Here is a 72089-nt window from a genome sequence, read left to right as displayed (position 1 = left end):
TATTGGTTGAAATGTCTTAGATGCTACTTCTAACAATATTTCCTATTGGATATGATTATTGCGATGGGCGGGGTTATCATGACTTACAACACCGTTAAAACAGTTTTCAGAATACCGATTTACAACTGTTTTAGCGGTGTTGTAACTCACAGACTTACAACACAAGTTACAACACAAGTTACAACAGAGATAAAACGGTGTTCAGAATACCACCCCTAGACTATACTGAACGTTTTAACTTGTTAAGTTAGAGTGGTTCTCTAGGTGTAGGGCCTAATTTAAAGGGGCAGTTAAATTCAAATGCATGTTGATTTGTGTTGATTTAAAATAGGTGCCTACCCTCAAGTTCTCAACACCACTTTTGTGGTGAAACGGATATCTAACGTTAGAAACATTCCATTTATTTTTAACGACTTTTTCTTTTTATTCTTCAGATTAAACGTTAGACTCTACTTGGGAACGTCCAAAAAAAAAAGAAAGAAAAAGAAAACACCTTCCAAACTAACACGTTACAAGTTCTAACGTTAGATCTACTTTAAGACATTTCTATCAATGCAGATATTCCTCATCTGTCATAAAGACAGTAGGAGTAATGCAGTAGTAAAGTACGTCTACTGACATATTTAACAAAACAAAAACAAAAAACACCTTCCAAACTAGTTCTAGATTGACTTTAAGACATTTCTAATCAATATAATCAAAATAGAGCCTATAATATGGAATGTTTCTTAGAACTACCCTTTATAACGTTAAGTGATGTTTTCAAATAAAATTGGATTTCAGGGCCCCTTTAAGAGTCTTTAAGAACGTTAGTAAAAGTAGGCCTATAACGTTAGAATCTAACGTTTAAATAGGCCTAATGACAAGTAGAACGTTAATGTTGTAAAATGTGGAAATCACTAACATGAATAGACTCTAGTCTAACATTAACGTTCACGAGCTAACTAGATTATCCAGTCGCAGTAGGCCCAACGACTCTTTACGCCTAAAACGTGTACCGGTAGGCCCTAATCTAATCATTTTTTATCTTAACTTGTTAACGTAAAATGTTAGACTAGAAATATGCCTAACGTTGGGCCTAGCCCAACAGTTGAGTAGGAGGTTCTACTTCTACTCTATACTAGTTAACTACACGTTAGAATTAATGATAGAACTTACAGAAGTCAGTCAGACGCGACAGAAGCTGTGTCTCTGTGAACTGCTGTTGTCTCGTCACATGTGATAATCCAGTTATAAAAATCCAACCTTAAGATCCGTGAAAAAATGACGAACCAAAAAATTGGTAGAAAACGAAACTAGTTTCTAATCCATATAAACGTTTGAGCTAACGTTAAATTTGACCAGCAGCCGGTCGTAACTTGTACCCACACTAGGCCGGGCCGGCCGGCCCAGGGCTAGGCTAGCTAGGCAGGCCCTGTGCTCAGTTTCGTTCAATCGGTGATCGCATCCGCATCATCAGGCTTGACCACAGAACTCTTACACATAGAAGAATCACTCGCCACCCGTTTTGTCGCCGTCGCTCGACTCATTGTCACGTGACGTCCGCCATTTTGGTTAGCGGAACTTTTTTTGCGTGCAAATCCCAGCAGACGCTATCCACACACAGTGACTGCATGTTGTACCGTGTTTTTCTGACGTTCCGAGACCCTGAGCGAGGCATTAAAATGCCATATTGTGCGGCTGTAAACTGCACAAATCACTTGACAAAAGAATTTGGAAACAGGTAAGTTTGACACCAAGCCATGATGAGAATAACAAGTAAATTAATTCTCCAAGTAACGTTACAATTAGGCGGATCAGTCGTATGTTGGCTTTCTTGTTAGCGCAGTAGCAAAGGTAGTCCCAGACACTGGATTTTGTGTTTGCCGTCGACATATCTGTTTACCACCAACTACTAGTACTAGGTAGTAGTACTATGCAAAATAAAAAAGATCAAGTAGGCCTAATTTAGGCCCTGGGGCTATATTACACTCTGTACGTTGTGTGATGGGGCAAACAGCTTTGTACATGAAAAAAGTGTAAATTTATGTAAATTTGAGCTTAGGTGTAGACTTTACACGTAGATTTATTGTTGTCTAGCTAGTTAGAGTCACAGTACCAGTGGTGGGCCAGTGTCAGTGTCAGTGACAACACTACAGTCGTTTAGATACTAGATTGTCTAGACTGACTGTGTACTCTAGTATTAAAGTAACCCCAGGACATTGCTTTCGCAATATGCAATATTTGTCATACATGTATTTGCGAGACTTGTCTTGCCTACATATTGTTGCCACGTTAACATTTCATACTATAGTATACCATAGTATGTTTTGACACTCGTAAGGAATTCATTTTGAATTGTGCTTGAAGCGAACAAGTGCAAGTGAAATCTTGGATTATACAGTATTGCCTTTGATATATTTTTTTTTGATATTCTTGCCAGTGTCCATTATTCATGGTTTTATTTTGCTGCCATATTGTATGCTAAGTGATTGTACATGCATTTGCTTTCATGATATACAATACATGTAGTTGTCTTATTTGTGACACTTGTTTTGCCTACATGTACATACTTTGAGATACAGTGTAGTATGTTTTCACACTCTTTAGATTTCACTTTGAATTTCGTTTGAAGCAAACGGGTGCGTGTGAAATCTTGCATTATACAGATGTTCACGTATTGCCTTTAGTTGATATTGTTATGCCAAGAATGCATTTGATATTCTTGCCCGACAGTGTTCATTGTTTATGGATTTTATGTTGTTGCTATATTGCATGATAGTTGATTATACAGGCATTTGCTTTCGTGATATACAACATTTGTTGTATATCTGTGATACTTGTTTTGCTTACATGTTGTTACCAAATTATGTTTTCATACTACACAGTGTATGGGATAGTGTTTGTTAAACTCATTACTAAGGATTTAATTTTGAATCATGCTGAGCTAAGTACAAGTGAAATCTTACATTTACAAATGTATTGCCTTTAATACTGTTGCCAGGAATGCCTTTGGTGTTCTTTTCAGTGTTCATAATTCGTAGATTTATATTGCCATAGTGCATGCGGATCAACACAATATGTTTTCATACTATACCATAGTGCGTTTTTACACTCATTAGGATTTCTTTTTGAATCTCGCTTGAAGCTATCAAGGGCAAGTGAAATTGTGCACTATATTGATGTATTGCCTTAGATAATCTTGCCAGACAGTGTTCATTATTCATGAATTTTATGTTGTTGCCCTATTGCATGTCCATTATAGATGTATATGCATTTGATTTTGTGATTACAATAGTTGTCACAAATTTGCGACACTGGTGGTCTTGCCTATCATTTGCATAATATGTTCCTGACGCATGTATACTGCCTGTGATTATAGCCGCCGTATTAGGTATGATAATGGTACGTGTACTTCAAGCAAATGGTATATCACTGTACTGTGGTTGATTCTCAGCAATCAACTTTGACCTTGATAAATGTCAAATAAATTTTAAAAAATCAGGAAAATTAACTCTGTCCAACTTAGCTTTCTGTTTTTTTTTGTGGGAAGACAATCTTGAAAGGAGTTCATGCTTGTAATGTGTGTGTGTGTGTGTGAGTGTGTGTGAATATATATATATATATATACATATATAAATTTTGATTATATATATATATATACATAGATAATTATATATATATATATATATATATATAACGAAGAATAAACCGGTAATGCAATATTTCGCCAATATAGAGTTTATTGAGCAACTCAAATTTTCGGTGGCTTCCATCCACCTTCTTCAGGAGACTCCTGAAGAAGGTGGATGGAAGCCACCGAAAATTTGAGTTGCTCAATAAACTCTATATTGGCGAAATATTGCATTACCGGTTTATTCTTCGTTAAATTGGAGCCAATACGTGAATTCGCAACATATATATATATATATATATATATATATACATATACAGGGCTCGACACTAACGGTGGCCCAGTGGCCCGGGGCCACCAAAAACGCATGTCGGGCCACCCAAATTTCAGAAATGAAGAATTTGGTGGCCTGGTCGGGCCACCCAAAAAGGTTGGATGTTTGCCTTTGGGCCCCCCAAAATAAAAGTTAGTGTGGAGCCCTGATATATATATATATATATATATATATATATATATATATATTGAGTACTGGGTAGTCTACATGTTGGTGCAGCAATATCATGATATCAAAAGTAAAACAGAAACCAAGTTCATGTTGATCACCAACAATTTATTTACAGCACACAAATATTTGAGCGATTCGCTCTTTCTGAAGTGTTGTTGCAAATCGCTCAAAAATTGGTGTGGTGAAGTAAATTGTCGGTGATTAGCATGAACTCGATTTCTGTTTTATTTCATGTATACAGATATACAGTGTATATATGCCTATAGGCATATTGCTTCCTATACCAATATGTGCAATAGTGGTAACTACATTGTACTACACACTACTAATGATAATGATAACAGCAGGAATATAGATAATTAAGGTGATGTTGTCTTCCAAATTTCTAATATGTTAAACGAGTGTCAGATGAGGAAGATGTATTACATGATCATATCCACAAATCATTGCTTTTAACAACTGGACTGACTGGAAATTTAATTTGACCTGTTTAATGGGAGAAAAATCAAAAGCACGAACACACATCTTCTTACAATATCATTGGAGGGGAAAAAATGCAAGACATAGGGTTGAGAGGGGTATCAGAAAATACAGACAAGGACATGGCGCGCGTCTTAAATTATTTTATACCAAAGCAGATCACGTCTCCGAAGTCAAATAGATCATCCGAAAGGGGAAAAAACACCTACGTTTCAATACAGGCAACTTTCAGGGAAGAGTGTGAAATAAATAACATAAATGAGTACATGAATATGTGGTCAACGCTGGATTGAGAAGTACCAGTTTGACAGTTTACAAGTTCAAGTAAATATCAAGGGCTAGAGCGGCTGTCATACTGTCCGATCAGTGAGTTGACCGTACCGTACTCGCGAGGAGCTGCGGAGGTACCGCTAAGCAACATGGCGGCGTGTGCACTGAGGCGTCACATCCGGGGTGCGCGGTGGCGACACCGAGCTCAGCGGGTTGTGAATGGGTGTGATTCTTCTATGTGTAAGAGTTCTGTGAGCTTGACCCAGGCGCTAGGCCCACAATGCACCAGCCAACTTTCCAGACATCCGGTCACACCTGCATTCAGGTGGAGAATCGGATTCAATCCGATTATGCGCTTTCTGTAGAAACAACCCGGTTCTGCGTTAGCGCACTGTTTGATTACGCGCTTGCAAATTCTAGGTCTATCGAATTCTCTGTAGAAACACGCTGATTGTCTCACATGTAGTCACAGCCATAGGCGCCGGAAGTGGGGGGGGGGGGGGGGGGGGGGGGGGCAGGGGGGGGGGGGCGGCCGCCCACCCCCCCCCAATCCAAAAAGTGGGGGGGGGGGGGGCAAAACGCATTTTTGCCCCCCCAAAAAAGCCCCCCCCCCCAAAAAAAAAAAAATAATAATAATAAAAATAAATGAATAAACAAAGAAAATAAAGTAAATATGTATACATATGAATAAAAGGGAAAAAATATGGCTACAAACGGCAGATTTTGGACTGTAAAATGTCAAAATTTTCGAGCTCGCTCGCTTCGCTCGCTCGCATCCAGCAGTTGAGCCCGGTGCGCCTCCCCCTTAATTTCTAAAGCGAAAAACATAGCTACGACGGCAGTTGTTGGACTCTAGAATGCCAAAATTTTCAAGCTCGCTCGCTTCGCTCGCTCGCGTTGAATCGTTATGCCATTCTCCTAATGTTGCTGACAGTAATTGCCAGTAGTTGCGCCCGATGCCCCCACCCCTTAATTTCCAAAGCGAAAGATAAATATAGCTACAAACGGGAGTTTGGGGAGTGTAAAATGTCGAAATTTTCAAGCTCGCTGGCTTCGCTCGCTCGCATTGAATCGTTATGCCACTCTCCTAATGTTGCTGCCAGTAATTGCCAGCAGTTGCGCCCGATGCCCCCCTTAATTTCCAAAGCGAAAGGTATAGTTACAAACGGGAGTTTTTGGACTGTAACATGTCAAAATTTTCAAGCACGCTCGCTTCGCTCGCTCGCATTGAATCGTTATGCCACTCTCCTAACGTTGCTGCCAGTAATTGCCAGCAGTTGCGCCCGATGCCCCCCCTTAATTTCCAAAGCGAAAGATATAGCTACAAACGGGAGTTTTTAGACTGTAAAATGTCAAAATTCTCAAGCTCGCTCACTTTGCTCGCTCGCATTGAATCGTTATGCCATTCTCCTAATGTTGCTGCCAGCAATTGCCAGCAGTTGCGCCCGATGCGCCGCCCCATTAATTTCCAAAGTGAAAGATATAGCTACAAACCCCAGTTTTGGGACTGTAGAATGTCAACATTTTCAAGCTTGCTCGCTTCGCTCGCTCGCATTGAAGGCCCAAAACCACTATTTCGGCACAATTGGACAATCGCAAAACGCGAAAATTAGAGTTTTTAGAATAGGTTTCATTTTTATACCAATCCATGACACAAATATTCAAGTTTGTAGTTGAAAAATATGAACACACAATCTTGCTTTATTTTTGTGGTGTGATAATTTCTTTCGTAGGGCGTAAATTTCATCATGTAACATACGTTACCAATGTCATTCTATTTCAAATGCTTTAAGATTGGTGACTACAGTCTATGATTGAGATAATTATGCGTCAGATGTGAAGTATACCATCGGCTGCCATGTTTGTAAATGCTGCCTGCAGATGGGAAGGATGGCAAATGACCTCTATACTGAACACAGCATGTCCTATTGTGTTAAATCTTATTTCATGTAATGTTCATTTGTTTTCTCGATAATTTGATGTCAGACTTTCTTCAGAAAATATTTTCAACATTTATCAGTCCCAAATTGCCAGCCAATTCTTGAGTATCATCGATGAAACATGTGAATCTATGTGCGCAAAAATATATTCGTCAGATTCCACGTAACGTATGTTTCACGTTAATGTAACGTAAGTTACAAAGATAATACTACTACATGTGCAACTGATTTTGGTACTTTTTCTTTTTGGTTTTGGTATATATTCTTACATTAATTTCTCGTCAACTCTAAGTGAACGTATATTATAACAAGATGTCGCAATATCATGGTGATACAATTCTCAAAAATTACAATTGAAATAGTTGTAAAACTGCAAGAATTTATAACATGTCCGTGTATAAACTCTGGAGTAGAACATTAATCCGTTACTGTTGATATTTTGAAGACAATTGGCTTCATACTTATGAATTTACGGCATTGAGATGATAAGAGTTGGGAACATGCTTTCACGTGCCTTCACGGACGAAAATATTGTTATGATGTACGTGTAATATAAAACGAGTGGTGGGTAACGTAGGTTTCACTTCAATCTTATCATAATGGAAGTTTTCGTATGCTTGACGTCTTGTAACGTGTTATCTTCATATTGATGTCTTGTAACTTGTTATCTTCAGCTGTCACTTCATGCTGTTGAAAGATATGTTTCGAATCCATAACTTTACAGACTCCATAACTTTGCTGTCGCAACAGTTATTCTATGCAGGAACAGTTTGAAAATAGCAGCTGCAATACAATAGTCTTCACAAAATTTTTAACACCTGTATGAAACAAGAAACGGTAGAAACGAGATGGTTACTCTATTAAAGTGCTTCATAATGAACAATAACGCCGTATTGCTTGTATTTGAAATTTCTGAACTCGGTAAACAAGAGATAGGGACAGAAGGAACCAAGAAATGTTCTTTGTTAATTAAATAAATGACCACTTTACTAAGTTGGCTATAGCAAATGAGGTCGATGAAATAACGTCAAATTACATAGTTGCATATTAGCACAATACTGGGTAGGATGAATGAAATTGTCATTAGTGAAATGATGTACTCGATTGTCCTTGTTATGTATGCATAAGACAGTATAATCCACAAGGATAACAAGAATAACAAGTCTTGCATTAATAATTCTTGCCGTATCTGGAAATTGTCTCCAGCATGGAAAAATGTTTTTGAATCTTTCAAAAGAAAAGTGAAAGGACAAGTTGCTATACATGCACAACAAAGGTACTGATAATGATTACAGGCAGGCCCGTAAGTAGGATTTTCATGGGGTGGGGGATGGGGTCAGAGTTAAAAAAAGTCGAATACTTCCAGTTTTAATCACCTGACAGGGAGAAAAATAAAAGCTCCTGTGCCATTTTTTCTTTTGTTTCATTTCTTTTACCGGGTTTCATCGACTGACAAGCAAGAAAAAAAAAACAAAATTGAAGAAATATAAAGAAAGGCTTTTTTTAATTCTATGCTGCCAGTACAAGCCCAATTTCATGTTTTTTTATTTGTTTATTTCAAACTGGGGAGGAGGATTCTGCGATTAATTTTTTCTTTTTATTTCCTTTTGTTTATATTTTGACTGCTGGCAAAGGGGCGGGGGACCTCGAACCCCCTCCCCTATAGTTACCCTGGTATAGGGTAAATAAAAAAAAAAAGATGCGTGACTTTGCTTCTTTTTTTTTTTTTGTCAACTACGCGACGGGTACATGTTTTTTTTTCTTGAATCTTTGCTTAGAGATATGATTTTTCGCCAATCTGATTGCAGCTTATACGTTCCCTATATAATTATGGGGTTTTAATCTCAGCACTGCTCTTCCCCATTGCAACTGCATTAACTTCAACGAGAAGGAAGAACAAAAAATGTTGATGTCTTAAACATATATCTTACTGAAACATACATCACTATAATCATTATTAGCATTATTATTATCATGTAGGCCTGATCTATGATGGTATACTAAGTAATAGCTAAAATTACATTTCTTTAATGCACATGTATTTTTGTTACCTTTTTTTTCATTCAAAGTGTGTTTTTCTTCACTTTGAGATCATCAACGATATAACGACACAAATTTGAGTTAATTTTCTCAGTTAAAAATAGTCAGGTAGTAGTAAGTCACCATATTGATTTATGATAACCGAAGATAAATATAATTGAAAAGACTTATTTCCCTATGGAATTCCTTCAACTATAGTTCTAGAACAATTAAATGTTATTTTTATCCACGCACATTCTCTAAAATAATCCTTTTTCAATGACATGAATTGATGGAACTTACGTTACCAAAACTAGAAACTTACGTTACTATATTAATGCAGGGACCTGATCCAATAGTTTTGAAGTAGAGATCTGCGTTATCCCTAAGTTTATTAGCTATTCATTGAATTTTCTTAAAACAATGTTAAATTCATTGTTTATACCTGGAATATGACATCATTAAAGCCAAGTTGAACATCAACGCCCACCAAACGATTTTTTTCAAAGATACTATGATTATGTCCCCTTTTACTGCATCCTCCTAACAAACAAGAACATACAGCTGTAAATGAATTTGATATGTTTTGACGGAGAAACTCATCAACATCATAACTGCAACAATTAAATTGTCTCAAATTAAATGGGCTTTTCTGTGGATTGTCTGTTATCAACATGACAACATCTTGAAACTTACGTTACCAAAATTTGAAACATACGTTACGTAATAAATTGAGTGATTTATTTCAAAAGAATAAACCTGTACAGCAAAGCAATAACTGGATATTTACGGTGGAATCTACTGACTTTATAAAGACGCAATAAACAGATGTAAAGCATGATTCTATGAAAAACAACAACACATTTCCAACAATCAAATACTTACTCATTTTTTCAACACATCATGTAAAGGTATTTTGCGCGCTGCCAATGCTCAAGATGCCATTGAAAGAAGTTGCTGAGCTATCCCATGACCTCAAATCGACGGCACAGATTCGAGAAATGTACATTTAGGTTGTAATTAATGGTGTAATTAAGCTTTCTGTCATTTGGTGGTAACGTAAGTTACATCACGTATGTTACACTTGTGGATTAAATCGTATAAGTTAGCAACATAATAATGAATCTTTTGCCACCCATGGGTATGACGACAATCTACTCCATTAGTCTCAACTCTAGAACAATCATTCAGAGCCATGCACCTTCATACTTTTTTACAAAGGTGGTAACGTATGTTACTTCTCTTAAATCTACCTTTTTAGAATCTATATTTGCGAGATTAGCAGTCGCATGTCTTTTGAAGCTGAGTGATGAAATATCTTTTAACATAAACTTACACCCCTTTTGGTCAGAAAAACAATACAATTGTGTAGTACTCACTGTAATAGCATAACCAGGTTGGCAGTACAAAGATGGTAACGTATATGTTTCAGCGGATCTGGCGACACATTTCCATCAGTTATTTTGTTGATAAAGAATGGTTAGTTTTAAAAGTTGTGTTAGGTTTTCATAGAACCTTAAGCCACTTTTCTGAAACCGTGAATAAGTTTCCTCTTTATGCTCATATTTTCCCACAAAGTTGAGAAAACATAAAAAATCATCGTTGGCGACATGCACTTTTAAGCCTGTTGGCCGAACTTAACCCTCCACCAATGGCTTATTGGTATAATTTCGCCTTCGAAATGATTTCATTTTTTGTTTATATGTCCCTTGGCATCACATAAAATCACAGGGGCATTTTGAAAGAGCTTTTTATCTCTCCTAGGTGAGTAGGAACATAAGCGACACGATTTTTGACCAATTGCGCCGAAATAGTGGTTTTGGGCCTGAATCGTTATGCCATTCTCCTAATGTTGCTGCCAATAATTGCCAGCAGTTGCGCCCGATGCGCCCCCATTTATTTCCAAAGCGAAATATATAGCTACAATTAAAACTCCAGTTTTGGAACTGTAGAATATCAAAATTTTCAAGCTCGCTCGCTTCGCTCGCTCGCATTTTATTGTTATGCCATTCACCTTATGTTGCTGACAGTATACAATTTGTCGATCGTTTCACACCGTCATTCCATAATCCATGTAAGGAAAACTTACAATGTTCCTCAATGACTGCGTTGTTGAATGTATCACATTCCGTAATGTATTGTAGTCCCATTATTGCTCACGCACACACGCACAAGCATACAGAACGTCAAAATTACTTTATGGTTCCCCCCATGTTTCGACCCACCGTACGCCACTTTACATATATATATATATATATATATATATATATATATATGTATATATATATATATGTATATATATATATATATATATATATATATAATAGATGTGTGTGCGTGTGTGTGTGTGTGTGTGTGTGTATTGTTTAACATATGCATGGTCTAATCTTGAGCCCCCTCCAATGTTTGCCCCCCCCCCCCCCCCCCCCCCCCAATCCAAAACTGCTTCCGGCGCGCCTGGTCACAGCAGTTTGCTAACCAACGGAGTTTTCGTAGCAGTTTTTCGCTTGATATGACTTTCAGATTTCCATAGATTCCTGAGGATTTCACCCGACACTATTAAGGTAATACAACTGCATTATGAAGTCTTATGGAATGTTTTTATTGCACTGATAAGATGATAATTGTTCGCTGGTTATTGTATCATAGTTCGCACATTGACTTACAGAACGTAGTGCAGTCAGTAGTGCAGTGCGTGTAGAGTTATAGTAGGCCAGCCAAGACGATTTTTTTTACTTTGGACGGCAAAATTTGTTAATGCTAAGTTTTCCAGCTGAAAGTCTTGCAAATCTACTCAAGTTTAGCGTACGGCCGGATGTCAAGCGCGTTTTTGCCGAAAATGCCTTTTTTTAGCACAAAATTTGAAAGAATGTAAAAAATCACGATTTTTATTTTTTTACCGAAATAAGTAATGGTTGATAAGTACCTTTCAAACTAGAAATGTGTTATCTTCCATTTCAAGTTTAGAACCTGACTAATATGCATTTGAATGTAGAATTTTTACACGCACATATATGGCGCAATGAAACATAAAAACTTGATTTACTCAAAATTGTACTTTGTAAAATCTACCAATATTTCAAAGTTTTTTTAAACTACCTAAATCAATCTATTCAAAAGTTTTTATTTTTCCGAAATATAATATATATTCTGATATCTTATGCAGCAAAGAAATTACAAGATAAGGCGAAAGATAACTCGTTTTATGTTATCCTAAATGGGACGATGTATTTTTACCGGACGCGCATTTTGAATGAAAAATCGAATGTATAGTGTAAGCCCATATATATTGCACATGGTATAGTGCGTGTAGGTATTTATCTTACATAATTGGCGAAGTCAATGGACAGGTTGGATAGCTGAATGCAAAACCCTTTGTGTCACCTTGATATGACTGAAATGTGCTTCTTCGCCCCCCCCCCAAATAATAATAATAATAATAAAATCAGTAGTGTTGTTACCATGGCAACTGATCATCATAAGGTCACTCCCTGAAAATTTCAAATATTCCGATAATTGTAAAACGTACGAAAGTGTTGAAACATTTTGTGTGTGTGTGAAAAATGTATCAATTTAACTAATCTATGTTTAAAAATGAAACCTAAGAGTTATATATAAATTGTTTACTATGTTCGGAAATGGTTGTCATGGAAACCGTGATAACAAATCACGTGTTACTGGGAAAAATTACGATACCAAATCTCCCATCCTGCATGCTCACCCCTTCCACCGAGAATGCTTTGGAATTCATAATGCTATATAGTTTGCATTCTCAGGCCCTCAAAAACGGAGCCCTGCAAGGGATAGACACGATATCACTTTTACTTTTGTAATGTTCTAAGGCGAGGTGTTTGCATTTTATTTTGATTTATTCTCCCGCAGACTTATACTAAATGTTTCTTTTATGATGGTTGATTGTTTACATGAACGTTGTTTGGAACGCACACTTAGTCGGCGACATAAAAATGTTATTATGTATCCCGGATTTGTGTGAAAAAGTAAGGCAAATATCACCCTCAAAAGAGAAAACAAGAAGCGAAAAGGTTGTAGAAGTGAAATGCGTACAATGCAATAACAGCCTCATTTCCCCTTCCCATCATTAAGTCGCTTATAACATCGAGTCTATATTGCAGATTATATTAATCCTTGGCCAAGTTCTATGTCCTTGGAGCAGACATGTAACAACTTGTTTGTTTGCAATTCGATTTTTTTCTATATTACAAATTTGTGAAAAAAAAATCATTTCAGTTATCACCAACACTCTAAATTCCCAGTCAACCAACAAAACGTACTACACAATGTGCACACGCCCGCAACCACCGTCTCAAACAGCGTTCACGAATGAAATACAGTAAACAGTAAACGAGGCAATTTCTCTTTTTTAAAGCAATGATTTGCCATTAGCGTACATTTACTAGAATAGCAGCACTTGACATCTATGTTGCTGGTTACCAAAATGCTGATTAGAATACCATACACAGTAAGAACATGCTTGAATCCTGCAATATATATAATTATTTCTCTTCAACAGTATTTCGTTTTGAAAGGTAAAGAACCTCAGTCTCCATTTGTGGACATCTAAAAACAAACAAAAAAATCCATCTGAAAGCAATCTTCTTAAATGATTAAAAGCATTAGAAAAGAATGAGTCCTCAGTGAAAATGTCTTTCATGAACAAATCTCTGTGACATACATCCAAAGAGTTTGAAAAACAATACAAATTGCGCTGACTACATTAAGTGCATTGATAGCCTCAATTTTTTTTTTAATTTGACATATACTATAATGTGTCCAGCATCACAAACGTTACACCAGTTAGAAAAACAAAATGTTCTCTTTAAGCAATATTTCAATATCTCTATCTTTTTAACAATTTGTGGTTACATATCCTGGCTAATTATGACTGTACGCTGTTGCATTGAACTTTCGTCAATGTACAACTAAATTAGAATGGTGACTGCCAAATTTTTAAAAATCTACTTTTAGTCTGATATTATTTTTGTGTTCTGCAGACCAGTGTGATAAGATATCTGTACTGAATACTCGTCTCTCAATGAAGGAAAAAAAATCGCCTCTCCAAAATGCATGGTACCGGTATTTCCCTCTAATACTTTCCCTTATTCCAAGTACCAGAATACATTGCTGGGGCCCTGAATAGCTAACATATATTACAGTATTACCAACATCATGACAATTATGGCACATGTGAAAGAAACCTGGCAAAACATACATCTTGACCAGTACATTTTCTTTTCACTACTTCTTGTACTTGGCGTTTGGATTGAAACATTTTACTTATGTTCGTTCCTTTAAGCTACATACTATTCTTTTATATCTTAAACTAGAAAAGAAAAAACATGCTCTATGCTATTTCCCTTCAGATTCACCAACTGTTACTTTGTGAAATTTTCTCTTTTTATGCACTTCAACGTGCAGTTTTCTTTTTTTTCCTAACATGTCACATATTTTCCTCCATCTGATGAAGGCAAAGTTCACTTCCCTTTTGTTGCCCCCCCCCCCATGAAAACAAAAACAAAAGACATTCCAATCTGACAGGATTAAAATGTTGGCGTTTGGGCTTCAAAGGAAATAACAGGATCAATTTCCATGAACTACTAGTATGCGGCTTGTAACTGTGAGTCTCAAAGGCATGGTATAGTTTTGGTTGAGATGGAGATTCAGACTTTAACTTTTTGCAAGCAAATAAAAACAACTTATGAAATATGAAAGAGCATCAAATTCTTAGAGTAATTTGAAGTTTGTTTGATTAAAGTTCTTGGTTTTGAAACGGCCGAGAATTTTTTGAAAAAAGTGACACAGAATGATAATAATTAGAAGTGGGTGCCACCTTTATTAGGACCTCTTTGTTTTTGTACATCTCAGCCTTTTCAAATCCAATTTTTAACAAATAAATTTGGAATTCCTCTTGGTATTGTTTACTCTTTAATATTTATAACAGGGTTCTCATTATTTTACAAAATCTCCATCTCAGCCCCCATCTCAACCAAAAGTAGACCATCCCTCATCCCTTTAATGCTGCCATCAAAATTGGAAGTAGATCTACATTAAATCATATTGAAATGCTCTTTGCCATGCAGTGTTGTGCACATTTTGATATCAGGCCTTGTTTTACTTCATCACTAAGGTAAAAAAAAAGAAAAAAAAATAGAAAAGAAGCATTTAATCTGGATTAGTAGAAATTTCTAATATATACACATGTCTTTTATATATTCAACTTCTATAATAGTTCTGAAAGCACATTGTGATTATATTTGAGAAGTTTAGATGGATACATTCCACATGTAAGTTCAGGTTCTGATGACATCCTTCATACGGAATCTGGACGCGGACCGGATAGCCTGGCAGGGTTGTTTCTGGAGAGAGACAGAGAGAGAGAGAGAGAGAGAGAAAGAATGGTGTATCTGTCTTTACTTGATGAGGAAAGTGACATGGGCATTTTAATCTTTGGTGAAGACAGTGACATATAGGCTAATAAAGACATACGGTTACTTGATTTCTTCTATATGTAGTGTTTCCTTGAATCTGTAAAGTATATTATTTTATACAGTACATCCTAATTGTAGCAATTTAACCGTGAGTACACGATGAAATATAAAATATAGGAAACTTTCATGATCCAAATATCCAATTCTTTCCATTAAGGTTTTTATTCCATTTAGAAGAATTTCAAGGTAGTGCTTGCCTGATACTGCAACTGGATACATTCAACACTTTCGTGCATATAATGTCCCCGTGACCTTTCACATCAATACCCTCATAACTAATCAAAGTCAAATTGCTTAGAGGTTATGGTAACTTTGCCATCCGAAGGTAAATATAATGTCATGGTAGCAATGCTCTACAGTAAATAAAAATCAGGGTTTCCCTGTAATTTACAATCAGCAGCAAAATCACAACAATAACTAAAATGCTACTTGTACAAGGCTCAGCAGGTAATCATCTCTTCTGTATAAAACCAAAGTTGAAGATGATCTGCTGAGTAAATGTTAAGTTATTGCAAGATGAGAATAGGACAGATGTGCGTGTGAATGGATGACTGCAACAACATAAAAACTCCTGCAACCATCTTTGACAGAGGCTAAAAAAAAAATAATCAGCGTTAATTCATGTAAATCTTCGTTGTTGGAGTGATTGACTGCATGCATATGCAGTACTGCATTCATTTAGCAAAACATGCGTTAATTTTCTGCCCAATGAACGATCGACAGTCAAAAATTTGGTCAAGATGTCAAAGGCTTGACAAAATATTCCAACATATTTGGGGTTTACATTTTACATGTATTATTGCTTACCTCCCATATTTCCTTTCGAAATAGAGTACAGGATGCACAGATTAGAAGTTGGTAGTCAGGACATCTGTCTCTTTCTTTTTTTCTCTCTCTCTCTCTTGTCCGTAGTTGGCTGTGGTTTGCAGGGTCCATTTTGTCCACTTTGAGCTAATTCTGGTCGAAAATACAATTAACAAAAACTTAAATAAGTTATCATTTTTATGAGTGAAACAGGATAATCATACTGCAACATAAACAAACACATTCATCATGAATTAGACTTAATCATCACGATCTCATGAATCCCTTAGTATGAGATTTTGGATCTTCAGGTCACTGTCAACATTAATTTGTCTTACATGTAATACATTAATCATGTCATTGTTATTATCATCTTTGATGCTCTAAAGCCATATCTTACTGAAAATGAATTATGTAGGATGGAAGTCATCTTGACACCTGTAATTCCTGTACACAAATATTTGATTGTATCATGCTCTCATTTGTATGTAGATTAGGATATGATTTCCCTGCATAAATCGGTTTGTATTCATGAGATGATATTCCTAATTTCAAATCGTTGACACTTACTTCTGAGCTGGAAAGGGCATTCACATCGCAGTCAAGACATCTTTCTATCTCCCCCTCACTCTAGTGGATGTGATCTCAAACTCAGCATGTCCATTAGTTGCTGACACCTTGATAAAAATAAAGAACAATACATCACAGCATATCACCCTTACGTCATACTTAACGCAACATAATAACAATGGAAAGTTAATTGATCTGTGACTACAGACGTATTTTCATCTGTGCACACATTAAACACTTGTGCCAATTGACATGGTTGAGAAATATTTCATTACATATAATATCTTACTTGATTACATTTATGTTTGATTTTTATATGATCTCATCTTCAGTAGATAGAATACCGTTCTTTCATATGATCCTCTACAATAGAACATGCAATGGATTTACAAGAAAACAAGAATACACATTTGATCATAGATTTGCTCCCCTTCTTATATAAATGGAGATACACGCGTATAAGATTATTCTCCTCTCTTTGTTTGCAAAGTACTTGTACACTGTATTGTAATGCAACTGTCAAAGTGAAAACATGCTCGTTACAATTTATTCAAATGGAATAGGAATATTTGATACTCAATGTATTTAGATTTGGCATTATTTTCAACTGGGCACTGAAGTGATACATTTGATAATCAAACACTTAGTAAGTTAGTATTTAAAAGATATTTCAAATTAGACCGCTATTTAAGACATTTACCGTTTCTTACCTTCTGGTTGTTCTGCACTTTGTTGCAGGTAGAAAGAGCTCAGTCTTTACAATTAGATTTTGGCAAGTCAGGATAGGCCTATGTCTCTCTCTTTGGTGAAGTTTGAAGACAAGACTCAGTCTGTCCACTTGTTGGTACATTTAGCTGAAAACAGAAATCAACATGACTCAAATAATTTTTTTCATCTTTAAAGCAGAGCATTATAAGCTAATAGTGAACAAAAAATAAAATCAATTTGAAATTTGATTGTTTTGAAAAGGCATCTTGACAGTGACATAATTTTCTTTGTTCCCCATGCAAATTAATTATAACTAGAAATATATCTCTTTTATTAAGATGATTTTTTTTAGCTTTTTAAAAAGTTAAAAAAGAAGAAGATATTTAGGTTTCAGTGAGTCAGTATAAATGATCCATTAAAAATGTAATATTTACATTTTTTTCAAATGAACCTTTATTCTTTGAGACATTAACATAAGAACTTGGTACTTATGAGTAAAGACATTTCTAAAGAGTTCCTCTTTGACTAGATCTATTTGTAAACTAGAAGAGTACATGTAAATGATTCACAGATTAGGAGAGGTTGGCAGTCAGGACTGAACACTTTCTCTCTCTCTCTCTTTGGGGCATATTCGAATGGCAAGATCACTTGGTTGTAGACTGGCTTTTATATAAAACACCGAGGCCTAAATCCTAGACTCTTTTTCTGAACCCACAGGTCTACAAATACCAGAAAGAGTGGAATCAACCTTAGAACTCTGCTCTAGAGACTAATATTAGTCTAGCTAATTTACGTTAGAGCTAATGTTAGGATCTTCTAATGTTAGATCTAACATGAAATTTTTGATCAAAGTTAGCCTACATACATAGTATAATTATTATGCATAGATTTTAGAACCTCTAGATGCCTAAACTTAGGTCTAGCTAGGCCTAGTAAGCTGGGTCTTTACAACAAAACTGCCTAGATATGAGTAGTAGGTTACTAGAAACCTCTAACGTTAGGTAGAATCAGTGGCCCAGATCTTGACTAAGGTTAGACCTAGATCCTAATTCCAGACGCCAGCTATTTATGCTTCAGACCCCGGCCCTAGATTTTATATTGTAGGTCTAGTATATTAGACTCTAAACGTTGGTAGATCTACATCTACATCTTCTGTATAGTCTACAGCCCATTGCCCTGGACCTGGCTCTAGCCCTACAAATACATCCAACCAGCGCAGTAACGTTAGTAGTAGTGGGCCTGTACTGTCCACGTTATACAACTGCTAATGTGCTAAAGGGTGTGTACAGTTCTGGTCGAGGTGAAGATTTAGCTTTTAACATTTTGCGAGATATTCAGAAACCACTCTATGAGATGTCAAAGAGCATGCAATTCTAAGGGGTATCAAAAGTTTATTTGATGAAAATCGGTTTTGAAATGGCTGAGATATCCAAAAACAAAGTGAAACAAAGAGATCCTAATAAAAGGTGTGGCCTGTCGCCTTTTATTATTATCACTTTTTTGGATATCTCTGCCATTTGAAAACCAATTTTCATCAAATAAATGTTGAATCCTTCTTAAAATTACATGCTCTTTCATATTTCATGAGAGGTTTCTCATTATCTCACTTAGGAATGTTCAAAACATGAATCCCCACCTCAACCAGTACTGTACAGTCCCTTTAAGTTCATTGTGATTATACTATCATAGGGCCTAGCCCGATTGAATTGTTTTGGCATGATAACAGGCGTAGCCGTACATTCTAGCACTAACACTAACGTTCGTCGTTAGAGTAAACACTACCCCTACTAGCTAGAATGTCTAACACTAACGTTAGTATTAACAGTTAGAGAGAGTGTAACCATTAGATAGATTAGACCTAACAGTAGACGAGGATTCAGTCCAACTGCATGCGATGAGGCCATAGATTACAAACCTAGATCGAACTAACAAGACACCTAAATCTAGATGTAGACCTAATGTTTGTTAGGCCTCTTTTCGCACCGTGTCAAGACGTGCTTTACGGAATAATCGGTGTTCCACTAACAAGCACCGCCGGCACGGTCGGGTGGCGGCCCGGGGGTTGGTAGGCATGCCCGCGCCCACGGGATCGGTGCGAAATACAGTAATTAAAGACATCGGCCTAACGTAGTACTAGCGCTTGAACCTTGATATTAACCAAGTCTCAGATCAAAGTTGTATCTAACTGTTAGATCAAAACAAAATTTTAAGTTCCGTTATGCAGTGCAATAAAGAACTATGTATTTATTTACTAAGTTACTTACATTCGAAGGAAATAGTCCCTTTTCCAGTCACCACGTTTTCAACTCAACGACCGAAACATGCAGCTCTCGCGCGAAAGATTTTACCTGTATGTAGCTAGCTCGTATAGGGGTAGACGTACGCACACGTATTAAGTATTCGCGCGCACACAAGCTGCGCGGGGCTACTGGAAAATGCTCGAAAATGCATTTTCTGAGTTCCTGCAAGTTCAGAGTTTTGATTAAAAGTAACGATTTCTTCAAGAAAACTAGAAATAATATTGACATATTCAATTAAAGAAGCACTTGTAGTTTAATAAAACATTAATTTAATTTTGGAAGATCATCTAATTAGCTTGGAAAAGCAAAATTTGCAGAACGTTAATCAATCTGTGAATATTATTTCGAGAAAACAACACCCAAACATTTGAGAGCCCCATATATGGCTGTACAAAATGACTTTTTAAATTGCTAAGGAAACACATTTAAATTGCAATTTCATTAAAAGGGACAATTGAAACTCATGATCTTTCAAATATCAATTGAATGCAAGCAAAAAATAAAAATCGTGATTTTTGACATGCTTCTGAATTTTGTGCTAAAAATGACATTTTTCGGCAAAAACGCGCGTGACATCCGGCCGTACGCTATTCCTTAGTATTTTTGCAAGACTTTCAGTATGAGAACGGAGCATTAACAAAAAATGCCGTCGAATCCTTATCTAGAGCCTTTTTTGAGGTTTGGCTGGTCTACTATTATACATGTTGTTCAGTGAGAGGATGTTTGGGTGCGTTCGAGCGCTCTCCTAAAGCGAACTGTACCGTACCGTACCTGCGCCAGAGGAGCGTTCGAACGCTCCTAAAGTGTACCGTACCGTACTGTACCGAGCCAAAAGTGGACCACTTCCCGATGTGCTCCAAAAGCGTACCAAAGCGTACCAAAAGTTCGTTGTAAAGCATGCGCGTATCATGCGCATACGTCACAATGCAAAGACATCATTCTCTTTGTTCGGGACAGCTGCAAGTATAACGTGTAGTTCAAGCGCCAGGTGAATGACATTCTTGCTGTAAACAAGCGTGACCTTTTCTAAAAATAGCTCGTGAGGTACGCTTTCTCAACAGAGCGCTCGAACGCTCCAAAACTGGCACAGTTCGGTACGGTACGCTTTAGTTCAGTTCGCTTTGGTTCGCTTTAGAGCGTTCGAACGCACCCATTTGACGTGGAGGTGAACATGAGAACTCAAGTGCTGTCGTTCTCAAATTGAAAACAAGTTTGATTTAGTGTGAAAGGTTATCTGGACGATGAAGGTTGTAGCACAATAATATGTATGATTTAATTGGAGGTACATTGTACATTGCTGTTTAACGTACATATAGGTCACCAAAATTAAGGCACTTTCTAGTAGGAACTACATTATTGTTAGCTTGACTCCATGGAAACGTTTCTGCGCACAATGCCGGTCGCGGAGTGATATATTTTAACCAACATTCCAGGTGAAGAGGCACACGCCTAGACTTAGAGTTAGGAGTTTTACAGTATTGTCACGACAGTGCTATTAGTATCACGTAGAGTATTTCATAATGACTTACGCATGTTTGAAGTATTGTTCAAAACTAATAAAAAGGAGAGTTGGATTATATTTGAACTGTTATTAATTCAGCTCATTGTTTGAGTTTATTTCACTGTTTAATCTCAGAATCTCAGACATAGAGTAAAAAGGCTTATAGTGCTTGAAGCAAAACATCAAACTGGTATAATCTGTATTCTTTCTTACATGGATATGCAAAATGGAAAATGTATATTTTTCATATCATTTTCGCAATCTCAAAGCATACCACGCACTTTAGTTTTACTCTCTTTGTTGTAGTGACAATTTAATTATAAATACACTGTAGGCCCTATTATAAATACATTATGGAAAACATCAGTATAAAAAAATGAGAGAAGAAACTCATTTTTGTCATTATCTAGTGAGATGAAGAAGTTGAGCATGTTTATTAGTGTAGCATTCTATACGTGTTATATTCATGAGCATGTTTATTAGTGTAGCATTGTATATGTGTTTTTTCATAAATGCCTTTCTTGTCTGTTTCGTCTACAGGGTAATCGACACTGTTGTTGAATTTGTCCGTTTGTATACCACAAGAGATTAAAGAAGGCAACAAATCAAGTTATACGCCTGATCTATTCTCTTTATTGCAACAACGTGAGAGATGTACATGAAAGTCTATTGAGTCCACCACAGAACCTTCGGAATAACTAACCTGCGGAATAACGCCACAAATGTTCGGATCAACATACCCTTTTTGATTTTCGGATTAACGAACCTTCGGAATAATGAATATCCGAAACACACAAATTTCCTATACTTAGAGGTTTGTTAACCCTACATTCAAGAAAGCTTCGTTAATCCGAACATCTGTGACATATTGCGAAGGTTCGTTATTCCGAAAATAAAATAGGGTTTCTATTCCAAAGGTGTAATGGCGGTGTGGTGCGGATGTGTGCTGTTTCATTTGTAGGAAAATTCATTCAAATTTTATCTTCTTTGATTAGTGCATTATGCTCAATTGTCATATCCTGGGTTTTGGTGCTCTTCTGTGACTTTTGGTGATATTTTTTGGAGGAACTTGGCACAAGAAAGTGATATTTTAGCTGATCTCCAAGTCAACCTCATCACAGTGTTCAGCCCACATTTGATGTCATGGTCCCACATATTATATGGATTTTTGTGACCTGTTCAGTCATACCAAATTCTGGTAATGGCAGTATAAAGCTTTGCCACTGTATCTCTGACATCAGGACATGGCTTCCTTGTGATGACCTCAGACTGCAAGCAACGGCGTAAATCCGTACTGAGGAGTGGGGGGATGATTGGCGATAGTCACCATCACCACGATTACAAGCCCATAACCGGACCGGCGCAGCCCTTGGGGGGGGGGGGGGGGGGTTGTTTGTTTGTTTGTCAGCCGACTTTCGGCGGAAAATCAGACCTTAAAAGTATGAAGACTTTTTTGTTGTTGTTTCTCTTGTCTTTTGATGTTCTTTCTTCTTGACTGACAGGCGATTTTGCCCCTCGCCCCTTTCAAAAAACTTGGCGCAGCCCTGAATAATGCCCAAATATATTCAATAAAATGCTAATAAGGATATCCATTTCTTGAATAACGCAGTACATATTTTCCTGTAGCTATTGTATTCTTCAATTTTCTTGAATTAAGTCAGTAAAGCAATCATCACAGGGGCATCGTTCCGTTTTAATGATGGTGGGTAGGGGAGGGACTTTAAGTTTGAATATCTGTGCGAGGGAGTGGAGCGGCCTAGCGGGGGGAGGGAAATTTGGCATTTTCAGACCTCAAATTCAGCGATCTGGTGCACACTTTTGGTGAAATTTGGGATTTTTTTTTCCTATAAAAAAACAAGTAAGAAAAAGAAATATTCATAGATAACTGAATGACTACATCGTGGTATTTCAGCTCTTGCTCCGCCTGTGCGACATCACTGTAAAGGCGTACTAAATAGTGGGGCCTATCACCGGCGTAGCCAGGATTTGATCTTAGGGGGAGCGGTTAGATGCGAGGGTGCTGGTAATTACCCGGCAGCAACATCAGGAGAATGGCATAACGATTAAATGCGAGCGAGCTTGAACATTTTGACATTTTACAGTCCAAAAACTGCCGTTTGTAGCTGTATTTTTTCGCTTAGGAAATTAAGGGGGGGGGGTGGGGGCGCACCGGGCGCACGGGGCGCAACTGCTGTACTGGCAGCAACATCAGGAGAGTGAATGACATAACGATTGAATGCGAGCAGGGAGGTGTTTCTCTTCCAACCTCCCTGATGCGAGCGAGCTTGACAATTTTGACATCTTACAGTCCCAAAACTGCCGTTTGTAGCTATATTTTTTTCACTTTGAAAAATAAGGGGGGGGGGGGGCACCGGGCGCAACGGCTGGCAATTACCCGGCAGCAACATCAGGAGAATGGCATGACGATTCAATGCGAGCGAGCGAAGCGAGCGAGCTTGAAAATTTTGACATTTTACAGTCCAAAAACTGCCGTTTGTAGCTGTACTTTTTTCGCTTTGGAAATTAAGGGATGGGGGCGCACCGGGCGCAACTGCTGGCAATTACTGGGGTGATATTGTCGATCCATAGTCGCGCCAGTCTTCTGCATTTACACTCCCTTAATTCAGTCAGATCGTTTGATTTTCTTTATTCCGAGTGGTTCCCAATCGAGGCGTTCTCTTACTCGTTTCTTTAATCTGTACACGTATATCTCAATTTCGTATTCGGATGTACACACTGCATGTTTCATTCTCTTGTAAACAAAAAGAAATGACTGTATTTCATTTTTGTAACATCATGATCGATGCAGAAAATTCTTAATAAATTCATTTGTATTTGGATCGTGTAATATCATAACAACCACTAATATCATCATAACACTTCGACGGTCGACGACAAAATAAATGTCATAATGACCATAACACTAATGTCGTAACACGTCGACGACAACTGTCAAAATCGGATTAACCACAATGTCATAACACGTCCACGACAGATGTCAAAATTTCCATTATAGGGCAAGTCCAAGATAATGTCCCCTCAGATGCTCAAAATTCATCTTGATTTGATTAAAAAAATCATTGATATCATGTTGTAGCCAAAGAGTTAAATTGTATATTTCCAGCAAAGAAAATATTGAATTATGTAAATTTATGCAAGATATATTGCCTTAATATGCATAAATCAAAAACAAACCTTACATATGGGACAAATGAAAAATATTCATCTAAAATCAGCCGAATTTGTTCTTGGCCTAGTTCCTTTATGGACATGACCCCTGTATGAGCTAGTATAAGTTCCAATTGGTAAGACAAGGTCAGCAGATTAATTATGCAAATTATGCACTTTCCCAGAACGATGTGTCCCATACGTAAGGATTTGAGTATGTTTTTTAAAGTTTTTTCTGAAGATTTCTAACATTAATCAATCATACTTTAGGAAGTGATAATTTATCCATTTTAACTCCAGATTAGCAATACTAGATTTTAGAATTTAATTAGTCCTTCATCTTATAACTAATTAAAGTTTGCTTACGTATGGGACAAATGCCTTACGTATGGGACATTACATGCAAAGTGAATGGGAAAACCTCCTTTCGACATGGATGCTATATGTCCTTACATTTGTTTGGTTAATGGCTATCTTTGCACCTACTCTGAAGGATATGTCTATATATCTGCCTCTCCTACTCAGTTGACCTCAAGGAAGGTGTAAGAACAGCATTATTGAGTCATTCTATGATTAAGAAAGGAAAATATAGAATATACTTGTATTTTCTTATTTTCATTGCAGGCTGTGCAGCTGGTCTTCAATTAACATTCCTCCTTTTAACATTTTGATATTGAACATTTTCTTAATTCAGTTATCATTTTCAACTTTACCTCTCTACAAATTGACTAAAGTTGTCCAAGAGAATGGGATTCTCTGAGTGTCATTTTAGGTGCAGTACACTGTTCAGCATGTACTACAGGCTGTACAGCCTCAAAAGGGAAATACAAACAATTGTGGTTGTGGCGCTCATCGATGACAACATTACAGGTCTTACTGAAAAGAAAATCACTTGAGGTGACAGCAGGTAACTTTGTCATTTAGAGATGATAGCAAAGGAAAAACCCTATGAGAATACTTTCTATTTTGATATGATGTTTCATGGGCGTCACCAGGGGGGGGGGGTGCGTTGGGTGCGAACGCACCCCCCTTCAGATCCTTAAAAAAAAAAAAAAAAAAAAAAAAACCAAAAAAAAAAAAAAAAAAAACCCAGACTGCGAGCGACCTCAACGCCGGACGCTAAATAATTATTCTTTTCTATTTTTTTTTTCATATTTTGCACCAGGGACACACACACACACACACACACACGCACACACAAAGAAAATCGTCGGCAAAAACAATTCGCACCCCTGGTTCTGGCAGCACTGATTTTATACATATCTATTAGTATTCTACAGTGTTTACTATTTATCGACCGTACTGTACATCCGTATATACGATACGGACCACTTATACACGTTTGCATGTACGTGTGCTACTTACAAGTATGTAGGGTCTGTGTACGTTACTTCTGACCAATCCATATTGCCAGCCCAAGAGCGAGCCTTAGCCTCATTAAAAAAAAGAAAAAAAATGGAGGGGCAAGCATATTTTAGTTTTGCCCCCCCCCCCATAATTAATAATTCCCGAAATGAGAAGATTTTCTTGCTTTTGAAAGAAAACAAAAATGTTGCCCCCATTAAGATATTGGAAGGCAAGCGCACCATTTGCCCCACCCCACATAATCATAATTCCCGCGATGAAAAGATTTTCTTGCTTTTTTGTTAGAATTCAAGAAATCTGTCCAATTATTTCACCCCCAAAAAGTGGCGTAACTACGGAAGGGGGGGGGGGGGGTGCGCCCCCCTCCCAATCCGCTGGTAAAAAAAAAAAAAAAAGATTTACCGAAATAGTAGTTCAAGTGTTAGTAAACTGCTTTTGAATGAAAGGGTGATCCAGAAAAAAGATATTTTTCTATAATTTCTTTTAACCATAATTAAATAGGTAATATAGTGTGAAACATTGTTCAAAAAGCCCAGACCCGACAAAAGATTGTGATTCCTGGTTGGCATTCTGCATATAAGCAGGATGTGCGCAGTGTATTACTCAGTACATCGAACGAAGAGTCGCTACAATGTTGCGCAATGTGATGTAGAATGTACACCTTTGTACCTTACGCTTCGTTTTATCAAAGCTTGATCATTGCATTTTGCAATGTTGCTTTACATACTAGTCTATCTAAAAATGTCTTGCATTGCCAATAAAAAGACTTGACCTGGGCTAATTCCTAACTTTTCCATGTATATAATACACACACACAAACAAACACGCACAATATTAGTTTAGGGGATGCTCTAAAGTGCAGATTTTGGACATCCTTTCCCCACTTGGTCACTTCGACGCCACCTCGCTGGTCATACCTCCCCCAGTCATGAACATAAACCCACACCCTGGACTACCAGTGGCGGATCCAGGGGGAGGGGCGCACCGGGCGTCCCCCCCCCCCCTTTAATTTCCAATGAGAAAAAAAAATAGCTGGAAATGGCAGTTTTTGGACAGTAAAATGTCAAAATTTTCAAGCTCGCTCCCTCCTCTAGCTCGCATTTAGTCGTAATGCCATTCTCCTGAAGTTGCTGCCAGTAATTGCCGGCAGTTGCGCCTGGTGCGCCCCCCCCTTAATTTCCAAAGCGAAAAAATATAGCTATACAAACGGCAGTTTGGGGACTGTAAAAGATGATGTCAAAATGTTCAAGCTCGCTCGCTCCGTTCGCTCGCATTTAATCATATGCCATTCTTCTGATGTTGCTGCCAGTAATTGCCGGCAGTTGCGCCCGGTGCGCCCCCCTTAATTTCCAAAGCGAAAAAATATGGCTAAGAACGGCAGTTTTTGGACTGTAATATGTAAAATTTTCAAGCTTGCTCTCTTCACTCGCTCGCATTAGTTGTTATGCAATACACCTGATGTTGCTGCCAGTAATTGCCAGCAGTTCCGCCCGGTGCCCCTCCCCCTTAATATTCAAAGCGAAAAAATATGGCTAAGAACGGCAGTTCTTGGACTGTAAAATGTAAAATTTTCAAGCTCGCTCGTTCCGCTCGCTCGAATGTAATCATTATGCTCTCCTGATATTGCTGCCAGTATTTGCCAGCAGTTGCGCCCGATGCGCCCCCTTAGATTCTAAAGCGTAGAAATATAGCTATACAAACGGCAGTTTGCTTGTTTTTTACTGTAAAATGTCAAAATTGTCAAGCTCGCTCGCTCGCTCGATCGTTTTTAATTGTTGCGCAATTCTCCTGATGTTGCTGCCAGTAATTGCCGGCAGTTGCGCCCGGTGCGCCCCCCCCCCCCTCCTTTATTTCCAAAGCGAAAAATATGGCTCGAAATGGCAGTTTTTGGACTGTAAAATGTCAAAATTTTCAAGCTCGCTCTCTTCGCTCGCTCGCATTTAATTGTTATGCCATTCACCTGATGTTGCTGCCAGTAATTGCCGGCAGTTGCGCCCGGTGCCCCCCCCCCCTCCTTTATTTCCAAAGCAAATAAATATGGCTACAAATGGCAGTTTTTGGACTGTAAAATGTCAAAATTTTCAAGCTCGCTCTCTTCGCTCGCTCGCATTTAATTGTTACGCAATTCTGCTGATGTTTCTGCTAGTAATCACCGGCAGTTGCGCCCCCACCCCTCCTTTATTTCCAAAGCGAAAAAATATGGCTCCAAATGGCAGTTTTGGGACTGTAAAATGTCAAAATTTTCAAGCTCGCTCTCTTCGCTCGCTCGCATTTAATTGCTATGCCATTCACCTGATGTTGCTGCCAGTAATTGCCAGCAGTTGCGCCCGGTGTGCCCCCCTTAATTTCCAAAGCAAATAAATATGGCTACAAATGGCAGTTTTTGGACTGTAAAATGTCAAAATTTTCAAGCTCGCTCGCTCGTTCGCTCGCATTTAATTGTTATGCAATTCTGCTGATGTTACTACCAGTAATTACCGGCAGTTGCGCCCGTTGCGCCCCCACCCCTCCTTTATTTCCAAAGCGAAAAAGTACGGCTCCAAATGGCATTTTTGGGACTGTAAAATGTCAATTTTTTCAAGCTCGCTCTCTTCGCTCGCTCTCATTTAATTATTATGCCATTCACCTGATGTTGCTGCCAGTAATTGCCAGCAGTTGCTTCCGGTGCGCCCCCCCCTTAATTTACAAAGCAATAAAATATGGCTATAAAACGGCAGTTTTTGGACTGTAAAATGTCAAAATTTTCAAGCTCGCTCGCTCCCCTCGCTCGCATGTAGTCGTTATGCCATTCTCCTGATATCGCTGCCAGTAATTTGTCGTTTCACACCGTCATTCCATAATCCATTTATAGGGGGTACAACCCCCTCCGGCACTTCCACACCCTCCCCCCACCCTTGCTCGCTCCCTCGCATACTAACCCCCTCCCCCCCCCCCCCCAAGATGAAATCCTAGCTACGCCGGTGCCCCTTCCCCGCTTGGTTTCCCTCAAAAAACAGTAAAAGTCTAGGGATTGAGAGCTTCCTATATTCCAAATGTCTGTCCAAAAAATCTCGTAAACATTTAGTGTCAAAACGCACCCCCCTTGAAAAAAAGCTGGTGACGCCCCTGTGTTTAATATTTCAACTGCACACCATCAGAATATGTCATGACCTATCAAGGCCATGAACATGATTTCTCCAAATCCTGTAAAATGAAGACTATAGTTTGCATTTGCCATGAACCACACTATAAATACTGGATCTGTGGTTGGAGTGCTAACTGCACAAATTACACAAACAAATGGGGAATTCAATTTTATTTCCTATTTTGTGTTTGAAGAGACAGATGTGCTCTGAGACACCTTCATCAACTCATACTTACTTTGTACCCTACATCTACACAATTATCAACATGCATTGCAATCTGGTACTGTATGATCAAATGAGGTTATACGAATTTATCAAAATCGTAAGTTTCAGATCAGTGAGTTATTTAAGTGTTTCGATTCTAGAATTACATTTTCTCTTAAGATTAGAATGCACAAATGATAATCTTTCCTGTATCAGTACACAAGCATACTGTACATACTTATGTACATGTATGTACAAAATAAAGCAAATTTTGTCGTCTTTAGTTTCATAGACCTGAAGCCAAACAATTTGAAAAAAAAAAACAAAGCCAGCATTGGTACATACATTCTTCTATCTCTTTGGTTACCATGGCTTTTAAAATCTAAAAGTTTCAGTAAAATTTGATTGATTTCGCAGAAGCTAAAATTCACATGGCAAAACATGATGATTACGGAGCAAAATGAAGTACTCTTGTTGTTGTTGTGTTTTGTGGTGCATTTTAAATAATTATAGAGCTCTATAAAAACTTAGACAACTTGCAAGGTAAGCCTAGAGCTACTGAAAGTACCCACTTCAAACTGTATTTGCAAATTACATTGTACAATGTACATGACATTAGATTTTAAAGTTGAAATTAACAAGACTACAAATTAGTCATGGTACATGTATGCTATATCAAGGTCGCAAGCTAGAATTCACACATTTTTTTTCCACTTGATAAAAAATATTGACCAGAGTATTACAAATGGGCTAGAAATAGAGTGTCAGTATACTGTATCTGTATGTGTAGACACCATGAGGACAGTGTTAATGCATGACGGAATTCAAACTAAGACATTTAATTGTAAATTGGTAATTACTTTTATTTGTCTTATTTTAGCTTTTGTTAGGTACCTGAACCAGGAAAGTACCCACTTACAAGTCTATTTCATTTGTTACATGTTGTAGTATTATTTGTGGACCTGAATATGACACTATGGGGAAATTTAAAGTAATTTCCATGAATGCACTTGTGCACTAAAGACAAATGTCCCATACGTAAGTTGAGCCATGTCCCATACGTAAGGTGTACTTTTGTTAAAGGACAAGTTCACCTTCATTAACATAAGGATTGAGAGAATGTAGCAATATTAGTAGAACACATCATTGAAAGTTTGACGAAAATCGGACAATCCGTTCAAAAGTTATGAATTTTTGAAGTTTTTGTGCAGTAACCGCTGGATGAGAAGACTACTGCAGTGTGTGAATAACTTAGATGTCACATGCGTACAACAATGTAAGGAAAATATAAAGAGAATTTCACAAAATTTCATCTTTTGAAAAAAGTACACATTCCCCCGACTCGTTACCGACAAATGTTATGGGTAATATTATTCCCCCTGCCTTTAGAAATAGGCAAGTCAAGTGCTCTTTTATTATGCGAAAAAAAGTGAAAATATGTTGAATTTTCTTTACATTTTCTTTATACTGTTGTACGCATATGACTCACAAGCTGTAGTAGTCTCCTCATCCAGCGGTTCCAACACAAACATTTTAAAAATTCATAACTTTTGCATCGATTGTCCAATTTTCCTCAAACTTTCACTGATGTGTTCTACTAATATTGCTGCATTCTCTCAATCCTTATGTTTATGAAGGTGAACTTGTCCTTTAATTAAACCAACCTCATGAAAACATGCTTTATTGTTTTGCAGTGAAACTTTGCTGAAAGATATCTCAGTATTGTACCTTTCTTCACTTCTAAACAGAACTTGATCAGTAAGGTACTTTCAGAGAATTTTCAATGCAAACTTTATTTTGAAAAATCCAGTTTTTCTCTGGTCCCATACGTAAGTTGCCATATTTTCCTTAATAAAATACTTAACCCAAGGTCAAATGACATCAAACTTAAACACAATATTCTTCTCAGGGATACCAGTCCTCCTGATGATAAACAGTAAAATCCAAGTGCTCCTTCATTACTTTTCAGAGGTTTGAAATCTCTGAATGTCCCATACGTAAGGTGCGCAATATCTTGGACTTGCCCTATACTGAAAATGTCATAACACGTCGACGACAAATGTTAAAATCGAATTAATCACAAAATGTCGACCATAAATGTCCATTTTTTTTTTCAAATTTACTGCAAATGTCATAACGCGTCACAGGGGAGGATCCAGGAATTCCGTACAGGCGGCGCCTTTACAAAATCAAAGCCTGGCGCACCCCCCCCCCCCCCATTTTCTTCTTTTTATTTCTGTTGTTTTAACAAAATATAGAGAGGGGGCACAAGAGAGGGAAGCGCCCCCTCTCGATTCGCGATTGCGTCATCCACAAAATGTCAAAACTCATTGCTTGCATTTCAGGGGCGGATCCAGGAATTCCGTAAAGGGGAGACACCTTTCAAAATGAAAGTCTGGCGCAAACCCCTCCCCCTTATTTATTATTATTATTATTATTATTATTATTATTATTTACTTATTTATTTTTTTTTTGGGGGGGTTATTTCTTTTGGTTAAACGGAAAAAAAAGAACGAGAAAGAAAATGGAGGAGGGGGTGCGGCAGTCCTTACTTTTGTAAAGGCGCCTCCCCCTCCGCGTTATGACATTTGCAGTAAATTCGGAAATTTTGACATTTCTGGTCGACGTGTTATGACATTGGTGGTTAATCCGTTTTTGACATAATTTTGTGGTTGACGAAATCGCGGATCGAGGGGGATGGGCGGCGTATCCCCCTCAGTTACCCTTTTTTGTTTAAACAACAGAAATAAAAAGAAAAAACGGGGGTGGGGGGTGGCAGCTTTTAATAATTTTGTAAAGGCGCCTCCCTTCTTTATACGGAATAATTCCTGGATCAATCCCTGTAGTGCAAGCAATGGATTTTTCCATTAACTTGTGGTTGACGCAGTCGCAGATCTATAGAGTGGGGCGCGGCGCCCCTCCTCGTTTCTATTTTTCTTAAAACAAAAGAAATAAAATGAAAAAAAAAAGGGAGGGAGTTGCGCCAGCCTTTGATTTTGTAAATGCGCATATCCCCTTAACAGAATTCCTGGATCCTCCCCTGTGACGCGTTATGACATTTGCAGTAAATTTGGAAATTTTGACATTTGTGGTCGACGTGTTATGATTTTGTGGTTAAATCAATTTTGGCATTTGTCGTCGACGTGTTATGACATTTGTGGTCACTATGACATTTGTCGTCGACGTGTTATGACATTAGAGGTTGTTATGATATTGCACGATCCAAATTCAAATGAATTTATGAAGGATTTTCTGCATCGATCATGATATTACAAAAATGAAATACAGTCATTTCTTTTTGTTTACGAGACATTGCGGAACATGCAGTGTGCATACATCCGAATATAATACTGAGATATACGTGTACAGATTAGAACACATCGATTGACCCACTCGGAATAAAGAAAATTGAATGATCTGACTGCGTTATGGCACATGAACTGAGAGTGTAAATTCAGAAGACTGTCGTCAAAATAAGCACATAGCTTGAAGATGCGATTGTCGACAGCCACATTAGTGGTTGTTATGACTCTACTGGTCGATTATTGTTGATATTAGTGGGCTCTACACATGGTGACAGCAAATTTTCGATGAAAATCATACAATGAGATTGTGAATTCACCTAACTCCCTCAGATTTTTGAGCATTTGACTTGAAATTTGGCACATGTGACAGCTATGACATATAGTTGTGCAAACTTATTTTTTTCTTAATGTCAAACATTGTGTTGACATGGTAACAATATTTTTAAATGAAGATCATAGAAATTGCTGATTTACTTACTTTACTCACTCAAGTTTGGAGCACTTGACCTGAGATATGGCACATGTGACTATCAGTGAGCAAAATAACACATTACTGTTAATGCTATTCAATGTTGAACAATGCATTGTCATGGTTTTTTTTTTTCAAAGAGAAGCATACAAAGTAATCATTGCCTGTTGAGCTAACTGCGTCAGTGTTTAGTTTTGGGGGTATTAATCGAAATCTAGTTTGTATTACGATACTTCTTGGATATTGGAGGATCAGATTACATCTGTACCTTCATGAAAAAAAGTGCTTGCACATAAAAAAGTGAATAAAGTGCATAATGACTTCATGCAACAGTAGTGTAATTTTCCTTCATTACAATCATGTGACTGTACATGTTTCTAGACAAACTGATCAATGTAGAGAGTAGAAATTGGTCTTGTAAACAAACATTGTAAAGTTTAAGAATCAGAAAGAGAGAAGGGGAGAGACAGAGACTCGAATATGAGAAACAAATAAATTGTATATATGATGGCCTAATTCAAGCAGTGATCGAGGAAGGAATACACGAGTACTGCATTTGAAAAAAAGAGGGGGTCGAGAGAGGTCGGAAGATGAATATGCAGAGTGAGTCTTTGAAACTAGTATGAAGAAAAGAGGGACAGGCTTGAGAAACAAAATAATATACCATCAGTATGAAGATAGATTTAGGGCCTTTAATAGCAGCCGATTTAACAGAGGGGGGTTGGAGTCTGAGAAATAAAATCGATACATGTACATACAATGTATATAGAGAGGGGGTCTTATAGAAACAGAAATCATGTGATATGAGAGGGAGTCAAGAGAGATAGAGAGAGCTTGTATTTGGAACAAATACTTGTGGTGTATGGAGAGACGGGAGAAGAGAAAGAGACGTTTTAGAAATAAGAGAGTGAGGGGGGTCTGAAAGACAAATACAGTACTTTTGATACAATGTACTAATTCTAAAATGAGAAAAATGGCAAACATTTTCCAATGTATATAGGCCTATGTGACCCGCTACAACAAAAAGGTCCTAAAGTCGCGCACGGTCGAAGCCGTGAAAATCGAGTTTGAAGTCAGAGCATTAAAATTGATCAAAACTTACGATTTTCTGATTTTGTTCTATTATTGGAGTCTAACATGTCTTCTATCATCTGTCGAAATTTTGAAGCAAAATGATCAAAGAGAAGATGAAAAAATAGCGTTTTTCTGAGCCATGTTTTTGGGCGTTTCAACGAAGCAGAAACTGGTTCGAAAATTTGGATTGAGCGCCACAGATAGGTTACGCCCCTAACAACGACCAGAGTGATCTCATTGGTCAGTTTGCTGCTTGCTGCTAACCGAAGCGTGAAGCTCGCACACTGCCTAGTCGACTGGTGCGTGCGGGCGGGGTGCGCTATGCTCAGCCGCTTCTCACATCCTGGTCACTGATTGGTTGGTGAGGAGACTGCAGACGCTGATGTGCTTGAATGAACTCTTCGGGGGTTGTTAGGGCTTACCTTCTATTGTCCAGAGGTGAAAACTGACTTGCGTGTCCCTTGATCGCGATTGCGTCGAAAGGAAGACTTTTTAGGGCGCTTTTCTCGAAACAGTGATTTTCCAGACGTCTCGACATGCTCTCCTTTAAACATCGATACCTCCGCAGCCGATTATTATTATAAAATGTGTTATATATCAATTTCAAGCAGAAACATTAGGGGATTATATCATGCAATTTTCAAATAATCGATCTCGCCCGACTTTAGGATCATTTTGTTGTAGCGGGTCACATATGATGTTTATTCCATTCAGGTGTCATTAGATTTAAGCGATCATGTTATTTCATAACTCTCTGATACATGTACATGCACATGTACCAGCTAGCCTATTCCACAACTTTCAACTACTCTCCCTTCAAGCTTTCCATCCATGCTCTTCTTCTCCACTCCTTTTCCCTTCAATCTTTCCTGTCAATATTTAAATCATCAATCAACGGAGATGGAAAAAGTGTTACATTATACAGTACTCTCCGCATAATCGGGTAGGCTCGGGCAGAGCGTTTCTTACCCGATTAAGCGGAGTACCCGATTAACAGAAGAACACGTCTCATTCACAATTGACACACACAATGTGTATTTACATGCATTGTATACTGCACCAAACACCTATACTGTATGCTTAACACAAGTGCTTGCACGGCACATTATGAATACCTTACACTTGCTCAGTCACGAACAATGATATTGTTAAACTATATTACAATTTACACTCATTTTTTTATGGACAAATAATTATGTCTTCAAAACACTTTCTATAGACTCCTCGCTAACACGCAGACGTTTTCCGAAATGAACACGTCTCTTTGCGTGCACAAGTCACGTAGAACGTCTGGTTACTTTTTGAGAAGTGACTGGGGAAAAGCAAAATTATATGGAGCTGGCCAGATGGCGCATGGCCTGATTTTCGTTGCAAACTTCTCGTATTGTGAATGTTGTTGCGGAGCAAGGCAGGAGCGCAAGTGTGTTCAACTCCTGTCTGTCTATGCAGTTGAGAGTGCCAGCTACATAAATGTTCGTTTTCATGTGGCAAGTCGGTATATGTACAATTCAGTGTTTGCATTTTAAATCACTCCCAATATGATCGATCTTCTTTTTGGAAATTACGCAGAAAATGTGATTAGCCGTGAAAAATTTGGCATGCATGATTTCTTTAAGTGTTATATCTGGGATAAAATGTGGGTACACTGTAAAACATCGGTGTTAGATTTAACACCATGGGTGTTAAATCTAACACCGATCAAACTTCAATAGAGGACCACACCCACAGGTGTAGAAAATGCACTGTGATGGTGTTGAAAAGTGTTCACCTGACGCTTCGTGGTGTTAATTTGACACTGTACCTGGTGTTATTTTGACACTGTACTGGTGTTAATTCAAAAATGACACCACATGGTGTTGATTTGATATGTTGGTGTTAATATCATGGTTTAACACCCGTCCAGCTTCAATAAGAGACCACACCAGCTGGTGTTACTGTGGTGTAAATTTATTTTCACATTTTTTCAAAAATCTAGTATTCTAATGTAAAATTCTTGATCGTCTTGTTTAAATTAAAAATCAACAAGAAGTGCAGTTACTAAGAAACTCTTCAAAAAACAGTTTTATATTTGGAAATGACACCCGGAGGTGTTAATCTAACACCATAAATGAGCACCGAAAATTCAAACACCAGCTCGGTGTTCACTATTTAACACCGGACCTTTTGCAGTGTAGAAATTAGATTAGAAGAACATTTTTACCCGTTTATGCGGTAATTTTAATGTGCATTGGAACTGACTCTAACAATACTACCCAATTAAACGGAGTACCCATTTAAGCGATACCCGATTACGCGGGGGTTACGCCATTTCCTGACCCACTTTATCTGACACACTCTTTCTGACACACTTTTTTTGCCATTCACTTTGTACACGGGGCAGTTTTCATGAGACGGCCTCTGTTATTGGCTACTGTGCTAATGAATATTCAAGACTAAAGTATGGCTTGTCGAACGTCGCGCTCAAGGCCGGCCAATAAGAGGCGGCCAGGAGCTGGTGAGCTGGAGGCGCGCGGCAATTTCTAACCTCATCCACGTGTAGGCCTTGCTACTACGTGCGCTTCCAGTACCTTTTTTTTTTTTTTTTCAGCTGCTTAACCCATACTACGTACGGGCGCCGGGCCTCTAGCTCTGTGTACTAGTAATCTTCGTGCCTGCCTAGTAAGTCGGCAGTGAACTTGGGCGCGATCTTCCCTACGGCGCGATCTACACCCGAAGGGTATTCATGCTCCCAACCCCCGAGATAGCTCTGGAACATTCCTTTGAATGACGGGGGTTTTATTTTGCAATGTTATCAATTAACTCTCATGTAAGCAAATTCTTGCCATAGCTAATCTATTTTAGAATAAAATCGTAATCCATCTATGATTAGATAACCTAATTCAAATTTGCAGTGACATAGAAAAATGTTTGTTTTACAATCGTGATACGTTCAACTACTCATCTGTGCTGAAATCCGCATGTCTGCTCCACACATGTTATCGCTATCGCTCAAACTTCGATCGCGGTGCCGGTGGCTTGTGTGTGTTTACAACATGGTTGCATATGGAGGAAGCATGGGGCTGAAAAAACAGTACCACGTGGTGAGGTAAAAAACAAATCGGACGTAAGAAGTCGTACATTCAAGAGCTAAACAGACAAATAGCGAAAACAAAGTCCACTGAAAAGGTCTTGACACTGTAATATATATTCCAAATTCATGTCTGGCTTAGTTTCGAGAGAATTTTCTACACTTGTAAAGGTTTTCTTTGCAAGAGATCAGGAGTGAGATCGGTGAAGTAGCTAAACATGTACTCTATGTGACTGTTGGTGACTGTAGGTTGCATGCATGCTGCGCTTGCACGTGGCTGGGAGAGTGCGGCAAGAACGCTAGGAATGCACCACCAGCACGTACGGTGGGCTGCAAATTCTTGGGGCAAAATTAGACTTCATTGTTCAGCCCGTCTAGTATTTATATATTCAAAATAATTCTAATTCTTCATGAAATCACGATAAAAATACTTCATATCTATATTCATAATACATTTAAGAAGCGTAATATGAAATATTTTGACCTTTTTTTTTGAAATCCAAAGAAAAAAATGTCTTTAATAAAAATTGATAATAGATAATAGTTCTTGACTCAAGTCTAAACTTCGTGCGTCTTCTTCCAATTACCCCGCAGTTGCCCATGGATACGACGCATAAATAATCAGCTGTTTGCTGAGTCATTCCTACCCTACTGCCTCTGTTCAAATTGAGAGCGATTGTGATTTTATCGGTGGCATTTATAGTTTCATGACCTAATCCAATAAAACGACAAATTAAACATCAAATGTTGTGACAGTTTTTGTCAGAATTTCCTATCAGTATCACTTGTTGCCACGATAGTTTTCAGATTTCACTAGCTTCATTATCGAAGCTGTTCTGAGGCTGTTGGACATTTGAAAGAACTGCTTTGTAAGAAATCACCTCTTATTTATTATCTATTTCCACACACAAGAATTTTGATGACTTACATAATCTTTTAAAACTATTCTAATGTCATAATATTTCATGATGGTATGTGTTCTGTCTTTACATGGCAAGATGGGATTTTTTTTTTCTTCCATCCAGGGTCAAAGAAGGAAGTGACAGGAAGGAAACCAACACGATAGGGAGGAAATGAAAAGGATAGAATGAAACACCTGCTCAGCGGGCTCTTTTTTATTGATTTTTACAATGGTGAATGCAGTACATCAGAATTTAAGTAAATTTACAGTTCTAAATAATTTATCATTTGAAAAATGAGCAAAGAAAATGGGATATAATCGAGTTCTAAATGAAAACTAAATTAGCATCGCCATTTAGATCTAATATTTACTAAAGAATTGCCCTGATGCAACCTTATTGTCAAGCTTTTGGTTGAGTTTCTTTAGAGAAACGAATTTTTGGAGCACTAACCCAAGTGAACAACCAAATGGTTTTAAAAAAATGATTAAACGCAGGTCTTTAGGTCTAGACCACTCCTGTGCATGAGCGAGCAACAGCCCCCGTGGACAGTGTCACTCTCGTCCTTGGCCTAGGCTAGGCTACTCGTGTCGTTCTCGCCATCATCAATGATCAACGTCATGGTCACACGAAATAAATTGCATCATCAAAAGGGTTCGTATATCATCACCAGAATCATTATGATCATCATCAGTATCATCTCAACCACAGCAAAACCCTGAATATCATTCCCACCATAGTCACTCCCAGCTCGCAAAAACACATCAGCAAACGTACAGACATCGCAGACTTTGTAGCTAACTACGTTAGACTTTAGATCAATGTTAGTTGTACACAAAATGAAACGGAGGTGGAAAACTAGTAATTAATACACGGAGATCATCAACGATGGCATTTTACCGTAGAAAAAATACACTGAATATCTTGCACCGCAAAAAAAAAATTGAGGTAAAAAACTACGTTGAGGAAAACTAGGGTGAAAACTCGCTGCTTGGAAGACGAACGATGAAGACACTGTACGGTAAAAATGCACACGGAAACAAACGAGTGGGTACCATGAATGTTCTCGCACACACGTAGATAATCTACATCGTGTTCAATCAAAAAACTCAACAAACACTCGAACAAAAACTCACCTCTAAATTGTTGCAAACGAGATAATCACTTCAAAAAATGGGGGAAAAACACTTGTGGTAGTACGATTGTACTCTAAGAATAACAGAGATAAGATGATACGAAAGCAAAACAGAGAAAAAGAGAGAGAAATGGACAGTAAACCTGCAGAAATTATGCCACACTCACTGGCACTAAAACGCAATTCGACACACACACGCACACTGGTAATCAGATATCGTCATGGACCCCCTTGAGGAGATCGATATCACGCGTAAGTCAATAGCTAAAAGCCAATCACAGACACAGAATCAGACCGAGTGACCATTATGAAAAAAAAAAATCGTAAGGCTGTTGAATATTCATTAGCACAGTAGCCAATAACAGAGGCCGTCTCATGAAAACGGCCCCGTGTACAAAATGAATGGCAAAAAAAGTGTGTCAGAAAGAGTGTGTCAGATGAAGTGGGTCAGGAAATGGCGTAACCCATTACGCGGAGAGTACTGCACTTACATTCTGTAATAGTACTCGTCATGTGTAGGCCTTTTGTGTCGATATGCGTTATCGGGGAGGGGCAGGATTGGCTTCACTTTCATCCCCCCCCCCATATCTGTAAACGCAAACGTGTTAGCCTACAAAGGCACGATGATGAGATATCACAGAATATTCATTGCCTTTTTTTATCTCTTTCCGTATGATTCTCTCTCTTCCCCTCTCCTCCTGGTCAGATTTATTTTTTGTATTGTTTTCTTTTTCGCACTCTCACTCGTTCAATACATACATGCATGTACTAATTGGATGCAGGTCTACCACGGCGAGCAAAACTTTCAAAGCACATACACACACTCACTGATGAACGACCCGTGTACGAATCGCGAAGGGAGGGTTCAGGACTCACAGAACTCTTCGCAACAAACAATCCTAATGGGGTAAGCATAGACGCATCACGAGAGGTTTCACTTAATGGCCCAGTCACAATGTCGGCGATCTGTCGGGGATTAGTTTTGGCCGGGGGTCGTCGTAGAAAATAAAGAATCCTTGAACAATCCTTGCAATAATCCTAATAAAAATGGAGCAGTCACATTGTCTGAGATTTTTTCAAGGATTTTGACCCGGTTTTGTCGAAAAATCGTGGGATTAGCCTCCGATCGCCTCCGATTGCATCGGAGGCGATCGGAGACGATATCTGCGATCGTCTTTTGGTGCTCCCCTTGGCATCTTCAAAATCTTCAAAATCTTCTGTCACAGCCTCCTGCAGCAAGAGCGTCTCAAACTTTTAGCGATCCGGCCGGAGGCGCCCTTATATACAAGGCGATTTACTACGATTCCACCGTACGAATCGTCGGAGACGATCACAGAAAGCGTACGAATCGTCGCAGGGCGCCTCCGATTCAGTCGGAGGGCGCCGGAGACTACTCGCAGACATTGAATCTCAACCTGAATTTCCAATCCCACACAGAATCTTGCGACTAGTCTCAGATTATTCGGAGGACGCCTCCGATTAATCGGAGGGCATCGTAGGTCATCGGATATTGTGTCTGGGATGCCAAAAATGGGTGAAAAATCTTGCGAGCAATCTTGCAATTTTAAGTTCAAAGTTAGGGACCGCGACGGGTGTGGCGATGCCTAAAAAATCTGCGACAAGCCGCAGGCGTCCGGAGAGCGCCTCCGACGGGTGCAAAATCGTGAGATCTGTCTCAAGATTTTGTTAAAATTTCCCGGGTTTTACCCATCGCCGACGCATCGCAACTGATTTGTGACTGGCCCATAAATTAGATTGCGAAAAGCCACAGGCTTGCACGTAAATACAAAGTACGCCTCCGGGGGAGTGGTCCTCAGGGGGAGCGGTCCTCTGGGGGAGTGGTCCTGATACGAGTTTTAGTTGGGGGCCTAAGGGCTCAAAATGGGTCGTTTGGTTCAGATTCTTCCAAAAGCACCAAATTTGGGTCATAGGTCCCTTGTACCATACTCTTTCGATTTCTGATGGGCGCCAAGACTAAAAACTTTTGGGGCCGCCATATCGGTGAAATCCAATATGGCCGCCATCGGGTTAAAGGTCAACTACAGTTACAGATTGAAAAGGTTGATTAATGTTATGAAACCCATGTGGAAGATTTTACGGGGTTAGAGAATGTGATTCTAAATATCATTTCTGCAATTCAAGGTCACTATCACCTCTCAAGGTCACTTTTGCAAGGTCAAATAAGGGTCAAATCAGGCATTTTGTGCATTTTTTCAAATGGCGTCTGTGAGCATTCAACTGCAATTTACTGGTACCCCTTTTTTGTCCCATTTGTCATCTCTTCCATACTCCTTCACTGGTCAATTAGGGCCAAGAGCGGTTCTACCCCCCTACATATCAATAATGATTATGACAAATAAATGAAAATATATATATATATATATATATATATACAAGTATATATATACCTGTTTGGTGTCTTCATTCTAAATCATGCGCTTTCCTCGCCAGGATAAAGCATTTTTAGATCTATTGCCATTTTAGGTTTTTTATCACATTCACTTCTGTTCGTTTTGATCAGTGACTACCAGGAAAGGCTGGTTGACCATCAGGTAAAGTCTGATTGACTATCAGGAAAAGTCTGATTGACTACGGGAAAGACCGTTGACTATCAGGAAAGTCTGATACAGTAATCCATCACGGACAAGGCACAACTACTGGCTGGGATGTCTCTTCGGGGGCCGGAGGTGTGAGGTTGCGTCAGTGAAAGACAAGATGAGGTGCGTCTCTGAACCGTTTATCTTCGTGATAGTAAATCGGAGCATGACGTTGGCAATGTAAGTCCATTGAAAAGCTATCAGGGATTCATTTTGTCATGTCTTTTAACACTGAATTCATCCTTTCATCTTTGGCTCTTCATGGAGGGAACCAGTCCGTGGATGCGTCGTTGCTACGCCTAACGCGCACATACACACTGCGCGGTTACCATGCACTGTGGCAGCAACTACCAGACTAGACGCATTCCATCACAGGCAGGTTAGTTTTGAAATCCGTCCGACCAGGAGCAGACGTATACCCTTGTGTGTATGTCTGCTTCACAAACGGATTTTAATCTAACATCACATCGCATCCTGGTCGCTGATGAAGAATGCGATGACTAACCTGTTTGGTGTCTTGATTCTAAATCATGCGCTTTCCTCGCCAGGATAAAGCGTTTTTAGATCTATTGCCATTTGAGGTTTTTCATCATATAATTATATTGAAATTTTTGAGCACAGAAAACGGGCTTCCATAGGTTTCGTTTTCTTTTCTCATTTTCTTTCCTCAAAGTTTTCACAATTTATCAATTGTTTCTGGTCAGTTTTTCATTTCTTTGTTTGATATATATATATATATATATATGTATATACATGTATCTTAAATATATATTTTTTTGTTTATTTTATTTTATTTATTTGTCATAATCATTATTGATATGTAGGTGGTAGAACCGCTCTTGGCCCTAATTGACCATTGAAGGAGTGTGATATATATATGAAACAAAGAAAGGAAAAACTGTATATATCATACACATGCTTAAATACGGCCGCCTTCCTATTCCAAGGTGCCGAATCAGGGTGCAATGGCAATAAGGGTAATAAACACGTCTAATCTTATTTTGTCTTCGTTTTCCTTCTGACGAGATAGCTGGATAGCCCGTATGCAACTACCTGCTGGTCAGTTGTATGTACTTGGGGTGGACCACTTTACCGGTTTATGCACCTCGAGTTTTCCGATAACGGAATACCGATTCAGGATCTTTTCATGTGTCTGGGTTTGTGATTCTTTCACACAAGGGACTTCCACTTTTTATATCCAAGTGATGAGGTGCAAAGTGTTGTGCCTCTACTAGAGGGGACGGTATGACAACACACACCATTGCCCAGCTAGACTTGAGATAAGTGGGATTCGAACCCGCGCCGGAACGCTAGTATTTAGACCGCAAGCCATACGCTACCGACTGAGCCACCTCGTCACCTTTCATGGTCAATTATATAACTTTCCAGCTGGCAAGCGATATGATATTCCTCCTGCTGAAATTGGTGTATGCCTGCTCTCCCTCGACAAGACAGCGTCTGCTTTTTCAGTGAAGGAAGCAATGGCCGAAGCTTCCAGGGAATCGAGCTCCTCAATCCAGGTCAGACCAGTATTCTAGGGGCAGTTAACTAAATTCGATCATTAAAGTCCTTTAATGGCAGTATCTTATCAGAGTAGGTGAAGACAATGCAGCTGAAGGATTTTTGATTTTTTTTTTAATTCTCTTTTTATCAAACGAAACCGTTTCTTTACTGAAAGCGCAAATGACTAGGGAAACTGAACACTTATTGATGTTGTATGGGATACTGATCCTGAAGAAAATAATCTTAACATTTTTTTCGCAGCAACACTGTGCAGTCCTGTGACAAGAGATGGTGATGGCACCATTCAAATCTCAAATTATGATTGGAAGAGCGTAGCGGCTTCATGAAAATTAAGATTGAAATATAAAGAACTGCCCTCATTTATCAGCGCACAGATATCCAAGAATAAATGGGACGGACAACCCATCCTGAGCACCTGATTCGAGACGGAAATATCCAACAGGAATTGTGATCTCACAACCCTTCAGCTTTCCAACAACTTAGATGCGATCTAATACGCAAAGATATCCTTACAAAGGATGACATAATGTTTTCTGAAAAAAATTTCTGAAAACATTATACAATCGCACGGATGAGCATAACATCACATTTTCGGTAGTGTTTTTTTTTTTAATCCCTTTGATCTGAGGGAGTTACGGGTGGGTCGTTGTATTGAAAAGATGAATGAAGGTGAAAATGCACAATGTAGAGCAGGTGTCAGACGAGCCATGGTCAGTCATTTGATATTGCTGCAAACTTAAAGTGGGTGGGGGGGGGGGGGGGGGAGGGGATTGAGGGCCTATCTGACGAGAGAAGACATTGTCGCAATGCCAGCGTCTCGAAGAAATTATGTCCGTTGTCACAACTAACGCGATTTCCAAGGCGACGTCCAAGACGTCTTCAAACAAAGGGACAACTTCATTTTGCTTGTAAGTCACGGGGATGTTGGCACGGCTTTTGCTGTCGCAGGGACTTATCAGAGACGTCTGTTCTCAGCGACTTCTCCCTTTCGTCGCCATTATGTTATCACGGTCTCCACAAGATGCGGGGACATCTCGAAGATGTTGCAGACAAATTTAGACCTCACGACATGGCACGTTTGACGTTTATGCACACTTTGCAGGCATGTTCCCTACCCCATAGCTGTATTTAATCTTGATGGATCAGAACCGTCTATGGACTAAAAAGCAGCTTTGAATTCCCCAACTTGTGACATATCACGTCTTCTGCATGTAAGTCGTGACAGGCACATGTAAAAGCTGCAGAGAAGACTCAAATACTCCGTCTCCTCTAACCATACTTTATCGCAGCAACTTACAGAAGGCACGCGCTGGCTAGTCATAGTTTAGAACTGCTCTAACAATAGCAGAGACACTAAATTTCTCAATTGGATGGGAGTGAGAAACTGCGATTTATCGAAGCAACCGAAGTTAGGGGGTGGGGAGGGAGGAAGGGATGGGTGGCACGGGTTGTAGGAGCATGCCTCCCCCCCCCCCCCCCACCGTCCCATAGAGGTCTTTTCATTTTGAAATAGAAATTATGCAATTTGGCTTAGTTGATGGCACAATTCTAAGTGATCTATTTGGATTGTTTATGTAGAAAGGGAAATAAGTCTATCCCATGTAGGTGAGTTCCAGCCAACAAAAAGTATACACTGTATGAGGAAAAAGTTCACTACTCAGATCAGCATAACCGGACCTCTCATCCAGTGTTTATGTATTGATCTACTTTTTTTTTTTCCGGGAGGGGTGAAAATGATTGTAGGACCGGTGGGCGTGAGATGGGTTGCATGGGGAGTGAGACTTCACGCCGTAGGCGTGAAACTTGGTAGGTCTACAATAGATTATGGTAACTAATGGAAACATTTACTAATAAATACATATTTATCACAGATTCTATTACTTGGTGCATGTCTCTACAAAGACGGAAAAGTTCGGGAAATGAAATGCTCATATTCTATAGTCGAACCCTGGCTATTAACTGACTGCTGTTCGAATGTTTTAGAAATCGATTCATTTGTGAACGTAGACAGGTGTGATTTGAGAGTTACAGGGGATTCATAACCATGCCACTACTTCTCACCCGCTCACACTTGGCTGATTGAAAGAATTAAAAGTTTTGTAAACCATTTCCAGTACAGGCCTACTTGAATTTTGTCAGAAAAGTCATCTCACACTGGTTGAAAGACCAAAGTTATACATGCATGTACCTCTTTGTAATCTGCATCTTAAAAGCATACACATTTCACTCGAATACTTCAATTATTTTGATAACAGAACTCTGGAATGACGGTACTTACGAACGCACAACTCGAGCTCAGCGTACGTGAAGGTTAGTAAACGTAACTGCGGGAATTTCTAACGTTAACGGTGCAATTGTACTGTTTACCTCAGGGAGCAGTGATTTAAAAAAAAATGCTCGAGTTATCATATTTGATGCATGTGTCTACGCCTTTGAATGTCTCTACAACAGAGATGTTATGTCTCGGAGACAAGCTGGAAGACGGAAATAGTCTTTGCAAACATCGAAAATGTTCGATTCTCCTGCGAATCCTGGAGATTGGGCTCGTCTCCAGGAGACGTGCGTCGTAGAGATGTTGCGGAGAGTAGAGTTGCAACCTATAGTCTTCAGACCAACGAGATACCAACTTATAAAGTGTTGTGATATCATACCAATTTGCGTCCAAGCACTTTGGATAGAATCTTAATAGACCCTAGAAGGTGTCATGAAAGTTGTACTATAGCATATCTAATCTGTACCCTGTTAATGGTGTCACTGTGGCACCTGTGAAATATGCTTGTTCCCTACATGGCGTCACCAGGACCGTCTTGTTCTCTGAACGGCATATTTAGCTGTGGAGGCACATAAAAGTTCCTATAAGGACTTTAGAATCGAACTTTCTTACACAAGTTCGAAAATAGTAAATTGATGCCAAGCTGATGTACTAAAAACTCGCTTAAACACGACAGATTTTTTTTTCTTTTTTCATCCAGATTAGGAGTGATCTTTCTAATTATATTTCCTTTGAATTTAAATCTGAATTATCAATATCTATTTCGATTGAGAATCCCTGAACTGCAACAGAGAAACAAAAACACTTCTCTTTTTAGTGGTAACGTCAAGGACGCCGGTAATATTCCTTGCAGATGAAGATGAAAATAATAATCCAATAATCAAATCTTGAAAAATCTTTGAAAGGGCATTACCCGTAATTCTAACTAGCTCTTTTGGCTGTCATTAAAGCAAAATGCAATTATATTGAATTCCGCAAATATGACCAGTCGGTGAGGACATTTCCTCCTAGCGCCTGTAACGTGAAAATGATTAATGGAATGACTGTGACATGAACTATGATATTCCATAGCTTTGGACAGAACCTCACTTAAAAGCTTGTGTAGCCATATTATAACAGGCCATAATTGAAATGATGCAGAAAAAAGAATAACCGTAAGTAATCATTTAAAATGAAATTGAAGGGTTGCCAAGTCTTCAAATTTAATTGTGAAATAAGGATCTCAGTAAGATCCCTTAAACCTAATTACTCTCGGAAAGGGGTTCTTATTATAATTCATGAGTGTATGTATACCTAGTGTTTGAAATCTTAACACGAAAACAGATACATTGATGTTACTCGTGAGAAAGCCCACCTCTCCCTCTCCAACAACCCTCAACAACTGTAATTCTATTAGCAGGGCTGGCATTCCTCCTATATTGACCTCAGGTACGCCATTTTCTAAATTACCTATTGTGAATATAATGGTTTGACCCCAAATGACCTTAAGGGAGACCTTTTAAGGAAAAATTGACATCAGACCATAAAAACAACTTCAGAATCGAATTCCTTGACTCACAAAACCTCTAAAGCTGACTTTTCAAATTATTGTAACACTTTTAAGGTTTTTAATTGTTATACTGGCCTTTAAACGTAGGTGGCAGCCATGTTGGATTTTGCAAATATGCCGCCCGGAGGGCGCCCTTCACTAGAAATACGCCTTTTTTCAGCCGTCGACAACTGCAATTCTATTACTAAGGCTGGCATTCCTGGAATATTGACCATGGGCAAGCCATTTTTTTCAATACACTGTTATGAATACAATGGCTTGACCCCTAAATGACCTTAAGGTGACCTTAAAAGGAAAAATTGACTTCAGACCATAAAAACAACTTCAGATTCGAATTCCTTGACCCAGAAAACCTCTTAACCTGACTTTTTAAATGATTGTAACTCTTAGATGTTTTCAAATGCAAGTGACCTTTAAACCTTTAATGGCGGCCATATTGGATTTTGCCAATATGGCCGCCCCAGAGGGCGCCCTTCTTGGCGCCCATCAAAAATCGAAATAGTATGGTTTGGGCTACATGTGTACCAAATTATGGTGCTTTTGGAAAAAATTGAACCAAAAATCCCTTGCGCCCCCACTATTTTGCCATATCAACTTCATTGGCAACTTTGGTGGCATTAATCACTTGACCGAGGAACTTTTTTCTTTTAGGTATTATTTACCTTTGTGAGCAGTGATTTCAAAAATCTTCAAGATATCACATTTCCTGCATATGTGTAGGTCAATTGTATCACAAAACATCACACTACATACACATTTTGCAACCACTGAAAACCTAAAATGTAAGGAAATATCACTCCTTTTTTCAATAAACCACAACTGTAGACAGATAAGTCTGGAAACATTTTTATTATAGGTATTGTTTACATTTGGTATATTTATCAAAACTTAACATTGAATGTACGGATTCAATTTTTTTTTTTACATTGATTTACATTGTTTCTATCCCCAACACAAATTTTAGAACTATTTCGAAGCACTAATGCTGGGCTTTTGTTTCATCTGCAAATGTGACCGGTTTCAGGCCAAAGTCGGGAATTTTGAAAATTCATTTGTTTTTTATTGAATCACTTTGCCCATTTCCTAAACTTTACATTGATATCAAACACTTGTGTTCTCCGGCACCGTTAGTCGTCATATAAAGCGAAATATTATGCACTCTTTGATTTGTTAGCCTGTCAAAATTGCGAGAAAACGGGCTTTGAAGATTCACCTCTTGCTCAAAGACAATGCCATCGGCGATGCGAGCTGAGAATCACCCATCCATGCGAAAGTGCCAATTGAGATTAAGTTCCGCCTGTAGCAACCGCAGCGGCTTCCGACTGGCTCACTAAGGTAGTCAAATTTCCCTCAGGCACTTCCCTCGGAACTCGGCGTATGCCATGGAGCCTTGTCTTGTTTTTCGGGTTTGTTTACCAGTACGTCTTTAAAGATGGCGGATACGATAATTGTAAGCTTGCACTGGTTACGTGTGCATGTGCACGTATTACACAATGGCATCCGTGACACGCTATGTCTGTGTGTGTGTGTGTACACGTCACATGAGCGGGTGGCGCATTCGTATCCACATCTTTACAAATCATGTTTTCAGCAGGGTTGATTTATCTTGTAAATCTAATCATTTGGGACCATTCGAAGGCAGAAAGATGGCAAGAGTCACGCTCTGTGTGTGTGTGTTTTTTAAGCCGTGCATGTGTTGCATTGCAAACAAACAAACAAACAAACACGACTTTACTTAGTTTGGTGCAATTTTGGCATTCAATACAGTGCATTTAAATATTACGTCCGCTTCTTTCCTCTCTTCTGCTGTCTTTTGAGTCAATTAAGCTGCTGTCATATTTACTACATGCACAATTGACAAGTCAAGTTATCGATGGCATGTTGCACGATTTTTTGTGCCGATTTGCGACTCTAATATCGTCGGTGTTTTCACGAAGTGGCACGACCGGCCAAAATCGAGTAAATTTTCGATTTTCAGATTTTTGCATATTATGATAGTAAATACCGAGATCTACAACCTGACAAATTTTTGAACCTCAATCTCAAATAATTACGTAATAATAACGACCGTGTCACTTCGTGAAAACTTCGACTGGTCGGTCTACGATTTTCACGAAGTGGCACGATCGCGGGTTGACGGTGCGTATACGCCGGACGTCATCATAAATCATTCATCTGCCAAACGTCCTCGTACGCGCGCGTCTAAAATGGCTGCGCCCAGAGCAACGGAAGCTCGACAGATGAAATCGGTAAAGTTACATTTCGCTCTGTATTGACACTTTAATTGTTCATTTTTCACATTCTTGAATGTAGATTTATGAATGAGGAATTAGAATATCAAAACAGCGTAAATATGTATTCTTGCAGATCACATTGACTTCGTTTGGCGCTGTCCTAGGTTCGTTATCTACGTGTGCAGTCCCACATCTATTATTCGGTGTAAGTGGAGAATAGGCAGGGAAAGTGATTCGAACTAAAGTCAAATGAACACGTCTCACATTTGCATCGAATCTTAAACGCACTAACTGGTGATATATTGTGAAGTTTTATTGTTTCCTGTATTACGAGCTCAAATACGTAATGCAACGACCTACTTCCCAGGTGGCAGGTAGACTGATTTAACTCTCTTATCTTACTTGATTATGTCTGAATCTTCCAGGAATTTAGATCCATTTAAGGGAGTCTATATCTAGGCCTACAACTTCAACATCTAATTAAGATAGTTAACAGTGTTACAATGTTAATAGTGTTCTTGACCTGTCCAGGTTACCTGTCTAGGTTACTCTAAAAGTGATGTTATTTCACTGACTAGACCACTACCTTTGAATTCTCAATGAAAAAAAAAAAAAAAAGATTTTAGAGTTACTTCTGCTAAAAGTCTAACGTTAAATCAGGGAGGTCCTCTTCCCATCTCCCTGTCTAAATTCAGGCGTTCCCAACAACAATGGAGACTTTGATAATGTTGTCGAGAATACCGTTACAGCAAATTTGATTTGGATAGACAACAAGCAAAATGCAACGTTTATGCTCAGCACCTGAATTCATGAATTGTTCTATCATGCTATATTATGAGCCTAAAAGCCTCAATGTGGTCGTAATTGGCCTATACGTGGCAAGTACCGGTACTTTTGCCTTAGTTTGCAATTTTTCGTTTTGTTTGTTTTGATTTTCTACAATCTATGGTTCTTTGAAACACTAGGGTTTGTTTTCGGGGGGGGGGGTGGAGGCTGGGGATTCGGAGCTGGGCAAATTGTAAAATTAAACCAAAGAGATGTTCATTGTTCATAAACTTCAGATTCTGGTAAGCCGGAGAATATAGACCTGAAAGGGATGGGGGGGGGGGGGGGGGCAGTGTGATGTTTTGCAAATCTGTGCATCAATTTTATGATCTTACAGAACTGGTAGTGATGGAGTTTCATGTGACTGACATCTTTCATTCATCTTCCATTACAAACAGATATTGAGGCCTTTGTGTGGACAACCCAACAACTTGCAGACTGGAATGAAATGAGTGCTGTCCTTCGATGATGGGCTACTTTACAGTATTGTACTCCATACCGCATTCCTGCAGATTTCTCCTATCATCTCAAGCTTGAACAAGACCCGTAAGTTACATTGCTATCTGTCAAGGATTTAGAGTAAATTAGACAGACCAGTGTGTAATAGACAGTGCAGGCACACTACTGGTAATAATAATATTACTAATATGATTTGCCACACTAATATGATTTGCCACATACTAAAATAATTGTTTTGATTACCTTTGAATTCTCCATGAAAAAAAAAATGATTTTAGAGTTACTTCTGCTAAAAGTCTAACATTAAATCAGGGAGGTCCTCTTCCCACCTCCCTGTCTAATTGAGGCGTTACCAACAACAATGAAGAGTTTGATAATGTTGTCAAGAATACCGTACCAGCAAATTTGATTTGGAATAATGGATAGACAACAAGAAAAAAATAAAACAAAAAAACTCCTGTGCAACGTTTATGCTCAGCACATGAATTCATAAATTGTTCTATCATGCTATATTATGAGCCTAAAAGCCTCAATGTAGACGTAATTGGCCTATACGTGGCAAGTACTTTTGCCTTAGGTTGCGATTTTTCATTTTGTTTGTTTTGATTTTCTACAATCTATGGTTCTTTGAAACACAGAGGGTTTTTTTTGGGGGGGGGGATGGAGGCTAGGGATTCAGAGCTAGGCAAATTGTAAAATTAAACCAGAGAGACGTTCATAAACTTCAGATTCTGGTAAGCTGTAGAATATAGACCTGAAAGGGATGGGGGGGGGGGGGGCAGTGTGATGTTTTGCAAATCTGTGCATCAATGTTATGATCTTACAGAACTGGTAGTGATGGAGTTTCATGTGACTGACATCTTTTATTCATCTTCCATTACAAACAGATATTGAGGCATTTGTGTGGACAACCCAACAACTTGCAGACTGGAATGAAATGAGTGCTGTCCTTCGATAATGGGCTACTTTACAGTATTGTACTCCATACCACATTCCTGCAGATTTCTCCAATCATCTCAAGCTTGAACAAGAACTGTAAGTTACATTGCTATCTGTCAAGGACTTAGAGTAAATTAGACAGACCAGTGTGTAATAGACAGTGCAGGCACACTACTAGTAATAATAATATTCCTAATATGATTTGCCACATACTGAAATAATTGTTTTGTCTTACTCTTTCTTTAATTACAACTGTATTTGTAGTTTTATGAATGTGAAGCACTGACATAACATGGAATCCAACATTTTGACATCTAATTATCTGTAGTCATGTTGCATTTTGGTATAAAGGCAATGTTGTCCCTCAGTCTGATTTTGATGTGGTAGCAGTGTGCATTTCTTCAGTGTCATGTATCTAATTTCAGGACTGTTGTAACTGTAGTTTTTTATTGTTAGTTTGATTATTGTTGTGTTTTTATTTTTTTATTGGGGGGGGGGGGGCAAGGGAAATGAGGAAGAACAGTTACACACTCTGTACTGATATGAGATACCATCAACTTTGCAAAAGTCAATGGCACATACTGTATGACAAATTCTTGGCAGAGAAGATGAAAATGAACTGTCTCAATATACATTTATAGTTTTACTCATGTCAATGTGTTTTTTTCTTTGTTCACTCAGAAGTCAAATGTCTGAGACATTACTTACATGGAATTGACTGTGTCACTGATTTTCACTTGTGATGTCCTGCTTTCTTTATTCTTTACTTTAGTTCTGCTCCTGATTCTAGTCAACAATATGTTCATTCACCATTTCGTCTGGCGTAGCATCCTCTTCTTACTGCACTCAAAAGGTTACATTGTGCACCATGCTAAAGGTGAGCAAGATCAATAAACAGCATAACACCTTTTCATGTAGTATTTGGTTTTATTTTGTCATAGACTATTACTAAGAAAATCCAGTGTCAATGGACAATTAGGTGTAATCCTACTACAGTCTTGTTATGCACATTATCACATTGATTTAAACTTTATGATAAAAAAAAAGATGTATTAGCACTTTTGAGTAAAACATTACCAAAGTGTTGATATGAAAGGAACATTATCATACAATTATTTTCTTAGGGAAATCGGTGTAGTTTTAGAAATGTGTGAAATTAATTAAGAAGTATATTATGACTGTTGTATCAAATGTCATCATTCTCCTCTGCAATGGAGAAGTAACATTGTCTGTGAAAAACAATTGTTCCTCTTTGCATAGGGAGAGAAGCAGATAACAACTGTCTACTGGAGAAAGCCAAGAGAAACCCGAAACAGCTACAAATGACTAGGGTGGCTGAGCTGAACATCTGCACTAAAATCCAAGCCATGGGATCATTGTGGAAGGAGATCATAGCAATATTTCACCACAATCACAGAGTTGCTCCACACAGCAGCATCAAACTTTTCACAAGAGTGTGTGCTCTATGAATGGACAGGCAGGTTCTAGCAGAACATTATTTCGATGTTCTTTTTGATTTTCTATTTAATGACTTTGGGTTTGTATGTGTGCAGAAATGGGGGGGGGGGGGTAGTGGTGTCATAAAGTAGGACATCATTTTTAGTAATGATAATAATAATAATAATAATAATAATAATAATAATAATAATGATAATAATCATCATCATAATCATAATCATAACAATAAAAATAGTAATAATTATAATAATCAACAGTGCTTTAATATATAGCATATGGAAACATTCTGTATTATGCCATTTGTGCTCAAGGATAGAAATGATTGAACAAAAACATACAATTGCAATTACAATGATACCTTTTTTCACGTTTAGACTGTAATGGTAGAGACATTACAAGCAAATGTATGCCATTGTTTTTTTATTCAGGATAACAAATAAGTCACTACCTTTTGAACGAAGGTTTCTCTCTGGTGTATTTTCTATTTAAAGTAGTTCTTTCAAATAGTGTGGATTCAAAAGTTAATATCAACATTTTGATCTGTGTATGAATTTTGACTGGAAGCTAGTGCAAGCTTCTTAGCACTGGTGAAATTTTTGTTCATTTTTTTTTTAATTTGGACACTACTCTTGCAGCAGAGTTTGGAATAGCTTGTAATCTCTGTATCTGTTTGACTGACAATCCACAAAGTAATTAATGACAAGATCAACATGTCACATTAAGAAACCATGAAGTACTGTTGTGCGTTTATCAGTAAAGTCTCAAATTTTCAAAATATTCTATGTGAAAGAATCAAGGAGATATTAAGGGACATTAATCCTACATACTGTATCTCTCACTGTCACCTTATTCACTGACATTACTCTTGATAACCATCAATCCACGGGTCTCTCTATACTGCTTTGTCACAATGATGCCATCCTCAATTTCCACTGTATTATGCTTCCCCTCTCTGAATTTCATTAATCTACTGAATAATAAAGATTAGAAGTTTTTATGCATTTGTATAAGTAGCATTTCAAGTATGATGTTTTCCGGCTGTATGTTCATCAGTCTATTTGCCTGTGTTGTTTTTGATATGGTATTATTTGTAATAGAAAAATATATTGCGGATTTGAGTAAATGACCGGATATTTGGTACATATGAAGTAATAGTGAGAATTTAACTGATCTTATCAGTTTTTGAGCCATAATTTTTATGATTGTTATAGCAGAGACGGGTAGATTTCGCTTTTTTTTTTTTTTTAAATTTCGGATATTGTTTTGTTATAAAGAAAAACAATGAGTGTGGATTGAGTTGATCTCTTTTTCATTTCAGATTTTGATATGAGATATAGTTTCTTTTTTTCTGATGGATGTAGTTTTTTGATATGTAGGCCTAAAAGATATGTTTTATTTATGTTGAAGGATGAGCTGTCATGATGATAATAATTGTTTAAAAGAAAAGAAAGAAATGTTTATTTTATTGAAATTTGGCACACGTGATTAATGTGATGTGTAGGTGTGATCTTTTTTAAAATCAAAATCAATATATGTAGATGAAATAGTAATGGAAATTTTTTAATGATTAGTTGTGTAATGATATGTTGACAGTGAATTTTTTCCCTTTTCCTCATTTCTTCTTTTTTCGTTTTTCCTTTCTTTTTGAAAAAGTAATCTGAGTATTGATGGGCTGGTACCCTCACTGATTTTATTATCAGTTGTAATAGTAATGATTTTTTTATTCAGTGTTGAGCAGTGTTGCCATGTTGACAGGATATATATATATGTATATATATATATATATTTTTTTTTAAATCTCCTTTTTTCTTCTCGTTTTTGTAAAAGGAATTTCAGAATTAATTGGGCTGGTACCCTCATAGATTGATCACTTCTTGTGATTTACCACATGTGACCACTGTAATATTTGTTCTTTTTTATGTCATGTCCTTGTATCATTGTTTGTACAGAGCACCGAAATAATCTGTCTATTTTATAACTATGATTGTAAAACATGTGCAATTCAGCCTTTGGCTGCCAGACATGATTTCTAATAAAACCTGTTCAATTCAATTCAATTCAATTCAACTTTAAACAGTGCTTTTCACAACAAAACCATAGCAATGTCAAATACCATATTGATGTCTCTTCTTTTACTTTGTTTATGAACCAGCTCTCCCATCACACTATTCATTTTGTCTCCCTTAGCCCAGCCACCATTAGGCCAAACCCATAAACAATTTTCAGTATTTTTGAATTATGCCTACCCCAGCACCTGTGACACCCACAGCAGACATAAACTAAAGTCAGGACCAAGTCACGTCAAGTTGTGCAAGTTAGAAAGGTATTAGTAGACTGCAAGAGGGATATAAAAAATCGGATGCTTACATTTCCTCTGCTTGCTCTCTCTCTGCAACTAAAAAATGCCTAATAAACTTTGACAGAAAATGTTTTCTTGCATGATAGATGTACTGCAATACATAGCCATATTATTGCAGTCTGTGTCCACATCAGAAATTATGGCCTAGACATCATTATCTATGTCTTCTTATATTGTATATTTTTGTGGGTTTTACTTTTGAAACAATAATGAGTAAATGCAGATCTGATAGCCACTTCTTACTGAGCTTAGATAAGGAACTTTGTATATGGTATCCTCTAGCAGTGAGAGAAAAGAAAGGGAAACATGAGGATTTTTATATCTTGCAAAATAACATGGTATGGTAATGAATAAAATTTCAGGCACATACTGTGCATAATATGAGTGCTTACAAACTTTTACAAAATGAGGGAAGATCAAGACTGTTTGCAGAAGATTTATAATACACTTTGTGAACTGTCACAGCAATTTAAACATCAATTAGATCAGTCACTGTCTACGAGATTGTATTGCCTTTAATATGAAGAAGGTTATCCATACCAAATCAGCTAGTGTCTGTGTAATTATGTACTTGTATTCATATCATCAAATTCTAGTTTGATTATAAAGTCAATGTTTGGTAAACAGCATTTGACCAGGTTGCAGTTAGGTGATGGGATATGGAAGGAGGTGGAACATTTTGGTCATTATTTTGTAAGATTTGGGGGCTTTAAAGGCAAGAGTCAGTCTAGTCTCATACGTCTGAATAACATTTCTGAATCTACAAAAAAAAAAAAATGAAATGAAATATTGTAGTACCCCGAATGCCATGAAATAAAGATATCATCAAGGTGGATGATACATACAGAGCTTGATATAAATGTTAGAACATAACAGAAACCTTCGTTACATCTGAAAAATAAATGAAAGGTAATGTACTGTACCTAACTTCATTCAAGTTGGAATCTGCATTATATGAGTAGTATGATCCACGTATAGTTTATTGAAAAGCCATATTTAAAACTCGTGTACACACGTGGTAATAAATCTATGAATGAGAAAAGATACCCAAGTAAAGCTCATTTAGTTTTTATGTAATTTAAAAAGTTTTGTAAGGTGTCACGTGTAGGAAATAAATAGAGAGAGGGATTGTGTGTTTGTTTGTGTGTATGTGTGTGTTTGCGTGTGTGTGAGGGAGAGAGAGAAAGAAAGCGAAAGAAAGGGTGGAAAAGAGAGTGAAAGAGAGTATTACCAGCACAGAATTATTTTCTTTACAAGAATGACACATTCACAAAGCAATAGAGCAAACTGATTACATTTCATATTCGAAAACAACATAGCACGAGATACAGTAATGCTCCGAGGAAGAGAGTGAATCTTGAAAATTATGATTCGAAATAATGTGCAGAAAGACCGATGCAATGAGCTGAGAGCAATGATCAATGTGTAATATAATGAAGAACAACTCAATAATAATGCCTTTCTGCGAATGGATGAGAGATTTAGAAGGGGGAAAGAAAAAAAAAGTATCAAACAAAATCTTGATACCCAATTCATATCACTAGTATACAAAGGAGCATCGCTAATGCGCGCGCTCGATTATGTGCGCGCGCGGCTATGAGAAATGATGAAGATAACCTAACGCGCAGCGCGTGCGCGCCGATGGTGTCACTTCGTGAAAAATGAAATCCGCACCATGCGCGAAGAATCGAAGCGGCACGGCCGACGGTGCCGGTTCGTGAAAATATTGGAAGCGTTGTTTACGTGTTTTTGTGTTTTCACGAACCGGCACGACGGACTTTGCCCGATATTTCAACGAAACTTTTGTTTTTCACGATGAACCAAGAACATGAAACACACGAACAACTCCTAATCTGTCGTGCAGTGTGATATTTAGGTAACTGGACGTGAAATATAGGCGCAATCATGGATTTTGCAAAGGCAAAAACTTCAAATGCGATTATCTCGAAACTTACTTTCGCGGCTCCGGGGCCGGCTGTGCCGGTTCGTGAAAACACCAGCGATATGTTCAAACCATGTTCCCTATCGTATCTGTTTTCACGTTGGAAGTTAGTGCTGCTTAGTGCTGCTATTCACTTTTTGTTTCACTTCCGTTTGTCGAGCATTGCGGTAAAAAAAGCTTGGATAGAAAGTCAGACGAAGAGCACACACCACAATGCAAGATTACTTGTGTCGATTGCCCCAACAACAGTGAAGCATGCACGCGTGAACAAAACATTTCCGACACGCTGCGAGAGCTATTTCCGAAAACCGAACTATGTAAATGTGTGCGACGCACTAGCCAATCGCACGCGAGATGCCGCGCCGTAGCAACACTGGGGATATTGGCGCGGTGTAAAAAATAAGATCGAAACTGACGAGTGCGCTCCAACATAGGGCGTTTAAAATTCCATTTTCAATAAGAAAAACTAAGTCTTATACTATGAAATTTAGTGTAGATCACTAGATTCTATTTCTGCAAAAAACCCCTAATCGACAAATATAATGGTCAAAATCGACTCGTGACGTTGTACCCCGCCTAGGAGGGAATTTGCTATTGCGACTTTTGCCTGAAACCGTTGTCGCGGGTCACAAATGACAAATTATGCCTTTAAACTAAAAAGGGATGCAAGGCCTTCCATTTTTTTTAACGTGAAAATGAGATACATTTCCTTCAATCATTAACCTTTTTTCTTATCAAATATACACAAGGTTGACTGCACACCTATACTGTAAAAAAAAACAACAACAAAAAAACAACAACAAAAAAACAACAACAAAAAACCAAGGTCTGCCAAACACCGGCAGCGCCATGCTATTCATTAATACTTGTTCATAAGATGCACGGGTAGTTAAGATTTACGTTTCGAATCGTAGACCGGTATTAGAAGCCTTCTTAAAACACATTCCGGTATTATCGCAGCTGCTCTACTCTCTAAGTAACAAGTGTATAACAATGGATATAATGCTAAGGTAGTAACTACTTATGGAAGTTGACCTTATGTGGAGTTGAAAACATTATCTTCATAGATTACAGCTTGCCATATAATCATTTACTAACACTATTTAGAGATCACTGACTGATAGATAAATAGTATTTACCCAACCCAACAGAAAATCACATAAGGATCAAAGTCCTTAGAATCGTTTACTTTTCAGACATGCAAGCCCATACATCACCTGTAGGTTTCACAAGACAGTAATGTTTATTGTTAATGTTAACGTTTCGAGTATGTAAATCCATATCAAATTGATTCCACTGCACAGTAAGATTTTCTTTTTCATTTTTAAAAGTTTACACATGTTTATACAATGTAACTGAGTAAATTTTATCAACAATGGAATACATCAATTCTTGAAATCAGAGTTAAGTCTCTTTACTAGCTTAATAAATGACTAACACACAAGGCAATTATTAACATAATATTGGATGCACTTGAGTGGTATATCAGATATATTGCATTCATGTTGATGAATGCAATACATCTGATATACCACGAAAGAAATCCAATAATACTATTATTATACAAACAAACCACTTTCCACGACAAGAACCTTTTTGTGGAGGCCGCCATTGTGTTTACAAAATCTAACCTTTCAACTTGTAAACGGACGTGTATCCACGCTACAGAGCATATCAGCAGCGACTGTCGCAGACAGCATAGACGATTTCCAGGTACTCCTGTGGCGTTTCTCAACCTCATCGCGCAACGCACTTTGCTTTCTTTGCAAGCAATACTGCGCATGCGTATAAAGAAACATTAGAGTGCGTTATTGACAGCAGAGTACAATATTGGAAACAATATTGTACTCTTTTTCTCCATTGATACGGGCAATGTAAAATGCATAGGACAGGTATCATGCTAACAATATTGCATGTCATTAAGCAAACCCCTTGTAGGAATATTGATACATGGTTTTATTGTCTCGAAAAAGTGGCTTGTATGTATAATAATCAATGAGATGTAATATTTCCTTCAATCATTCCAACTATTTCTTATCTAATACACTGTATACACAAGGTTAACTGTACACATATACTCTAAGAAACCAAAGTCTGCTAAACACCGGAAGCACCATGCTATTTGTAAATACTTGTTCATGAGATGCATGAGTAGATACGATTTACGTTTCGTATCGTAGACCGGTAGTAGAAGCCTTCTTAAAACACATTCCGGTATTTATCGCACAGACCTTAATATTTCTGCAGTTGATTTCATGTTGAAGGTAATAAGAAGCAGCTGCTCTACTCTCTGAGTAACAACAAGTGTATAACAATGGATATAATGCTAAGGTAGTAACTACTTATGGAAGTTGCACCTAATGTGGAGTTGAAAACATAACCTTCATAGATTACAGCTTGCCATATAATCATTTACTAACATTATTTACAGATCACTGACTGATAGATAAATAGTATTTGCCCAACCCAACAGAAAATCATATTAGGATCAAAGTCATTAGAATCGTTTTTACATTTCAGACATGCAAGCCCATTCATCATCTATAGGTTTGACGAGACAAAAATCTTTATTGTTAATGTTAACGTTAAGAGTATGTAAATCCATATCAACTTGATTCCTCTGCAGACAGAGCAAAATTTTCTTTTCATTTCTTAAAGTATACACATGTATACATACAATGTAACTGTGTAACTTTTATCAACAATTAAATACATCAATTCTTGAAATCAGAGTCAAGTATCTTTACTAGCTTAATCAATGACTAACATACAAGATAGTTATAGAATGAGATACAATTGTATTTCCTTCATTCATTTCAATCAATTCTTGTCAAAGATACACAAAAGGTTGACTGTACACATTTACTGTAAGAAAACACAAGAACAACAAAGTCTGTCAAACACCGGAAGCACCATGGTATTTATGACTACTTGTTTAAAAGATGCATGGGTAGATAAGATTTACGTTTCGTATCGTAGACCGGTAGTAGAAGCCTTCTTAAAACACATTCCGGTATTTATCGCACAGACCTTAATATTTCTGCAGTTGATTTCATGTTGAAGGTAATAAGAAGCAGCTGCTCTACTCTCTGAGTAACAACAAGTGTATAACAATGGATATAATGCTAAGGTAGTAACTACTTATGGAAGTTGCACCTAATGTGGAGTTGAAAATGTAAACTTCATAGATTCAAGCTTGCCATATAACCATTTACTTACATTACCGCATTTACAGATCACTGACTGATAGACTAATGGTATTTACCATACCCAACAGAAAATCATATTAGGATCAAAGTCTTCAGAATCGTTTTTACGTTTCAGACATGCAAGCCCATACACCACCTAGATTTGACAAGACAATAATCTTTATTGTTAATGTTAACGTTTCGAGTATGTAAATCCATATCGACTTGATTCCACGACTGCGCAGGTTAACGTTTCTAGTATGTCAATCCATATCAGCTTGATTCCACTGCGCAGCACGATTTTCCTTTTCATTTGTTGAAGTATACACATGTACATAAAATGTAATCGAGTAACTTTTATCAACAATGGAATACATCAATTCTTGAAATCACAGTCAAGTCTCTTTACTAGCTTAATCAATGACTAACACACAAGGTAAATATAGAATAAGATACAATATTTCCTTCAATCATTTCAATCATTAACCTTTTACTTATCAAATATACACAAGGTTGACTGTACACGTATACTGTAAAAAAAAAAAAAAAAAAAAAAAAAAACAAGGTCTGCCACAAACCGGCAGCGCCATGCTATTTGTTAATACTTATTCAAAAGATGCATGAGTCCTGAAAGAAATGGCTGATCATTGGAATCTCTCAAAGGATATCTATTATGTATGTATGTATATATACAGCGTGTCCCAGAAAAAACGAAACCGGGTTTCCATGCAACTTTTTACTATCGAAATCATACATTTTCTCTATGAGATATACATCAATGGAAAGATAAACTCTTCTTCTTTCATTTGATGTACACAACTTAATGTTCATTGTTCATGCATGACTGAGTTAGAACAACGAAAAGTGGTGCTATCAAATTTTCATTTGCACGCGCAAATGGTGACTTTAAGTTAATTTTTCAGACTTATAACGTTACGTTTTCGAAAAACAAAGTTCATAACCCAAATATTCATATTTTCTTCTTTCATAATGAGACCGTACGGGTCAAATATGAATGACGCATGCTTGAGAAAAATCTGTATGAAAGCATGCTTCATTACTACCAATTCTACGAATAAGCGAAAAAACAAGCATTCAGCTCTCCCGTCTTAGCATTAGACAATGGGCTCATCTGCACTATTGAATTCACACAAAACAACCGCAGTGCTACAGTGAATGTTGTTCGGGGGGGGGGGGGGTATTCACAGAGAATGCTGTATGAGACGGACAGCCCTTTGCTGTCATTTATTTAGAATAAGCTATGAGACATAATTATTCATGATAGACTAATATCGCGAGTATTCTCAGGCTGCACGCAGTCCAATGGCTACGGGAAATAAACAATGATACATATTTTGATGATTTTATACCTCAAACTTATTAACTGTTTTCAGTCCTTCATCACTGACAGGGTTTTGAAGTTTTTGAAGGGGGTGGCGAAGCAGAAAGAAAGGGTACATCACTCACTGAACTTGCGCTTCTAACATGTCAAAGGTGCAACTGCAGGGCAGAAAGTTGTCTTTTTTCTTTGGGGGGGGGGGTGGGGGGGGGGGCTCGGAAGGTTTTTTTTCGGTCTGTTACTCCCACCCTACCTTCACAAACATTCCGCCGATGAACACCGTTTGCTCTGTAGTTAGCTGCATGGTCAGGCAAGCTCATGATCACGTGCTAATTTAGGACCCTATTCACAACCGAATCGTCTGTAACATTCCCTTTTATATATATATATATATATATATATATATATATATATATATATTTTGAAACAAGGAAGTTCTGGCTATATATATATATATATATAAAAATCACAAAACGTTGAATCCTTCCTGGAATTACATGCTCTTTCATATTTCGTACGATGTTTGTAATTGGAAACCTGAAGTTAGGTCTCCACCATTTCATCCAAAAAACAAAAACAAACAACAAATAAAATGTTAGTGTGTGTTTGTGTTTTTTCAATTAAAATTGCAAGCGACGATCGAAAATAACAATGGGAGAGGTAATTTTCCTGGGCGTGGTGATTGTAAGAGTGGTGATTGTTTGGGGCCTAATTCTAACAAGGGGTAATTTTCAGAGGAGCCCAATAGCCCAATGATGCAGCAGGGCAACTCTGAAATGAGGATTTACGGCATAACAATAAAGTCAAATTGAAGAAACGCCTTAACACAACCGGTGGCAGTGATAAGTATAACTTGTCGAATTAGAAACATTATCTATTCAATAATTGACAAAATAGTTTTAGTAGACATCATTACAGACGATAACACGGTTACTCCGTGACTTTTTCCCTAACAGAACTTAAAGCAGAAATTTATTGAGATTCCGAAAATATGGCTTTATTTATATCTATGGACAGCTTAGAGGCTACAAATGTATGTACAAAGATAGGATGCATTTCAAATGATGTCCGACTAATTTAAGATAAATATTGAAGATGAAAAATGATCTAATTCACAGGCCCTGACTCACACGATCGCTACAAAAAACTGCCTTTTCGCATGATGTCACGGGTTGGAAATGACCGGCTCTTCCGTCTCAAGCACCGCCGGCCACGCATGTATGTATGCAGTGTAGAAACATATCGACATAACGACATTCTCATTCACGGTCAACAAACAGAACAATCCTCTTCTGACCCCACATAAGCACAATACCATGTCAAAATAACCAAGCCCGTTTTGAGTTTAGCTTTTGCAGTTATATTTTATAATTGTTAAGTTTTTGTGATAAAAAAATAAGAAGAATTGTTAAAGTAAAAGAGAAGAAAAAAGAGGATTCTGCCGGGGTTCAAACGGAACTGGACACCAAACGGAAAAACTGGTTTGGGGAATGAAAATTACGTGTGAAAGGGCAAAGCTAACGAAATTCTCTTTCTACTCCAAAACAAACAATTGAAATTAATTTTGAACATAAATATCAACATTGAAGAAATCACATACATAATAGAGTGCCTTTTACCCGATTTACACAATATCCGAAGAGTTTCCTAAACAGATGTTATCTGTAGAGCTGTACTACGGTAGTGTGACCTTACTTTCACTCGGACGGGGCCGGCCGGCCGGGGTCGGGCGCGCGCCGGCATGTATGGGCTTAGCTAGCTAAACATGGGATCAATGCAACGTTGTCATTGTGATCCATTCGCGGTTAGTGATGACCGAATTACCCATCATCGCGGATCACTACCCCAATAATACATGTAAAATAATGTTCGCTGAGGAATTACATTAAATGCGCTCATTATAAGCGATTGCGACGCGACTCGACTGTGACGAGATTAGTCACATTTGTTTTTGCTGTTTCCGTCTCTCCCGGTAAAATCAGAGGAAAATCATGAATGAAGATATACACGTGTATACGTCATGGCATGGACATGCATTTTTCTCTGTTTAAACCTCCCATGCACGCACACGTCGCGTGTGAGCCATCGATTTCCAACAAGTAACGTCACACTAAAATGCACTTTCGAGTTGGCGATTTGGGAACCAAAATATGGTAAAATTTGATAGTCAAAAAGCAGACATTTTTCATTACATTTTATTTTAAGTTAAAAAGGCTTAAAATATTATCAAATGAGAGAACAATATCATTTTAAGGGTTATTTCCCCTATAAATTTCTGCTTAAACTTGAGAAGTCGTCTTGGGGACGGGGATTAATAAATTGGGAATTGTCCTAGGATGAAATGGCCATGAGGATAATCGCCCTATTGGGGGTTGTTATCTGGGGGAGTTGTACTGGGGGAAATGCAACCCTAGTTCTTCGGTTGAAGAAATCTTCATGGCCACCGAAAACTACTCCCTTTGTTTGACATTGGAAGAATGGCTACTTGCGCAACGTTGGCGCAAATCGATTTTTTAATTTAAAAAAAAGTCGTGCTCATCCAAGCGTTTACGGATCCCCCCCCCAAAAAAAAAGAAGTGATACCAAATGTTTGGGGATAAAGCATTCTATAGAAACCATGTATGATAATCGTTCGCTTCTGGCTGTTTTGTTTGTTTGTTTGAATGAATGATTGTTCTCTTAGTGGTAAACTTTTTTTGAAACACTCTGTATATCTTTCACTAGAGTGTAGTTGTCTTATAATGGATATATCTTACTCGACGTTACAATTTCCACTCTTCTGAAAATGAAAAAAAAGAGACCTAGAGAATAACCCAACAAGTTGATATGTAATGGATACCTAGATTCATCACTTTTTTCCCATATACTCTATACACTATACACTATTTCCCGAGGAGACTCTATTTCAGGATTTTCAGAACATATCATGGTATGGTACAAAGTTTGGACGTTCTCACTGAAACACGTTAAACCGTAGCACATAAAGGCAAGGCTACACAGTACTGAACACAGTGATGAATTTGTATTGTCTTTCTCTACAGACAGCTTTAGTGCTCTAGAGCACAATCCATACACATGAATGAATGTTTAATGATCACATATTTACAGCAATAAGTCTATTTCGTTCAGTTGGTTCATGAAATCTTTGAAGGCTTCCGTGGTGGTAGAACGTTGGGTGGTAGAAGGCTTCACGGTGCACCACGTATTCTTTCTGGAGTAAGTGAGTGGCCATGAAAAGGGCCTACCCAATCCCGACGTTTCGGCGAGCATGTTCTCGCCGTTCTCAAGGGAACGGCGAGAACATGCTCGCCGAAACGTCGGGATTGGGTAGGCCCTTTTCAGGGCCACTCACTTACTCCAGAAAGAATACGTGGTGCACCGTGAAGCCTTCTACCACCCAATCAGTTGGTTCATGTTTTAAAACCGATAACCTGAGTATATTGCGCATAAGTGTTGATGAACGTTGAGCTTATATCACTTTATTTCCCAAGTGGGAATAGTCCTGCAAGTTTAGAGTCACATAAGGCCCTCTTTAGTTTAAGTAAGTTACCTCCAGTTCCAGTTGAACTCTTCCAGTCGTTCAGGCACTCTCGAGTAGCCATCTTGTAGTCATGACTATGTTTACTGAGGATCTGATTCGCTTCTGCGAAATTGATGTCAATTTCGCCACAAAATTCATGGTACTTATTTGGTGGGATTCTTGATGAAAGCCAGGTTAGTTCCCTTTCCGATACTTCACAAAACCTGAAAAGGTTAGATTTCATCAAGTGTTAACGTAAAAAGAGTGAATGTCATCATTACTATAACGTCGCCCTACAGAACCATGTAAAATGATTACTGTGCGGATACATAAACATGAGACATATTGAAGTAAATACACAAAAAAAAGATTTAATACAATACCTTGAACCTTAAGAACATCACTGTGACGTGATTTGTGACCCTGTTCCACAAAACACTAAAAGTCGCCAGAGATAGATTTTTAGTTAAGGGCAGATTCTGAAAGAGTAGACTCTAAGCTTTAAAATGATGTATAACTCAATACAAATGGATTCTCCCAACCTATATAAATATTGGAAAGAAAGCACACACTTAGGAAAACTATGAACTGAGAAAAGAGGCTCTGAAGTACAGTGTGTATTCAAGCGTTAATCTTGACCAAGCCGAGCTGCCTGTGCGACGAATGCGACAAAAAATAAGAAGTGAACCACCGGAGTATCAACAATGAAGGAATTATCTAATTGAATTAAAAATGAGCATGCCTTATAAACACACTATGTCCATAATTAATGCCAACTTTCAAAGCAGTAGCGTCATCCTGTCAAAAGTTATGAGAGTTGAAAGTGAAAAGTGTGTGTAAGGTTTCTAGGAAAATTGTACTCTAATGACACATCTAATCATACTATTCTACCAAACATGTTCCAGATAAACTGCTAAAAAACACACTTTCCTGCCCGTTTTATGATACCAAATTTTAGCATAATGTAAAAGAAGACCCGCTCTTTCAGAAAATATGAAAAAGTCAAGATCGGCTAGGTTGACCCATTTCACTTATTTTCAGTTCTCACCCAAAATCAGTGTGTGCGACTTTTTGTTCGTTTTGTGATGCACGGTCACATTTGCTTCTCCAATGTGTGTGCTTGCTTTTGTTCTTTGTTGTATTAGACAAAGATATCTTTTGCTAAGCAACTGTAAATAAAAAGAAAAGAAATGAACATATCCTGCATATCATCTTTCTGTTTGAAGACCCCGGCCATCTAGTCGTTGGTTCAAAAAAAAAAAGTTTCATGGCAATGGCAAAGGGATCTGCAGCGTGTAAACCATAGCAGAATGTATGCGCAGCACTAACACACACCTTGAAAGGTACTAATATGAAAGGTATAGTTTAATAGTTTTTTTTATGAGTAAAAGATGTGATTAAACTTAATCAATCTCTTTTTCACCAAACCGTATCAATTGGATGCTCCATGATGTGCTTCCGAACCCTTCATATACTGTTATCCTTCAAATATTTTGATGTCTGAATGTTACAAAGCTCACCTTGCAATCATATCTTGCATAATTTCATCCCGTGCATAGTTCAGAGGGACACCGCCTGTCTTGTCAGTAGCATTGACATCTGCCCCGTGCTGAAGGAGGTAGAGGACGAGGGCTTTCTCAGGTGGGAGATTGCCATTGGAAGGCTCATTAATGATCTGTTTAACATAAAGATATGCGAAATTAATCTGCCGCTGTGACCACATATTCCAAGAGAAATTAAATGAATCAATCTCAATGCATTTCTACCACTCATTCTGAAAAAAACCCCAGAAAGCAGTTTTTGATCTGTCTCTCTCTCTCTATTATATTTATACACTCAGCAAAAAAAAAAAAAAAAAATTAAAAATGAAAGTATATTTTTTTTTTGCAAGTTCATATTTATCATAACATTTTTGGCTAAATTTTAACGTATCAAATACCATAGTTATAAAGGGTAATTCGATAGGCTATCAATTTGGTAATCAATAAAAAGGGAAACTTTAAGCATGAGTGAACACCTTAATTTGTTTTTCTCTTCTAAGGCACAAAAGTAAAAATTGCAAAAAATGAACTTTCATTTATGCGTAAATGCTCTTCCATGAAACAATAGGAACAAAAAACAAATTTAACACAATAAACACATGAAGTTTTGTTGCAGAAAAAAATATCAACCTTTGATCTTCATGATATCGTCGAAGCCCAAAATATCAATAAAGGCTAAAAATGATGGAGAAAAGTGAAGAAATTACTGTCAAATCCAAATTTATATTAAATGAGAGAAAAAGCAAAATTGACCAAAATGGTAGGAATTTCAATTGTTTTCTCAAATATGGAAAATTGCAGATTATAATTGGTTCTGGAATTTTTCTCATCAATTCATTATTATCTAAATTAGTTATACTGAGGACAGAGTTTCACAATTTGTGATAATTGGGATTAAGAATAAGAATATTTTCAAAATTACGAACAAATTGCAATGAACAAGGATGATGACATAGCAGAGTCCCCATAAGAATGCATGAGTTGGGGCTCAAGGAAGCAGAACAAAAGAAGAAAGCATGTATAGATTATTCACAGGTGAACTCGCAAGCAAGCTGTATTGTAATGGAATTACACTGCTACATTTCTGAAATATGTGAACCTCCTATGTCATCATCCTTGTTCAGTGTAATTTGTTTAAGATTTTTCAAAGTATTGTTTCTCTGCTCAAGAACCACAATAAATTCCGCAAATCGAAACAAGGAGATGTCGATTTATGTACTACATGATGGGAAATTATGAAAATTGCCTGGAATGTCCCTTTAAAGACACTCAGATAATTGCGGAAGGAACGGGTTAATTATACATGCACACTTTCTCTTGAGGTATGTTGTCTGCGTGGGTTTATAGTGGAAAGGAATGTTAAAAGCCGACATAGCCGGAAGGTTGCCAACGACATGCAGAGTGATGAGCGCATAAACACAATCTGAAATTATTCAAATCTATGCCATATCGACAGAGAGAGAGAAAAAAAATAAAACAGCAACACAAAAATGCCATGGCCAAAAACATTCAGTAACAAATAACTAAAGCTCGATTATACCGCTGAATGGTTCCCATTTCCGGTTGTGCACATTAATCTATCCATGGTTTTATACTTCCTTAACCATGATTTCACTTTTTCTTAACAGTGGCTTAAGCACAGTAAAAACACAGTAGTGACCATGGTAATGCCATAGCAATGTCGTGGTAAGTGCTTTCCAATTCAACACCTTTAAACTATGGTTACCATGGTTTATCCATGCCTAACCTATGGTTTAACCGTGGTACACCATGGTTTAACCATAGTGCACCATTGTTTAACCATAACACTAGTGCACCACGGTTTGACCATAATTAAACCATATTGCACTATGGTTAAACCATGAGTTTACCATGGTTTAATCTTCCAAACCATAGTTTCACCTTTCCCTGACCATGGTTTTATACTTCCTTAACCATGGTTTTTACACGGTAAAAACAGTTATGACCATGGTAATACCACAGTAATGTCATGGTAAGTGCTTTCCAATTTACCACCTTTAAACCATGGTTACCATGGTTAACCCATGCTAAACTTATGGTTTAACCGTGGTACACCATGGTTTAACCATAGTGCACCATTGTTTAATCATAATACTAGTGCACCATGGTTTGACCATAATCAATCCATATTGCACTATGGTTAAACCATGAGTTTACCATTGTTTTATCTTTTCCTAACCATAGTTTCACCTTTCCCTATTAACCGTGGTTTTACACTTCCTTAACCATGGTTTTTACACGGTAAAAACACAGTTATGACCATGGTAATACCACAGTAATGTCATGGTAAGTGCTTTCCAATTAGCCACCTTTAAACCATGGTTACCATGGTTTAACCGTGGTAAACCATGGTTTAACCATAGTGCACCATCGCTTAACCATAACACTAGTGCACCATGTTTTGACCATAATTAAACCATTTTGCACTATGGTTAAACCATAAGTTTACCATGGTTTTATCTTTTCCTAACCATAGTTTCACCTTTCCCTAACCATGGTTTTACACTTCCTTAACCATTGTTTTGGCACGGTAAAAACACAGTAGTGACCATGGTAATACCACATTAATGTCATGGTATGAAATATAAACACTAAACAAAAAGTAAGTTCCCCCTAAAACAAACCTCTGTAATCTATGAATCAGGAACATTTGAGGAAATCTGAATACAGGCTCATGTAGCTGTATTTCTAGGCTACCTTTTATGGTGCACAATTGTAATTGCAATTTCTGTTTGTTTTCAATGTGCTCATTCGACCGTGAAAATACGTGAAATGTGTGTAAAAACCGTTCAACACACAAATTCAATCTCAATTCATAGAAATTACCACGAGAAACATGTCAAATCGGCCATTTTGGCAACTTCACTCTGTGGTCACTCAACCGTGATTTTTTTTTTGCACAAGTCACATGGTACCATAAGAAGCACATAAATTATAAGTTGCATGCCTTTTTATCCTGCAAAATTGAAATTTGTTACGATATCACCAAATTAAAGTTGCAAAATTCAAAAAGTGACTATTTTGACTTTAATTCATGTTCACTCAAGCGTGACCAGGTGATATCAACTGAATTTCACATGAAAGGTAGCCGAGATATGTAGCTACAAGATCCTGTATTCAGATTTCCTCAACGGTTCCTGATTCATAAATTACAGAGGTTTGTTTTAGGGGGAACTTACTTTTTGTTCAGTGTTTATATTAACCGTGGTAAACCATGGTTTAACCATAGTGCACCTTTGTTTAACTATGGTTAAACAGTAGTGCACCATGGTTTGACCATAATTAAACCATATTGCACTATGGTTAAATCATGAGTTAAACGTACGATGGATCCAATTTAAAACCATGGTTTTACCTCAAAGTCAAACTATGGTATTTTTTTACAAGGGTAGCGCATGCTTGAATAGTCAGGCACGCGTGTAATTTTTGTGCTTCGGACAGAAGCTAGAAGCTTTGTACAGCGTGCGCCAGACGCCGAAATTACACTCTTTCGCGCCACTGTTCACTTTTTGTGGAGCATACTACCGGCTTAGGAGTGAATTTTACAGACATTTTAAAACGGAAAAAACTAGTATAAATCATGCTTGCGTCTCCTTGACTCCAATATGATGGGCATCTAAGTTTCCTCTCTACGAAAAAGCCAAAATCAGAAACAACAGTTTCTTAATCCAGTCAGGTACCGAAAACGAACTTTAGACGACAAAATCTTCCGTGAAAAGCAGGTAAAATTTACGCAAATTCAACAGATTATATCGTCATGATAAGAACCGATATTATACGCAAATTTGGTATCAAAATAAAGATCAAAGTCTGGAAAACAACCTATCATAACTTGTAGCCATAATGAATGTACGGGCAAGTTGCTACACTGTGAAAACCATAGCCCTGTCAAACTATCGCAAAATCTCGCACTTACGAGACACCTTTCAAACGCAAAGATCGTCAACGAGAGTGCTGAATAAATCTTGCCAGATCGGCTCATTAGCATACGTGCTGCGGTCTGACTGAGACGCTTAAAGACGCTCAATCGGGAGGGTACATGGACATATTTCAGCCGCGGGTGGCGCAACGTAAACTCGCTTCCGAAGTTACTACGAAGTGAAATGTTTGTGTGCGCAAGACATTCCTGCTGCAATGTATCACGCTATAGTATCTCTATTCCTCGCTTGAGCGCTGAGCTGAGCTGAGATGTGTACGTACGGTACATGTGAATTGCATGCATGGTATACGGCAGTGATCGCAATATCGCCGGCCGTAGTTATATCGCCTGAGCTGCCTTAACGTACGTATGTACATAGTATACGTGTACGCACCTTCTATAGCAGCCTCCTCTAGCTCTCATCATCGCATCGTCGATCGTCGTCACTCGTCAACTATATTCGTCAGATCAGATCAGACTAGAGTACAGACCACAATCAGTTGACAATAGATACATGTGTGCAGGTAAATTTGAGGGCGGCCATCATGGCCGATGACACAACGTCATGGGTTGCGGACATGACCGCTGAGCTGTCTATTTTGAACATGGACGACTGGGCAGGAGACCCTGTATCATGTACTTTCTCAGGCGTTTGTAAATACATGTACAAATGGGGGAAGCGGCTGTGCCCGTGCAGGGCTAACAGCCACAGTTGCACTGCACAGTGTACCTGTGGCCGTGGTAAAAGGGGGCCGTGCACCAACCGACACACTGTTTAATCATCTTCTGTTAGTAGGTCTATATCTAATCAACACCAGAATCAAATCACAATAACATTGGCAATTACTCTATCCATATGCATTGCAACTTGCCATATATATGAGTTAAAACTCTCTATATATAGAGTTTTAATATTTCTTCATTAAACCATATAAAACTAAATATTTAATAACGTAATATATAGATAATGTATGATATTGTTAGAGGATTTTTCCACAAATTCTAAAATACTATTGCTTAGATTGCTGAAATTGGCAACACAGTGCAAATAAGCAGAGACTGGAGCCAGTACGTACGCACACCACCTACACACATAGCTCTCTCAGTTGTGTCATGACCGGAGCGATTTTCATGCGCATGGCTTCTGTGCAGTTTTGTGCGTGCACCCATTCGGCCCAATTCGGTAGGTATTCGGGCGTCCATGTTGAAATTCGGGTGGACGGATCTCACGGCTCTTGTAGACTAGCTGGGTGTTCGCTGGTGCGTTGCGTAGCGTCGTGTTCAGCATTCGGTACGTACGGGGCGTGTTTTTTTTTTAGACGGCACAGATTGGGGACCCTTACCCTAACCCTAACCCTAACAATAACCCTTACCCT

Source organism: Diadema antillarum, unplaced genomic scaffold, assembly GCF_040938485.1.
Source record: "Diadema antillarum isolate AM-2024a unplaced genomic scaffold, OU_Dant_1.0 seq00001292_RagTag, whole genome shotgun sequence".
NCBI lineage: Eukaryota > Metazoa > Echinodermata > Echinoidea > Diadematoida > Diadematidae > Diadema > Diadema antillarum.
The sequence above is the reverse complement of the archived record's forward strand: the minus strand, read 5'-3'. Positions refer to the sequence as shown.